The sequence below is a fragment of the Tyto alba genome, unplaced genomic scaffold (assembly GCF_018691265.1).
Source record: "Tyto alba isolate M040663 unplaced genomic scaffold, T.alba_DEE_v4.0 Super-Scaffold_45, whole genome shotgun sequence".
Lineage (NCBI taxonomy): Eukaryota > Metazoa > Chordata > Aves > Strigiformes > Tytonidae > Tyto > Tyto alba.
In genome coordinates this window covers 22,336,542-22,408,630 of record NW_024881321.1, presented here as the reverse complement: position 1 = coordinate 22,408,630, position 72,089 = coordinate 22,336,542, and the positions used below count along the sequence as shown (strand labels likewise).

At 35.7% G+C, this 72,089-nt stretch overlaps 1 long non-coding RNA gene across 1 annotated transcript; it reads right to left on the bottom strand.

The window, feature by feature from the left end:
- Positions 1-21,640: 21,640 nt before the first annotated feature.
- Positions 21,641-34,851, bottom strand: LOC122154742. The gene is made up of 3 exons (XR_006166808.1): positions 34,842-34,851; positions 34,771-34,772; positions 21,641-21,770 (listed from the first exon to the last, which is right to left on the bottom strand). It is a non-coding gene; the product is annotated as an uncharacterized LOC122154742 (long non-coding RNA).
- Between the last annotated feature and the right edge of the window lie 37,238 nt (positions 34,852-72,089).

Here is a 72,089-nt window from a genome sequence, read left to right as displayed (position 1 = left end):
AATGCATATATCATCTCATTAGTCTACAATTTTCATCAACTTTTATGATTTGGTCTGTCATAGCACCCCTAGAAAAAAGCTAGTGTTTACTCAACATCTAACTGAACATTTTTGCTGGCATGAATTAAATTTCAGGATTTCATATTTAACAGTGATATACTGTCTGTTTATAAAGCCTTGTTCAGACAACAAAGGAATTCTTATAGATGTAGGCCTTGGTATTCATGGGGAAAAGTAACCACTTCAATACATCTTGCAAAGGCAACGTATCTGGGGGCAATCAATCCAAGCGAATTTCAAAGAATGTAAAAAACAGTTTCTTGACTTACATGATCAACAAAACAAGGGGGATGATGTGTACTGCTAGATTTACTGCTCTCAAAGTTGTCCAGAGTTGTATAAGTTAATGGCAGACGTGGCTGTGATGGATGCTGGAGAAATGGAGATGGTGGTTTAGGATCCTGAGAGGACTGAGCAATAGCAGAGTATCAGAATTAGAATATGTTTCAAGAGAACAGATATGTTTCTTGTTAAGGGATCTGCTTGACAAGATTCCATGGAAAACTTCCCTGAAGGACAAAGGGCCCAGGAGAGCTAGTTGGTCTTCAGAAACAACATCCTCAGAGCACAAAAGCAATATGTTCCTTGAAGAAGGTCAGGCAAGTATGGTAGATGGCCAACAAGGTCTGGACAGTCATTGTCTGACAGAGATCAAAAGCAGAAATGAAGCACACAAAAGGTGGAAGTGAGATGGTAGGAATAAAGAGGCATTGCCCAAGTGTGCAAGTGTGGAGTTAGTGTCATAATTTAAACCCAGACAACAGCCAAACATCACACAGCCGCTCATTCACCTCCCCAGCCTGGGGGATGAGGGGAGAAAATTGGAGGGGTAAAGGTAAGGACACTCTTACACTGAGATAAAAATAGTTCAGTAATTGAAATAATAATAGAAAATACAAACAGGTAATGCACAATGTGATTGGTCACTACCTGCCAAGTGATACCGAGCCCATTCCCAGCTAACAGTCACAGAAAAGACAAGAATCTTAAACCACAACCTTGGAAGCAAGAGAGCAAGCTTCCCAGCTGACCCTCCTCTATATACTGGGCATGAAGTTATATGATATGGAATATTTAATTGGCCAGTTTTGGTCCAGTACTCTGGCTGGGCTCCCTCACAACTTCTTGCACACCTGCAAACTAGCAGGACATAGAAAGTTAAAAAGTCCTTGATTTCTTACCAGCAACTAAAAACATCACTGTATTATCAACATTCTTCTCATGCCAAATCCCATATTGAATACAAAACACAGAACTATTCTAGTCACTACAAAGAAAAATTAGCTCTATCCCAGCTGAAACCAGGACAGTTAAGAAAGCCAAAACTCAGGTGGAACTGAAATTAGCAAGGCATGCAAAGGACAACTAGGATTTCTCTGAGTACATTGCCACTGAAAAAAAGGTTAAGAAAAACCTGAACCTGCTGCTCAGTGAAGTAGGGGAACCAGTAAAAAAGGATGTGGAGTAGGATGGCATACTTAGAGGCATTTTTGCCCTGGTTTAAATGCCTGTGTCCCACATTGCAGCCTGACCTCAGCCGTTCCTGTCCCCACGGAGGTGCCTGATGCCTGGACCTATATTCTATCTAACCTCCATATCTTTAAAGATATATCTCATTTGTTAGTGGTAGCTTAAACATTACATTGGTTGATTCTTCTAAGGAACTGAAGGAATTGATGCCTCAAACATCCCTTGACACAGAAAGCCTCAAGGACAAGTCATGGCCTTTGTGATTAGTCTAAGCAATGCTGCCCAGGGAAGCCAGAGTGTATCAAAGGATAAACAGCTCCACTTCCTTGTTGCTGTAGTGTCAAATTCCTTGGATAAACCTCAAAGGAAACTATTTGTTTGGGCCAAAAAGATTGATAAGCTAAAGGCTGGACAATTACTCAAGAAGAAAAAAAACTGAGGAAGCAGTAAAGGGGGAGCACAACCACCTCATCTCTTATGGAAATGAGTTCGCCGAATACCTGCCTCTCTTTGTCTAGTATGTTAATCAGCAGATAAGATGAACTTAAAAGGTGACAGAAAACTTTGCTGTGTGTGCACCCACCATCCAAGCTTTCTGGAGCTAAGACAGTGCTGGAACCAGGGGTGGTGACTGGACTCTTTCCCTCTCCTTTCCTCTTCTTTCCTTTCTTCTATTTCTTATAGATTTATCAATAAGAGATCACATTGCTTACTATCCTTTTCCAAGCTTAAGTTGTTTCTACTTCAGGTAAAACATTTTAACCAGTCACTTGGTGTTGTTTCACCTTAATTTAACCAAAGAGGATCAGAGAACCTTTATGACTACCAGGGCTCCCAGTCCTGGTGGTAACAATTCTATATGCCCATTTCCCCTGTGTATTCAAAGTCATGTCAAAACATTATAATGATAAAACTGAAACGCTGATTCTTCAAAGATTTATACATATACTTAACTATAATTAGTTCAATTGACTTCACTGGCTGACTTCAAAACAGGGCTATCCACTTTTGATACAATTAATCATGTGTATCTCCATGATGTGTTGAACTCTACAGTCTTCTTCTATTTTATTTTTTTTTAATACTTGAACCATATTTGCAACTACTAAAATGAATACAGATTTAGATTATTTATATATTTGAAAAAATATTAATTTGAAAAAAAAAATTGCAGAACACTACTCCTGCTTCTTCATGACTTCACTGAAAACAACAAAGTTGCATAGCAGTAAACGCTAGACCTATCCTGCAAATGCAAAAGAAGAAAAACATACAGTGATTTTTCAGGTACTAGGTTGAGTTTGCTGGTCCAGTATTTTTATGAGTAAATAAATTACAAGAGACACAGAAATGGCTAAGGATATCCACCAGAAAATCTTCCAGATTAAGGTCAAACAATACCATTATATCATCAATCCTGGCCTTTTTTTTTTTTTTTTTTTTTTTTTTTTTTAATTACAGAGCTCTAAACTTTGCCCAGTTATACCTCTTCCAAGATCAACAACTTCTATTTGAGCAGACAATAACATGTGTTCTTGTGTTTTGCTGAAGCATATCTCCCAGAAAGGCAACTATTCTTTATTTAAAGGTTTCCACAGACAGAGAAATCTACTTCATCCCTCGATAGCTTGTTTCAGTGATTAATTACTCTTGCTGTTAAAAAGATGTGCCTAAATTCTAATCAGAATTTATCTGGCTTCATCTACCAGGCATTGTAAGGGACTGTGTTGGACTCTGTTTGTCTCAACATTTCTGCTGCACCACTACCACTTCCTGGCCTCAGCATCCTATTGCTGCAAAGGGAAGGTGAAGAATAGTCCCCAGAAAAACCACAACGTCCGCCCAAAGCTAAAACAACAACATCCCTGGCAGTGCCTGCCAAGCTGCACCTGTGCATGAGCCACATGGAGAAGGTGAGGAAGATGCGCACCCTCGCCTGCAAGACCACCGTGAACACCTGGGCATGTGTGCATGGAAGAACACAGGGCGACAATGAACTCTGTGGAAATGGGTGGACTTTTTGAGAAATTGTGGGGACTGACACAATAAAAGGACTGCGTCAAAGGGGGCTTCCGGGGGGAGCGGAGACTTTGGCAGAGCTTGGAGCTTGGAACACCATCACCAGCACTGAGACCAAGCCAGCAGAACATCACTGGAGTCATGGTGGTACTTAGTCTTGCTGAATCTCTACCGCTTTCTAGCTTAGGGATTCTGACTTTCCCTTCCTTTTTCTCCCTGTCCTATTGCTGCTATCAGTTGCTTGTTTAATAAAGTTCACAAGGTTGTACGGCATCTGACTTCGTTTGTGTCTTAATCTCACTCTTGAGATCATTTAAGAACCCTCCCCGATATCGGATCAGGACAGGCATAGTTCCTTGATAGGCCTTTTTCTGCCAGATAAAAGCCCTTTAGCAATGGTCATTTTGACCCTGCATAAGTACTCATGACTGCAATCAAATCACTTAATCTTTTTGATCAACCAAACAGACTGTGCTCTAAATCTTTCACCACGAGCCATTTTGTTCAGCCTTTGGATATATCTCTTTTCTGTATCTTCTACAATTTTTCATCTTTCAAAAGTACAGACACTAATGTTGTCTAATGGTCTCACTGTGCTGAGTAGAAGTAATATCACCCTTTTTTCTGTTACTACTATCCTCTTTATGCCTTTAAGTATTCTTTTCTGCCAACATTGCAATAGGTACTCATGGCAAATTTTAATGATTAAATCTTTTTCACAATCATTGCTTTCCATAGTTGTCTATTTATTCCTACTGAATACATTTCTTTGAATTTGAACACTTTATCTGACTGTGATCCCTTACTTTGAAATTACCAAGTGATCCAGACTAGTTTTCCTGACTTGACTGTTTCTCACTGTTATTTATTATTACTATTTTTACTATTATTATCACTATTTATAGTTCATCAGTCTTTGTTTTATCCATTGTTAGAATTGGTTGACTCTATTAATTACTATGAAATGTGCAATACAGGTTATTTCACAACTCTTTTTAGAAAAAACATCATCGAACAATGATTTCCCACCACGGGTTACTGTTCCAGATTTTTCACTTGGTCATTTCTTAATCTACTGATCTTGTACCATCCCAGATTCCTACTGAATTATTTAATATTCATCATTCAAAAACAACTGACAGAAACTGAAAAAAAAAAGGATGTAGATATCTGAAATGGAAAATTTTTATATGCTCTTCATTTATACCTCCAAGAAACAGAAGTTTTGTCTCTTTCTTCTAGGGATTCTTGTTGTTGTTGTTGCTGTTGTTGTTTGTTTTATTCTACTCAGACTAAATAACCAAAAAAGAACAAAGCAAGGAAGAGAAGAAAGGCACTTAGAAATCAAACCAAGAAATATTTTTTTTATGTTCAAAGTACAGAACAGTATGGTCTATTGTTTAGAGATAGTATAAAGAGAGAGCATTTTATTCATTATTGAGTAACCGATTTACTACCTGATGGGCAAAAGGACTTAACTTTTCTTTAACAAATTTCTCCACGTTCAAATGCAAAGCATTATACTATTTCCTAATCATTCTTTATTGATGTAGTCAATAAATATTTCACATAAATATATTTCCAAGACAAAGATTATTCATATTTCAAATTGTCATTTGATACTTTCAGAATAGAAATGCAGTTTATTTTATTTACAATGTGGTGAATTTCTTGATTGTTTTACAGCAGATTCACTTCAAATCTCAAGCAAGAAAACATCATTCTTCTATCTCTGAAAAATTTTTATTTTTTGATCACAGATGTGTCAGTGGCTTGGCAATACGTATCATGACCTCACATTCAACTTTCACAAGGGTATAAATGAAAAGTATGTATAGAGTTCCAAAAGTGATTCTGGAACACATAAGCAGTTCCAAATTTAATGGAAGTTAAGAGCTGCAGATAAAAAAATATGTGGAGATAATGTTATGACTAGCATTAGTGAACAAATGTCTTCACATTCACAACTTCCAAAAATTGACAGATTAGGTTTAGCTACAATGTACACCTACAAAATTCTCAGATTCATCCAAAATTTGAAATTTGACCATTAAAATTTTGTCTCAGTTACAGGGGAAAAAACAGTTTAAAAATGTATGCCATTTTAAAGAAGCTAAACAATTGGCATACAAGACAGCTTCTCATTGATCTACATGCTTAATAAAGCTAAATGTTAGGAAGACTAATGTACCATACTGATGTTTTAGGAATTTCAATAACGTATTTGAAAGACTGTCATAACTCACTCACCTCTGCTGAGTTTATGAGCCATGGATTTTCTCCAGCTCGTAAAATCAACTTGCTTAACACAATACAGTGACTGATAGCATCAGAGATGACACTTCATGAAGCAAGGTGACTCTTTTTTTTTCTTTTTTTATAAGTTTTGTAGGAAGATGCAGGGATACTGAAAAGAGAACTGGATAAAAGTCTGACAAAATATTATTCTGTCTTATTGACAAGTTACTTACAAATATATTATCTCTGTTGGTCTTTGTAAATGTTGAATGTATATTGGGACATAATGCTAACTTCTGAAATACTGACAAGTTAATTTTGGTTATTAATTTTTTAGAATATATTACACCTGGCATGAAAAATCACCACTGTAAGTACTAATGAACCTTTCTGTCAGCTGTGTTGATCTCTATACTGAACCTTCATCTAAAAATTTTGAAACAAGAAACATTTGTAATTTTCCCTTACATGGAATAAAACCAAAGAGCATAACTACACATTTGTACACATTTTGATATTATAAGCAACAAACCCATTAATTTCAAAACATTATTCTCACATCTTTCTAGTTATCTACAATGCAGATTTTATTTGAGATAGTCACCCAAGTATCTCTTCATCCAATGATCAAAATAGGTACCTACCATTTGTGATTTTTGAAGAAATATTTGTCTTTCAATTACTGCAAGAAACACCTAAAAGGAATGTCCCAGATGTGGATGCTTAATGCTATAATTATGTAAAATTAGACCTAGTTAATCTCATTCCTGGTCTCCAGAGCAGAATCTATATCTTTAGTCATCATCTACAAGGTATGGTAAAAGATATCTCAGACCTTGTTCAAAACAGTCAACTCCCTGAACAGAAGGCAACCTAGTGAAGTAAAAGTAACTTTGAGTTTTGATTGCTCTTAGGTGGATTCACATAGCCCAATGCTATGTGAATAGCCCCCTTGGAATTTGACACTGACATTTTTCCTAAGTTCCACTTCAGGCAAATCCCTTATGAATCTGGGCCTATCATAAAGTTTTTATGCCATGAAGGAATTATCTCTCAGCCTCAGAAAGACTCCTATGCACAATCACAATTCATAGACAAAAGCAAGCCTCTACTGCCAGTCCCATTTTCTCTGTGGAAAATAGACCATATCAACCCTTTCTTTTAGAACACAATCTAAAGGAACTAATACTTCCATGTGTGTGCAGTTATAAGCCTAGCAGTTAGAGCACTTGCTCAGGACATGATACATTCAGCTTGAAAATAGTTTAAAAAATATATCACCCGTCTTGAAAACAGTATATAACAAATCAGACTATAAGCAGGCTTTCAGTCTTTTGTGTTCACTTATGAAGAAATAACTAGTGGATACTGACTGACCGTGAAATTAAAACTGAACAAAAGAAAAAAAAAAAAACTACTGTGAGAGTGCTCAAATATTTAGACAGGTTGGCCAGGCAGGCCAAGTCTCTCAAGAGGTTTCTTCCAGTCTAAACAATTCTCTGATTCTATGGATACTTGTCACAGAATAACAGATTTACTGATGCAGGAAGCTCTGGAGATCATCTAGTTCAGCTCAAATGCCCACAGCAGGGTCAACGACAACAGGTGTCTTCGGGCCATGTCCAGTCAGGTTTTTAATTTCTCCAAGGATGGGGACCACAAAACCTCTCTGACCAACCTGTCCAAATACTTGACTACACTCATAGTAAAATATTGTGGGGTTTTTTGTTTAAATATAATTTTCTGTATTTTAATTAGTACTCATTGCCTCTTGGCAATTATCACTGGATGCTACTAGGAAGAGTCTAACTTGATCTTCCTTACTCCTTCATATCGGGTATTTATACACATAGATTAAGGTTGCCCCTGAGCCTTTTCTTCTTAATTCTGAACAGTCCCATTTCTTTCATCTTCTCCTAGTACCACAGATACTCCAAGTCCTTAACCATCTTCATAGCCCTTCACATGACCCTTCAATGGACTCATTCCAGTATTTCCATATCCCTCTTGTACTAAGAGCCCAGACCTGGACACAGCACTCTAAAAGTGACCTCACCAGGGCTGAGCGGAGAGGAAAGATTACATCTCTTGTCTGCCTGGCTATATTCTTCTTAATACAACTCAGACAGTCATTGGCCTTCTTTGCTGCAAGTGTACATTGATGACTCATGGTCAACTTGGTGTCCAAGCTACTTCTGCCAACCTACTTTCCAGCCAGTTACCTCATGACATGTAATGTGGCATGGAGTTATTCCTTCATGAGATTCCTGTTGGACTAGTTCTCCAGCTTGTCCATGTGGCTTATTAGCCACTCCTCCTAGTATTATATAATCTGCAAACCTGCTGAGAATCCTCACCCTGTGAAGTCATCTAGTTCATTAATGAAGAAGTTCAACATTATTGTCCCTAGTATCAATCTCTGACACACACTGTTGGTAACTGACATCAGCCAGTTTTCAGTTCACCTCACTGTCCAGGTATTTAGTCTGAAATTCATCAGTTTGTCTATGAGAATATTATGACAGACCACGTTAAAAACTTTATTTAGTCTAACAGCTTCAAAAATTTAAGTCATCAGACAGTGAGTTTATGTGAGTATAGGGTATAATGACCATTTTGAAATACATTTTTGGATTTTAGAACTGCTTACTTTTAGTTTCAGTTCAGATGCTTAAGTTCAGATTTACTTTGTGAATCTGTGCAAAGTAAATAGTTTTGATGTCCCGAATATACATAATTTTTAAGTGGATGTTGTATTATTTCTGCATCCGGACTCTTCCATCCATTTGAAGATCCACTATGAAAATATCTTCTCTTCCATTACTTCTTTATAACATATTACCCAACTTTATTTTTCAGTTATGCAGTTACCTAACTTAGCTTTGTAAAACTGACCACTTTCTTTGAAATATAATTTAAGAGTAACATGTTATTTTAGAAGTGTGTTTATATGCTATTCTATTCTTAACTTTAATTGATCTTGTAGTGTACTCTTCAACACTTGGTAAAAAGCAAGAAGCAAGCAACCTTAGTTCAATTGTCATTCCTGAAACTGAGGAGTTTATTTAGGTACTTTTTATATTGTTTTCATAATTACATTTTCTCAGCTTATTGTACCAGTCTTCTCCCTATTGAACATGTTCCTGTATTTTCATTGTGGCTTCTAGTCAAGGCATCTACATTTGTGTTGTTATTTTAGGTAAGACTACATGTATGGCTAAAATTTCAGTTGTCAGATAAATTTAACTTTCCCTTCTTTTCTCCAAGATTAAAAGTAGAAAAGAATTTACTAACATCTGCTACAAATCTAGATCCAGCTTGACAAATGAAGTCCTATGCATCCTCTGCATATGCTATATAAATTCAGATACTAACACCTTTATTAGACCCGAGTTTTCAGAACTTTCAAGAATATTTTAGTTTTTTGAGAGCTACATTTCTACAAAGAAAATGTGATTATCCTGTATAGTCATGGACTGAGTTCATATTGCATTCTTTTGTTGCTTGGGTTTAGTTATGAATCTCAGATAAGCATGATTCTGTAATTTCCATCCTATTTTCCAAGTTACTAATTCTGAATTAGTCTGCTAATAGTGATGAATAATCTCTGAATCTATAAAATACATGCATATCACAAAAAAAAATGTAATTATACTTAAGGAAATCAGGCTCTATGATACTAGGATACAGAGCAGGTAAATGAATTTTTCATTTTTACTATTTTGCAAATGTTTTTTTTTGAAGAAATCCCTTACATTATAGTTTTTCTTCCTAGATATTTCTTACACTTAATACATGTTACTTCTACTTTCAAAAGTGTTGTCTATTAGTTTAAAATGAACTAAGTTCTTCATTACTCAAACTTACAGAAAATCTCATTCTTCTGGAGGGGTAATTGTATCTTCATGTAAGGATTTATCTTGCTATAACTATAAAGAAGAACAAAGCCTCCATGAAAATCTATAATCTTAGATAGAGTTTGTGTTGCTCTCAGCAGAGCTGAATGTGTCCCACTGAATAGTGCTATGCATTAACATTGCAATAGCTGAGTTTTCCTGTATTTTCTGTGTCTGTCTTGGATGCAAAAGAATCTGATGGTTATTAAGATTTCCCTTCTGAACAAAGGACTTGGCAGCATCTTTGATGTAGAGGCTAGTGATTAAAGTAACCCAATTGCCTAGAGAAAACTCAGCCAAATTTCCCAAGGAATGGGGAATCCAAAGATCAGCAATTTTAAGCTATCACCTGAACCAAGGCTTTTATGTAATGCAGAAAAAATTTGGAAGAACTTTAAGCAGAGATTTTTTCAATATCTACATTACTAAATGAGTACTATCTGATAGAAAAAGAGACAGTTAGGCACACATTGCATACCTCTATGGTAACAGACACCCTAAAACCAGTACAATAGTAATAGATTTAGAGTGATTGAAGAACACAAGAGCAAAATACAATGAACAGTATACGAATAATATTGTATACAGTGGCCACATCAAATTCTTTATTCTGCCTGGATGCAGCATGTAGCTACATCAGGTAATTTAAGTTTTGCAGCTGCTGAATGACTACTTCTACCCCAAAGATTTTGGAAATGTTTGGAACAATTTGGAAAATTCAGAAATTAAGGGATAATAGTGATTAGAAAGTTAAGACCTGTTATTGTAGTACTGGGTTGCATAACAGCTACCTGAAACTCTCTTGCAAAAAAAGATAAAGTATTTACAAAAGTATAGTCAAATTTTATACAAGTTTACAGACAATTTGATTGATAATGTAAAAAAAAAATATCTAAGATGAAAAAATTATATACTTTTGGGCTTACATAACTGAATACAAAGATTGGAAAATATCTGTGATGCTTTTGGCTCATAGTGTTGTTTTGTATTTTTGTGGGTCACACAAGATAGTCTATGAATTTTAAAAAGAGATGATGTATAGTAGCATTTTAAACAAGAGTCATAATAAGAAATGTCCATAGCATGTATCAAGATCTTTCTGAAACAAGGGATAAAAAGGAAAATATAGCCTTCCATCTTAGTGTAATGCCAAGGCATAATGGAATTGTCAGACTGTTGTGAAGTTGACAAAACTTAAATGTCAATAAAATAATTTTATTAATGTAATACCAAAATATAAAAACACCCAAACTCTTTTAATTCTTTTTCTTGTTTCCTTCTTTATTCCTCTGTCTCCCTTTCATTCAACATCCCTCCAAAGTTAAGCCAAAAGAATCATATTTACATCTAAATTCATAAATTTAATTATGAGTAGTTAGTACTGTGAAGGGATTCTAATTTTCAAATTATTACATTCATGTTCAAAAATTATATTCTCATATACACACATACACATATATATATATATGCATAAAATTTCCCAGTTCAGCAAAAATAGGAAAAGGAAAGCTGATGTGTAATGGGAATTTAGAAAGAACTGGGTGACTGTCCTATTTTATTTTTTTTTAGTTTTATGGGAATAATCAATAACTAATATAAACCATTAACTATTTCTAATTCCTTAAATTTTCTGTTCCTCAGATGAGTGAGGTTTTGAAAAAATGTTCTACTAGGAGCCATAAGAACATTTCATCTCTTGATGGTTTAAAAACAGAACTTGTATCTTCATACACAAGCTTAAATGAAATGGGGTTAATGACCTAAGAGGCCTTCTCTTCCACTACAAATTAAAAATTAATGTTTTTTTCTTTGCTCTCTGGAAAATATATAATTCTGAAAATATTGACTATTCTTCCATTTCTGTCTTTATTTAAAACCAAAACAATACATAGCTAAGCAGACAGTATTCTATTTGCAAAGTAGTATATAGGCAATATGTTGTCTGCATGAAAAACTGCACTGTACTGCATCTTTTAATATGGGGTTGACAAACAGCTAAGATTAAAAGACATTGTGGTTTTCTAATGCAAGCTGCCTAGACACTTTCTATGTTGTATCACATAACAATACAATATACCCATAGGATACATTCATCTATCTGAGTGCATAATTTTTAAAAAAACCCCACAGATTTAAGGTGAGCTTAATTTCATATAGTTTTAGATTTCTATAATATAAATGTTTACATATGAGGTAGCTAACATGGTCAGTGAGTTTAGTCAATGAAAAGCTATAGATAACATTGAATGATTACTCCTATTTTAAAGAAAACATCCAAAATTTGTCAGAAGCCTGTTCTTGCTACACTGACCATTTCCCTGGAATGACTTTAAAGGAAAACTAAACTATCCCTCAAATGTGTGTGTCTACAGTAAAGTTACTTATGAATGAGACAAACCGCTCCTCAAGTGATTGTTGCTGACTACATATGATGTTTAAAGCATGAAATCAAAGGTGATAGCCTGTTGAGAGTTTTTGGTTTGTTTTGTGAGCTTGATTTAACTAATGACTTATTCCAGGAGAACTCTATTAGTTACTGATTTTCCTCAGCTGATTTTTCCTCAGCTGACTTTTTCTCAGATCTCTTTGGTAGTTTTTGACCTTTGTCATTTTTTTTATTTCTTAATTTCTTAAAATAATTTCTTAAAAATAAATGGGACAGCAGACACTGAGTAGCAAGTGTAAGTCTTCTGCAATGAACTTATTAGATATGTTTTTGAGGCTCTTTAAAGCTTGTTGTAAACTGGCAGGAGTGCCTTAACAGCACATTGAAATTCTGGACCTAGTGAAGTAAAGGGTTAGGCCAAGCAGCATGTAATACTGAAAAAAAAAAAAAAAAAAAAAAAAATTGGTAGCAATGTGGAAAGAAAGTCCTTGTTTTGCAGAATAGAAGAAATTTCAGAAATCCTACTTGCTTAGTGAATTTTATAGTTTTTGCATAAAATATAAAGCTCTCCTATGCAATGAAACTCAGAGGCACAAAACACACCTGCTCTTTTCCCAGTAAACCTGGGAAGAATATGCTCTTGGATTCTCTAAAGGCAGTCACTAGAGGGAGCCATGTTCATATGCAGTATATTACATGCCCCTGAAAAGCTTACTAAAATAACCCAGCTGATGAATAAAAGAGATTTTTTTTTTTTTACTTGCTACAGAATCTTTACACAGGAAGAGAATGTAATATGGAAAACACCAGACTCTCTCTTAACTGATAGTCAAGTGAAGGATCACAGTGATAACAGTAAAGGTGCTGATGCAACATTAGGTTTGCTCTGTTCCGTGAATTTTATGTACTAGATCCACCAAAGGATTTAAGGATTTAAAATTAACCTCCTGGGTATTTTAGTGTATAGATCCAAAATCACAAGGAGGGGAAAAACCTGCTGTTATGTTGCTTAACCCTGTCAGTAACTTGGCAGTTTCTTTCATGTTCAGCTTCAAAGTTTCTGAGTACTTGCACATTAAGCCCCAAATCTGAGTGTCATAGGGATTACCTTCTCAGTAATTAGTGACTGGTGTTTTTCTGACAAAATAACTAGAGGACCTGTAAGTGTTCTCACAGCTGAGATATCTAAAACACAGAAAGATTGACCTCCCAGTGAAATACATTTGCAGCCATTTTCTTTGAAAACACATCTGGAGCCCTTTAATGGGAATAATGGAGGTGAGTACTTCACACTGAGAAGAGCATTGAAACAGGGGTTTGAGATCTCACACAATGGATGAAGAAGGGGGAAGGGAACACAGTAGGTATAGGACATATGATACTAAACACTGTTCTTGCTTAAGCCCTTCTTCTTTTTGACACAGAGAAGTAAGCCACTGTTCGTAAACTATTACTGTATGAAAGAAATAAGCCCACTGCCAAGAACACCCACCATGCCATTATATTGTGAGGCATACGCTAAGAATTACAGCTTTCAGATGTTATAAACAGACTGAGATATCAATTAGATGCTGAGTTACTTTTCAACACTAAGAAGTAAATTTGGGGTAAAAATTGTGATGTAATTATAAGATCTGGTGACGTTTGTCAGTAATATATGTGTATGTGCAATGGAATTTAGCAGTTAGCAGAATAAGTAAATTATACTCAAAAGTTTTCAGAATCAGAACTTTTTCCCATGGAATTAGAGTGAAGTTATGTTTTAACCATGTACACATGTACACATACAGGTATATTTATCTGTGAGAACAGTTTCATAGTTGTTTTTCTGTTCAGATATGTGGAGATCATACTTTCTCATGTTAAAGTAACATGGGAATAATTAAAAAGCAAGACAAAAAACCCCACCCAAACAGTATAAATTCTGGAAATTATAGCATCAGTAAAAAGGATTAGTCTCATGGGAATAAATAATAAGTTTTCAGAGGAGAGTTTGTGGCCTAAAACTGTAAGTTAAAGCAAAAGTTAAAACTATATATATGTAAACTATATATCACAATTTATTTCTACATTTTTCCCAGTTTTTTTCTTCCTACAGACATCACTGTAAATGTCAAATTATGTAACTTCACCAAATAAACCTCAGATTTTATCAAAAGGGTTGACTTGCCCTATTTTTTTCATATTCTGGAGAATAAAGTTCCTTTTGTTTCTGTGGTCTGTTTTTAGCAGTTATCTTGTTTTAACTGTATCTTTATTTAAAGTGTTATGCTAGTATTTCTGTGTCATAAACATGAACCTATTTGCAGTCAAACAATAAGGCTCTTGTACTACAAATTTTAAATGTTTTTCACATGCTGTTCCTCTTTTGGGAGGGAGCTCACAGACCTAAACAGGTAACTTTCTGAAGCTTTTCTCTGCAAGTGAGGGAACAAGAAACATGTATCTTTTGTAATGAAAAAAAAGTGTTATGTATTCAGTGGGAATGTAAGCATTGAGTCTTCAAGGAAAGCAGCAAATTTCCTATGGCTTACAATGCCATTGTATGAGTGGACATTGCATCTCTAACTCAGAGCACACACATGTAATTAATTGTATGAAGTGACTAGTTCCAAGACAAAATATCAAGTTCAAGTTAATTAATTTCTTGCATAATCTGGCTACTATTTTTTATTTTTTATTTTGTTTTAAATACAAGCTCAAATTGTTGAAAGCTTTCTCAAATTAGAATGAAATCTCTTGCAGGAAACAATATGCCTGTGTATTTTCCAGACTCCATAACACTGGAGATTCGTTCTTACTAGGAAGCTTGCAATAACCTTGCATAAAAGTTATTTGCCCATTCTCTAATAGAGTTGTGCATTTTCATTTTAGTAAAGCTACTTTTGACATTTGAAAAGTGCAACAATCTTCCTATCTGTGATTCAAACATAACGCATATGACTAATAAAGACATAATTTTTTTAAACTGGACTGGAATGTTTTGATTATACACACATTTTATCTTAGACTTGTATATCATAACTGCAGAATCTTTCCATTTTGAATTCTGTGACTGGAGCAGATGGCAGAGATGTATTTAAAATAATGATACTTGACATATAATTTCTATAAATAGATACACAGCTACAAGGTGTTACTTGTAATTTTTCTTTCTTGGGAAGAAACCAGAAATTCTCTGTCACCTCATTATAATTGTTATTGAAATTCATCACAAATGGATAATTTTTTGAAATCTTTACCTTAAGGCAAAAAAGCAGATATGAAGGCAGATGTTCTTTCACATGTTTACTGGATTCCAAATGTCTTCACGGCCTAGTCATAGAATCAGTTCCTGAGGCATATTTTGCACACATATATAGAAATATACTGATAGAAAAAATGATGAAAGACATAATTTCTCCAGTTTTGAAAAACAGTTATCAAATTTTCCTGTCATGATGCAGGGAAAAAAATAAATTGTTTTTCTACCCAAGAAAGACTATATATATGATAAAATGTATCACAAATCTGACTTAGAGTAAATTTGTGTGTTAAAAATTTTTCCCTTCAGCTCACTGATGCAATGATTTAGGTACTGAAATGTCAGCTATGAAGGGGAGAGAACTGTACAGTATACCAAAACCAGTGTTTTGGTTTTATGCCACCGGTGGGTGCTGTTTGAGAGAACAGTTAGTTTTTGACTCAGGCAAGAGAAAAATTAAAAGAAGTCCTAGACATCTTAGCAGAGTTATGGTAATATAAAATAAAAACTAATGCTTGAGAGCCTTAAGCCAATTTCCATATGTTGTTTTCTATTCCAGTATTGGTATTGTCATGTTTTTATTCAAATTTAATGTAAACAAAACAAAAACCTCAGAAAATCAGGTGCAACAAAGATAAAAAGTCTTGCTGAAAACAAGAGAGAATGAACAGACTGTGTGATTTAAACGTTCTTTTAAATTTTTGGCAGCTTGAGATTTACTTTATATTCCATTTGTTCCTTATTCCTTTAGTTATAGGAAGCAGGTAATGCTTCCTTTGCTGTGAAAAATGCTGCTGTTGCCAACTTTGTCAGCTAAACTTAATTTTTACAGTTCTGGTAGCATCAGTTTGTCAACATAAAAGCTAAAATATTCTGAACTCAATCAAGATTTCTCAGGCTTGTCTCTGAAGATGGCATTAAAGGGTTTGGATAGCCTTATCTGTTCAATACTAAGGATGCTTGTAGCTTCTGCGAAGTGCTCTCTAGTGATTTCTTTCAGAACTTTTAACAGACTGCAATATGTCTGTCTGATCATGTACATGCTCCTTACCACATCATCTTAGAGACTTTTTTTATAAGGGCCTGCTAATATTGCTACACTCTCAGCCAGTTCCATATAGGTCAATGACAGTAACATAACAAGGAAAAAAATGGACATTTGGTATGATGCTTTATTTTCATTTAGTTAATCTTGGATTTTTTAGGAGATATAGGCAAGTTAGGAAGTGGACTTCCTCCAGCAAAAAAGCAACAAGTACATCATGTAAGAAAATTCAGATTCAGAAAGTTAGACAAATTTGTTTTAATAAAGAAATAGGGTGTAGAACAAGACTCAATTTTGAGCAACATCACTTATCTTGCACAGATTTAAAGAATACAATTTAATATTTTGAGATTGAGTAGATTTGTATTGGGAAGGTTTTTTGTATTAGGATATACTATTTTTATTGTTAGGTGCATATTGAATTATTTCAGAGAAGTGGAATAGCTCTGACAGTGTTAATGAAAAAACGCAAAGCCAAGCCTACTTTTAAATGCAGATTACAGTTACAATATACCTTAGTTAGTGCTGCAGACCATGTGCTTTCTTTAGGATTTTAAATTAGTGCACAGAGAGACTTGAGGTTAAACTTAATGAAATAACTGTACAATTTTATGGTTTTTAAAGTAAATGATATGCTTTTGCCAATGACATGGTTGTATTTTCTGTGATTGCACTGGTGACGCTTTCATAAGCACTTAAATTAGAAGTCATTATCATCTATTTCTTCTGCAAAATCATACTATCACATTCTGATATATCACTTTTGGAATCAAAAGAGAAAGAAAAACTAACATTCTACCTTGAGCACTGTCTTTACCTACTAATTTCATTTTATAATGATGCCCTCTGTATGGAACAGGGTCTTTTGTTAGGTTGTTTTTTTGTTTTGTTTTGTTTTTTTTTCAGTTGAGGTTATAATTTTTTACATAGATGACACAGCAATAGAAGAGTTGCCATGCTGGAATAGAGCTATAGCTACTTGTTGTGGTTTAGGCCTGATCGGCAGCCAACCACAATGCAGCAGCTCTCTCTCCCTTCCCCTCTGGCAATGAGAAGGGACAGAGAGCCAGGCTTGGGGTTCAAGATTGGACTGGGATGGGGAAAAATCTCCCTTTTATGATCATGAGCAAAAGGCAGACTCGTTAGGGGAAGAAAAAAAGAGCATACATTTATTACAGACACTAACGACACATAACAGAGTAGGACAGTGAGAAGCATTGCCACATCTTGAGAACACCTTCCCCCCACCCCTCCCTTCTTCCCGGGCTCAGCTCTGCTCCCGATATCTCTACCTCCTCCCCCAGTGGCGCAGGGGCAGGGAATGGGGGGTGCAGTCAGTGCTGCCACTTTCTTCATCTTCGGTGAGGAGAGTGTCCGAAACTTGTTCCTTCTGCTCCATTGTGGTCCCCCTCTCACAGGAGACAGTCCTCCACAAACTTTCTCCGACATGAGTTCCTCCCATGGGCCTCAGCGTTCCCCACACTGCTCCGTCATGGGTCACTAACTTTCTCTGGCTGGATTCCCTCCCACGGCTGCAGCCCTTCCCGAGCTGCTCCGGCGTGGGACACCCCCACATGCTGCAATCCTCCCAGCACTGAATTACAGCAGCGGGGCTACCTTTTCCCACGAGACCCCGGCCTTCTTCGGACACAGCACCTTGATCATGCAAGCAGAAGCCACAGGCCATAAATCAATGTCTGCTCCACCATAGATCTTCATGGGTGGCAGGGGGGGGCCACCCTGCCGTCTCACCACAGGATACAGGGGGGGTCTCTGCTCCGGCACACCTCCCCCCTCCTTTCTTCCTCAGTTCCTCCACTGACCTTGGTGTTCATGCAGCTGCAGCGACTCCTCCTCACAAGTCTGACTGCCCGTCACCACGTCCCTTCTTAAATACGTTATCGCAGAGGTGCAGCTGATTGGCTCAATTTCCCAAACAGAAGTGGAGCTGACGTGGAGCTGGGGGATCTTCGAGAAGCTTCTCACAGGGGGCCACCCCTATAGCCCCCTCCCCTGCCACCAAAAAACCCCACCATTCACTCAACCCAGGACACTACTCTTAGCTGATACAATGTCTGTGGTGGTGGCCTATGCACTATCTATTAAGGAAAATAAAAATGTCTGTAGCAAAGAAGACATAGAGAAATGCGTATTTCTGACATTAGCTTTTTTGTGAGGTTAAAATGGATGGAAATTTACACTCAAGTTAATATAACTACAGAACATTGTTAGTGGGCAAAAATTAATGATGGTGCATAGAATACTGCATTTGAGCATTGTCCATACGAATGGCAATACTCACTTCACCTTCTGTCAGGAATGAACTCAAATAATATAGCAAATTACTGCTTTTTGGTGAATATGGTGTTATTTGAGAGTACTGAACAGCAACTCTGTGAGCATTTTTTCCTTGGAAGGAAAGACATTGGTTATGGAGAGAAAAGATGGCTTATTTACATAAGTAAAAACATACAATGTTTCTGTGCCCAACTACAGAATTAGAAGCACTTTGTCCTCAGTTGAGTCCTTATGAAATCACAGACAGTAGAATTTATTTTCCGATTTATATTTCTACTTCAACATGCAAGGACTGTGACAGGAGATTGATGCAGATGGTAGCTTAGAGGAACTTCATAGAGATAAAACTTTTCTATGGCATGAAAAACAAGAACACTGACTTAAGATCTTGAACATGCTAATCCCACACACAACTCCTCCAAGAAACCAAATGCACAGGCCCACCCCATGAAACACTTTGTGAGTCAAACTGCTATTCAAGCAATTCTGTTAGAACAGTTTGAAGAGATTATGCTTAGATCAATTGAGTCAAAGTTCTGATATTGAGAGGGGGAGAAAATATCTTAACTAAAATGAGGAACAAATGAGCTTTAAAAATGAGCTTTAAAAAAACAAAAACAAACACAAAATCAAAATGAAAACCAAAGGTATTTCTTGAACATGATATGAAAAAAAAAACTAAAAAAGCAAAAACCAATCAATAAAAAATCCGAAACAATATTGCCCTTGCCATTTGTGATAGAATTGTTGTTAAATACAGAATTAGAAGGGACCTTATCATCTAATCCATCTCTTGATGAAGGCATAATCAAGCAGTTTTAAATAAGTACATTTTTTCTTGCAAATATTTTTCTATCCATTTCATAAAACATTTTCATTGCTACCTTTGTAACATCCAGAACTATTAAAAAAATTTTGCTTAGTGATTCAATCGTGTCTCATTAAAAATTTTGGTTTTATTCTTAACTAGTATCTACACTAACAGTTCTGTGTCTCAGTTCAGTTACTTTTTTTCCTGTTCTGAGGAAAGGCAAAAGTTTACCCCTTTGTGGCAATCTTTTTTCTCATGTTCTTTTGTCTTATCTATGCTTCAGTTTTCTTTTTTTTCTAGACAAACCCATATATTCTAAGCTTTTCTTCTTTCAAATACAGACAAGTATAATAAAGCATGGGCCTCACAGTGTCACACTGAACTCCCTCGTCTTTAGCTGTAGTGAAAGCTTTTTCAGAGAGAAAAGTCTCTGTCTTTCACTGAGTGCTGACCCATTCATACATCTTGCCTTCATGCTCATTGCATAAAAAGGGTAAGGATAATTTCCTCTTCACTGTACAAATGTTACCAAGCAAAACTTATTCCATAATACTAATCTTTTCATCCTCATTAAGTCAAAATGTTATATGATGTAGAGTCTGAACCATGTTGCTCAGTTATATGAGAACTTAGAAACTAGCACTATAAACATGTTTTTGGTTTTTTTTTTTTTCTGTAAAGGTGACTTTACTACAGGCAGAAAAATTACTTGTTCCTGGAGCTAAGTATTAATAAAATCTAAGGAGAGTTCAAAACAAATACAGATCAATTATTCATCTTGTCCATGTGTGTGCAATTACAAATTCTGCCTCTTTATTAATTTTCCTGGCTTGAATGACTCTAAAACATACATTGGTTTCTACATTAAAACAGTGAACATTTGTTCTCTGTGAATCTTTACTAAGACAGATCAGTCACCACAACACTTTTATTTTTACTTTTAGACCTAAAGAAATTAATTGCAAAACTCCTGGATTTAAAGACAAGATTCCTGAACAATGTATGTTATGGACTCTATTGACCACAATAGAAACTTTAGAGATCTTTCTTTTTCAGAGTATCATGGATGAGGATCAGGAGTACTTATATGGGTAAGAACATTTTGGATATCAAAGAGAAAACTAGAATAAATTTTTTATGGAGAAAATTTGGAAAACCAAATTGAGAATTCATGTCTGAGCTGGTATCTTAACTGACTTCCACCAACTGAGATACTCACCCATGAATAGGATCACCCAGCTCAGTTACAGTCTTATTTTATAATTCAGGTTTCACATATGAGCAATAATCTACCTGTGAAGCAAGAATAGAATTATCTTGTAGCCGAGGTGTTACATATGTAGGAAAATCTACAAATAGAGATACAAATATAGAGAAAGATGAAGCTGATTACCCATCTTTATTGACTGAATATGTGGTATCTACACCACTTTCATGGAGTTTCCTCTATACCCACATTGTAGGAGACCTACTGTGACTACATGGATTTTACTTTAAATAGGAAGAAAACATGAGAATTTTGTCTTCGTTAGTGTAGGAGCATTAAATATTTTTCTCCTGTGACACAGATTGAGATGACGGGATCCATATAATTAAGGCATCTGTCTCTACTAACATATTGAATGATGACAGGGGATGGCCCTGACTTTGGAGCATGTCACTATCTGCTGTTCGGTTGTTATAACTCGATTTACAAGAAGATAGTCATGGCTCTGAGACCACTCTCTCTCCTATCTCCAAGGGTTTCCTAGGCCCATTGGTCCAGCACTGTTGTGGTGCAGATGGGTCATATGGGATCAGGCTACTGAGATAGAGTAGAATGACAAGGGTCTTTCCTCTCTGCTCAGGAACTCAAAGAATCTTACCTAGTTTCTGCTTGAGCTGCTGTTACAGCCTGGACTGGAAGCCTAGGTAGTTGTAAAGGTTCTGTAATCCCCTGGGGTTAAATTAAGGTGAAACAACACCAAACAATCTGTTAAAACGTTGTACTTGCAATAGTGTCCTGGTTTGGGCTAGAATAGAGTTAATATTCCTTTTTGGGAACTAGAATAGGGCTGTGTTTTGGATTTAGCATTGGATTTGGTATGAGAAGAAAGCTGATAGCACACTGGTGTTTTCAGCTGCTACTGAAATTTCAAGGACTCTCTGACTCCCTATGTCCTGTCCATGCACAAGAAGCAGGGAGGGAGCACAGACAGAGCATCAGACCCAAATTGACCAATGAAATATTCCATATCGTGGAACGTCATGGTCACTATATAGAGGAGAGGTGGTTGGGAAGGGGCTCTCTCTCTCTCTCTCTTCTGGTGATACAGGGCCTAGATAGGAACAGGGGATGTAAGGGTTAATATGGGAATAGCAAGAAGGGGATGACAGGGAAATAGTCGAGATAAGAGTTTGCTTAGCTTGTACGAGGTGTTTGTGTTGCTCGACCACTATCTCCTGTTTAAGTAAAAAACCTCCTCCACCCCTGAGTAAGTGAAGATGTTTGTGTTGATTGACCACTATCTCCTGTTTAAGTAAAAAGCCTCCTCCACCCCTGAGTAAGTGAAGATTACCCCACAACCGGCACAAACCTGCTCTGCGGGTCCAGGGGGTGACAGAGACTGCGCAGGAATTCGGGGTGAAAAGTTCAGCACTGAGGAAGAGGAGATACTTCCTCCCACGACCACCACCCAGTCCTTCACGACCCCTGCCCAGGACCAAAGGAACTCACTGCGCAGACTCAACTGGGAGGAGATCATGGAAATGCTAATTTTAATACGAAGCGGGGATAGGTGATGCATATGTATAGGCGTATTGTGAAATATTATGAATATGTAATCATTTGCTCTATAAATCTAAGGCAACGGTGCCACATGGTAGCACACATATTCGGAGGAGTGATCCCCTGTGTGCCCAGCGCTGAATAAACATACCTGCTTTACAATCTATCAGATTGTGGAGTCTGTTTTCCGCACGTCACTGGGATTGTGATTGCAGGATCTTGGTAGTTTGGGATAGCTAGCTGGGAATGGGCTGGGTATTGGTCAGCGGGTGGTGAGCAATTACATTGTGCATTGCCTGTTTATATTTTCTATTACTGTAATTGTTCTCATTTTATTACCATTATTAAACTGTTTCTATCTCAGCCTGCAAGTCTCCCTTTACCCCTCCAATTCCCTCCCCCATTCCCAGGTAGGGGGGGAAGGGTGGGTGATTCACTGCAGGGTGGTTGGCTGCCAACCAGGCTCAAACCACAAGTAAAAACAGCTTAAACTTGGAAAAGGATAGTAATCAGTGTGGTCTCTTATTGATAAATCTGTAAGAAAGAAAAGAAAGGAAATAAAAGAAAAAGAAAGGAAAGGAGAGGGAAAGAGTCCCGTCACCACCTCAGACTCCAGTGTTGTCTCAGGTCTGGAAAGCTTGGGTGGTAGATGCACACAGAGCAAAGTTTTATGCCACTTTTTAAGTTCATCTTATCAGCTGATTAGCATCTTAACAGAGAGGCAGGTATTCCACGAACTCTTGTTCCATCCTATCACCTTTACTTGTTCCTCTGTTTTTTTCTTCTTGGGTAATTGTTCAGCCTTTAGCTTCTAAGTCTTTTTTTTGAGGTTTATCTAAGGAATTTAGCACTATATCAGCAAGGAAAAGGAGCTGTGCATCCTTTGATACACTCCACCCTTTCCTGGGCAGCATTCTTTAGATTAATCACAAAGGCTACAACTTGTCCTTGATCCTTCCTGTGTCCAGGAATGTTTGAGGCATTGATTATTTCAGTTCCTTACAGCTGCACATAGGTGTTCTACACAAGGTCACCTGACTTGTTGATGCCAGCCATGACATCCCAGCTTGAACCTGGGCCTGCCTAGCCATTGCTAAATTCCTGACTGGCACCTGTCACCCTCCTCATCCTGTGAATGCTCTCTTGGATTTGAAAGATTGTCATGGTTTCTATGAGTTTTCCTATGCTTTCATGGAATTAGTCTTATCCATGCTTCTATTCAAGATGTGGATTCATCTGAAATTTTAAAGGCTTTGATTTTGTTTGAAGAGATGTGAACACTGCTTTCTTTAAAATTCATACCTGCCCTTTCCACCAAAAAACTAACAATGACACATCTATCTTACACATTTAATTGATAGTTGCAGGTCTGAGGTTTCTTCTTGTCTGATATAAAGTAATAATGCAAAAAAAGCCATCCATCCAGCTATCAGGATGACATTTTTCTTAATATATGCAAGGGTCCAGAGCTATTACTTCAGAAGCCCAGTGGTCATAGTAACCAAAGATACTGTCCAAACTACTCCAAGATAGTTTTACATTTCACAGGATAAATGGCCTGTAAAGTCTTGATTCTGAAATCTGAAGTAAGCTCTGTTTTATTTCCATAAAGCTAATCTTTTGAATGACACACTGAAGCATTTTGAGCTATTACATTAATATACTGTAATTATATTCTAACATTCAGTGTTAAAATAAACAAACAAAAAATTTTGTAAAGGTTCCATAGAAGTTAATGTGTTAAACTTGTTGCTTGTAATTTCATGGCATAACACAATGATAATAGAAGTGAAGATTAAAATAATGGATTTTTTTTTTTTTTTTGATGGCTCATTACAAATTATTTTGTTTTAATGTCTTACTTGTGAGTTCAAATGATTTTACTTTTCTGTAATTTTACCTGCTTAAATGTCTCACTGTGCAGGTCAACTACAGAAGAATTTGAGGACTTCTACTTGTTTTAAATAAATTATCAGGTATCAATAGCCCTTTTGTTTATTTCACTTAGTAACTTTGGAAAATTCATATGTATAAATCTTCACGTCAGTAGATTCTCACCGAATTAGAAAAATATGGGAGAAATTTTATTTGTTAAAAATCTGAAAGGATGAAATGTTTCCCACTCAGGAAAGAAAAAAATAAGCAGTATTTACCTTAACAAAAATAGGCATTTCACTAACTTATGAAAAAATGTAGGCAGTTCTTCAGATCTGTCATATTCATGTTACATTTTATTTTCTCCATTTTTAATAGCAGCCTTTCAAGATTGAATAGATTATTACATACTTTGACATAGCCTCCAAGCCCACTGTTGCTTCAGTCAGTCCCTCTTGAGTTCTCATAATCATGTTCCCAAAAACTTTGTCCTGACAGAGGGCAAATGTTCCAAAAAGCATCTCAGAGAACTACTTGTGTAGTTTTTATGATAGTGCAGTTTCCTCCAGCTCTACATGTTCAGCCTAGCTAACTGGTGCAGGAGAAAAAAAAAAAAATCATCTTTCTTCCATTTAATTTTATTTTATTTTGTCCCATTCTACTGTAGAGACAGTTCCACACAAAGGAGCCATTGTCAAATAAACAGTGATTTTATACCTTCCTGTTTTTGTTAGTGTTTGCTTTTCATCTCAAAGCCAAAATCTTCAAAATATGCATGAAATTCTATCTCCCTGCAAGTCAGTGAGAAAGCTCCCAGTGACTTTACTGAAATTACAGTTTCACTGAAGGATTTAGGCTAACACTTACCAGAAGACTTGTAGGATATTATAGCCCTAAATGCCTCCTTTGCTCATGTTATTACCCCAGAAAATCAGTCTGGCTGTCACAGGTGGAGCAGGAAAAGTGTGTATATATTGTTTTTTCAGTAGTAGTAGTTGACAATCCCATCCCTCACCCACAACAGGAACAGAACAACTGTCTATTTGGAGCTCACCCCTTCTACTTCCTACATGTTTCTTTTCTGTAGCAGAAGAAACTCATCTCTGCCTCAGTTCTCATCTTTACAATGAAAAAACCCCATATATTTGGTCTAAATGAATATACAAGGACACAGATGTTTCTGAAGCCTAATCAAAACAAATCAGCCCAGACAAAGAACAAAAAATACCTGTTTTCACTACACATCTTTGTTGGAGTTCAATCTAATTCTTTTCCACCAAGGGAGGTGAAAGCAAGCTGTTCTATCACTACCAGGCTTTTCCATGTATGCTTTATGGAGTGTGATGTCTTGCTGAAGTGTGTTTGCAATTTGTTATAAAAATTAGACTTTGGCTCTCCTCTCATTTGTTTGTTTGGATTTTAAAATATTTTAAAATAAAAGTGTAATTTTATGTTTGTACAATGCCTATGCATTAGTCATTGTAAATGTTAGTCCTACTGTCAGTAAAAAAAAAAGTTTTCTTACTCCACAGATGTGTTTATTTTTTCTGCAACTGGAATGACACTGAACAGAAACTGTACTTAGAAGAGTTTGTCTCAGTCACAGGACTCGTTTGCCACAGCCTGTATTTGAAATGATTCTTTAACCTCTAAAAATGACTGAGTTGAACCCCACACATAAGCACATTTAAATGTCATAACCTATTCATTAGTGGGAGGAATAGAAAGAGGAAAAAAATCCGAAGAAAACCTAAGTGAAGATTGATTTTGTATGCACTTGCTCATATGTATCTTAGAGTTACAATGCCACAGTTAAGATTAATTACTGAGAAGGAAAGAAAAGGACAGAGAGGTGATCTGAACTCTGTGAAGTTCAAATGTGCAAACCCTCTCAGCTCCAGAAGTGAAGTGACATTCTCTGACTTGGGTGGGCATTTGCATAATGTGGGAAAGCTTGTTTCTTCTCTTCACATACTTGTGCTTGCTCTGGAAAGATCAATTTTCAAGGAGCATTTCAAAATATATGCTAAAAAAGGCTGCTCTTGAACCTCTGTAATCCCATATCCATTTGGAATGCACATCAGGGGACTGTTAAACTTCTGATTTGCCTATAACACTGCTTACATGCCAATGATTGACTTCTTAAATAGCTTTCACAGACAAATAATTGAACATAAGTTTAGAAGAAGCAGAAATCACTAGAGAAATCACCTCAGTGTTTGAGGGCAAATCATGTTTTGATACAAGGTCATACTGTGCAATTATGTGTTGCCAACGTCATGTTTGTTGGAAGAACTGTTTAAGAAAGCACAGGTGTGGCTTGGGCAAACAAAGCTATTTTAACAGGGTCTATGTTTGTCTTTCTAGAACAACATACTGCTTTATATCTGTCCATATGGAATCTCCAATGAACAAAGAAGATTAAGCTGAAGATATGATCATTAACTGTAGGTATCTCAGAGATCTGTAAGGGTCCTATCACTTGTATCCTTTGTCTTACATTCTATGATAGCGATGTACATTGTGGGTTTGAAGAATGCCTGCTAATAATGAAATTGGTTTTGTTAACATCAAAGATTAGTGGGATTTTACAGAATCCTTGAAAGATTTTTGGAAGTTAATACAACTGTAAAATAACCTTAAGAAAAGATTGGCTTGTTTTTTGTGTTGGTTTTGTTTGTTTTCCATTTTTTTTTCATTCTCCCCCCCTTTCAAATCAAAAACTGAATATCCAAATGGTCTAATTTTCCAAAAGGTGAGCAATCCAATTTCACTCATTCTCTGTACTTACCACATTCAGAAAAACTTAATCTTGGGCCAAGGAGACTTTACAGTATTCTGTTCTATGATGTCTAAGTCATTGTAGGCTCAAGGCTTCAATATTTCTCTAACGTAATTTCCTAGTCGTAAACTTCACATAATATTTTACTTCTTTCAGTACAGCAGCATTGTGAGAACAAATACATAAGAAAGAAAATCTATTCTCATGCTTCAGTAACGAGAAGAATATAGCATAAGCACAGGTGAGTCTAAGCCATGAATAATTTTAGTGGAGGTAAGCTAAACGATTCAAAGTTATGTACCAAATATCACAAGATGTCCATAAAATGATGTCTGAAAAAATACCCTCATGCAGATTTACTTATTTACACTATGACTCAAAAGACTATAAAATAACATGCAACCATTTAATATCTACTTGAATTACTGTAGACTGTGACTAGTGTTATTAAATAAAGCCAAAAGATTTTAATGAGATTTCTCATACTTTTCCAATTATTACTATTTCTGTAACAAAAAAATTAACTGTTATTAAGTTTTATTTTATTCCCTGAGCATTTTCAGCTGCAGAATTTAGCAAAAAAAAGATGTAACTTTGAAGCTACTTATGAAATGTAATAGACAGGAAAAGGCACAGTCTGCTTTTTGTTTTTCCCCTATCTTTGTACAATTGTCCTTGCAAGATGAAATAAGTGAAATGAATCGTGTGCTGTCACCATTATTGAGCAACTCCTGATGGCTTTAGCTTGAGGTTAAGGTTAGAAAATCTCTCTGAATATTACAGCTTTCTTTCTCTCTCCATATCTCATCCTGAAATATACTTTTTTCTAAAATCTGTTTCTCCCTCCCTCCAAATCGATGCAATCAGATTTTGCTGAAAAAGTGAAAAATTATTTTCTTCAGCTTTTGTGTGTTTCTCTGAAAGCAAACACAAACTCTTGACATTTTCTTGAACTCTTAAGGTAAAATTCCATATTATTTAGCTAGGGGTTCTGTCTTCACATCTGAAAGCAGACTGTGCCTGATCTTTTCCCTGACGATAGATTTCTTTACTGATTAATATTACTATACTACTACCATACTAATACTTTTTTTTTTTTTTTTTTTTTTTTTCTGCACATAGTTTGTTTTGCATACACAGAAAAATATCCTGTTCTTTTTTTTTTTTGTTGTTGTTGTTTTTCCAAAACATGACTGGAGCAGCTCTATACATTTCACAAAAATTATGCTGTAAAAATTCAAAGTATTTGTAGTGTAACTATTCTGGGTTCAGATATGGTTGCCATAGACAGATCTCAATCCATTCATTATAAAATGAGACTAAAAATAAACTCACATGGTGACAAGTGCTGTGGTAAAATCTCAGGGCAGTCCCTATTCATCAAGGTCAGGAATCTATGTGTAGATGTCACACCTCTTATTCAGTTTGCTTTGACAGGTTTTTTCTGTGCAGAAACCTAATTACAGGGCAGGAAGAGTAATATAGTTTGGAAACACGATGAGAGACGTATCTTGACCCAAGAGCCCATAAACATCTCTGTGCCCAGTAACACAATAATATGCAGCCAGAAGAGATTAAAAAGTAAATCAACTGAGGATAGTTACATAAACTTTCCTTATGAAGTTAATTGAAAAGGGGCTGAAAATATCCACAATTTTAAAGGCAGGAGAGGAAAATAATCAAAGAAATAAATAAACTGTGGGAGAAATGACCTGTGAAAGACATGTCTCTAGTGAAGATAAGAATAGAAACATACCTACCTTTAATTTTAAGATTTTTAGTGATCTGCGTTCTGAGGAAGAGAATGATCCAAGCATATATCAATGAATGTTTTTTTTTATACATCTGCAAATAGCTCAGAAACATATGTTAGATGGGATTCAAGGTTAGGCCGTTTAACTGTAATATAAATCTGTACATGTGCATACAGATCAGTTGCCTAAATGTAGATGTCCAGTGCCATCTTCTTTACCCGAGACAGTCCCATCTATATTACACCTGCTTTTCCAGAGAGGGCAGGTCTCCTGCAGTCTTGTGCCATATCTGCCAGATTTGTACAGATCTCAGATGTCACTAAACATATACATGTAGACAAGTTAATAAAGCCCCAATCAGTATAGGTAATGGAGTTCAAGAGCTATTCAGCTGAACAAATGAAGGTGCCTAATTTAGGGTGACACAAGCAGCTTTCAAGGTAACATTGATCACACTGACTAAAGGCTTGATGTAGGTGCACACATATAGGCACTTTTGTACCATCTGAGATACAGAGAATCTGAGACAGATGCTTACGTCTGACAGATGAGACCTGAAGAGAATCCATATCTTTCACAGAAGACCTAAGGATGTTTAAAAATGCATTGGTTTTCTATCTATCGGCAAGTTAGCACTGAATGCAGTGATCCATATGGATCCCTTCCAACTTGAGATATTCTATGATTCTATGCTTTTATGAAATGTAAGTGGCCTACATACATATCTACATAGGGAAATGTAGGTATATGTTATTATTTGACAAACTGAATTCCAACTATTACGACTAAATTAGACAGTCAGTAGGAGTGTGGCAGATAGTTTACATCCTCAATTATACAATTTTTCCATTTAGGTTTCTTTCCTCTTAAACTCTCTTAATGTACATTAAAGTCCATCTTGTTTCCTGCTGCTTTGGGTTTGATTTGGTTGATAGTTTAGGCTCGATTTTGTTGCCTATTCCTATCTGTTTGTAGCATGAATATGCTCATGAGTAAACTGCTGAGCCTCTAGATGATCCTACAGAAAGCAACGGTTCCTGTATAATCCTGCCACACTGTGTGGGCATTTCAGGTATCTTAAAGGATCTCAAATGAAAATGGATGCTTATTTAGGCAATGAAACTGAACCCTTAATGTTTAACTATGGAAATCACTTAAGGATCTTAGTGATGGCCTCGCCACAAAAAAATAGTGCTAATTATATGTAACACACTAACTCAAAAAAGACTTCTCTGAACATGCTATATATTGCAAACTTTACAGCATTTATTATGTTGTCATTGATGCTATTAAGCCACAACAAAGATAACAAGCTTTAGCACTGTCAGTAAGTTTGTTTTTCCACAAACTTGATGCATTACAAATGCAAGCAATATTCTTAACTGATATTTCTGGAGTAAGGAGACACAATGGGTTAACAAGCCAGTCACCTGAGTCTCACACTCCACTGATACAGAATTCCATTGTACTCATGTCAAATTCACTTAAAATAAAATGAAACATTTTTTACGGCTACTTCACACTGTGAAATGATGCAAATGAAAATAAAGCCTTGGATTTTCACCACAGTATGTTTTTGCTGAGTCCTGACTATACTTAGGTTCACAGAAATTTAGAAGCTACTGAAATTCTACCCATTGAACCTAAGGGAAGAATTCTACTCGCTATTTCAAACCTGTTTTAAGATTTCTGTTTATTTCATGCTGTGGAGCCTAAAACATAGGGGACACTGTAGATTGAGTTTTCACTTAGTTGAATGTTTGAATTTAGAGGTATGCTTAACAATGTTTTTTTTTCTTTTATTTTACTGTTTTGGACTGGAATGGTTTGATTTCTACTTTCTGAGAAGAAAGGCAAATGGACCACTGTGGATATTTCAAAACAATACCCTCATAAATGATGAAAGTTGGGTATCTACAAATGCAACAAAGAAATTAATGATTAGGAACCACATCAGTGATGTAAGTGGTCAGAATGTTGTTTGAAAAACATCATTCCATCTAATCTTTTCTAAAGTTGGGGGAATTATTTCAGATTGTAAATTTTATAGTCTAGCATCCCAAAGATTTTTTTGAGAGTTCTGCCAGTTTTTATGACAGATTAACTTGACATGGAAGGGAAAAATGTTCTTTTACATCGAAAAGGTATAAAAGTAAATTTTAGAATTTTTCATTCATAGGGAATGTGTTTTATCAAAAATTTAAAATAAAAAACCACAACGCAAAACCAAAGACACTCTGTTTTGCAGGAACAATCTGTAGTAAATTTGTTATGCTTCAAGTATGTTACTGGTGGACCTGTTTTATAAATCATTTTGAGCCCTTTCTTGTCCATTGAATTTGGAGTGGATTAAAATGAAGTTTTCCTGAAAATGAAAAGAAATTATGTAATAAATGTTTAGTGACTGTTCTGCACCAGTGAAAGGTGTGGGGGTCTGAAAGATAGGCAGACAGGTTGCAGGTTTCTTTCTAACTTTTAATAAGAATGGTCCAACTATAAATGACCAGACAAAAATGTGAGTCTAATAAGAGAGAATAATAAGAAGAATATATACAACAACTAAATCTTACACACCTTCAGATACTGGGAACCCATTCATGCAGCATTTGTGCAGCATCAGATAGACACTGGATGGATTTTCCCACTTCATGCTGTGCAGATCTGCAGATCCCTCAATGGAGAGAAGTTTCTCCTTTTTGGTCATTTGAACTATTACATAATTGTCCTATGAAAAAACATCTCTATTCATAGAGGATGTTCGCATGAGAACTTCTTGCTTCATTTTTAGATAAAGGCAAGACCATGCAGGTGGCATAATCGCCAGTACCAAGCGAGAGCTGCTTTGAGGCTTGTTATTCTAAGGGTATCTTGTGGCCAAGAAATTTGTGCAGCCCAACACAGCCCGGAAGCTATGCTGGACATGTAGCACACACTTGCACCTATTAAGGTTAGCTTCCTGGTCAGGATCATTACTGTGGCTTAAAATATTTTGGAAAGTAAGATAATCTAAAAATATTCAAGGTAATTGAATATTTATCCTCTAGGTATATTTAACCTCAAGAGAAAAATATGAAAAAGATATAAACAGCAGCATGATTTAGTCAGTGTAACTGAGTCTGAGTGTCCCCTAAAGACAACTTCAGCATAAACAAATAAAATGGATTTAGAACCTTTCTGAAACACCTTCTGCATAAATGCAATTTAATTCACATGAACTGTGAAAGGAGAACCCTTTGATAAGGAAAAATATTATTATAGTTTTATGAAGTTAAATATAAAAAAGTCTAAAAAACTGAATAGTTTTACTGAATACAGCAAGATCAGTAAAGATGGCAATATCTCATCTTAAATTTCAGTAAAACTCCCATAAGACAGGAAACACATGCAAGATTTAGTTTTATAATAAAAAAATCCAATAACTAACTTATACCTTCTTCTACAAGATGAAAATGATATAAAAAATGTCAGATTTTTAGCCTGGATAAAAATGTCAGTGTAGCAGTTTGAATGTGTACATCACTGTCACTATGCCCCTTTTTATTTTATAAAAAACCCTAAGTGATACATCAAGTACACAATAGGGGTAAAAAAATTTATGGTCTAATTTTTCCTTTTTCCTGAGAGATATACACTTATTTTAGATCTCATACTTACACCCTGTCATTTAAGTCAATCCTTGTTTTAATTTTTTTTTTCATTACTAAAAAGAGATTTTTTATTAAGTACTGCCAAACATGGAGTAGCCATATACATTTCTTCATTTAAGGTTATTTATTTAAAAGGAGGATTTCTAACCTGTATATACAGACAGCCATCAAAGAATCTATTTAAGAAGTCATGGCTTATTTTTCATTACAGTTCTCTGGATAAAACCCTTTCAGTGTTAGGCTTTTTAGAGAGAGAAGAAATTGCTGATCAGGAAGGTATTGTTTTGCTTTGGGAGGTATACATATGCTTCACAAAAAGTAACTACTTGAACTAACTCCTCCAAACAGAATGAGGAAGAGTTGTGTTTAAATTATTAGTTTTCTGATATGAACTGGATTTTGGTTATCAAATTGATGTGCATTCCTAGAGTTACTCTAGTCTAATGTTTAATGTTAAGATTCAGATATTACTTACTAAGACATAGTTAAGCTGGAATAACATGACTCAGACAACATGTTCTAGTTCTTAATGGAGTACATGACCTAAAGAGGTAGAAAAGTTAAATATACATCAGTTTATGTCATGTATTTTCCTTCACTGATTTTTTTTATGAAATTTAATAAGCATAAAATCATTAGGGAACAGTTGAAAATAGAGTTTTAATTAAATTAATTTGAAACATATAAAGCTGTATTATTAATTATATCCTTTAAACCCTTTTCTGTATTTAATGATACAGAATTTTTATCTCATATATTTGTTATAGTATTCATTTAACTTTGGGTCTAAGAAGTCTGTAGAACTATGGAGATAAAATTAGGTTTTGACTGAGGTATCCCAGCACATCTATACACTTTGTATCCAATAAAAAATTAAAATTATGCTTTTTTAAACTTTATTTCTAAATGGAACTAAAATATGACAATTATATGTGACTAGTAATACATTATGGTTTTATTCCTTACGGAATACTTAAGCAGGTTTTTTTTCTTAAAGAAAAAGCTTCAAGTTCATATATCTGCTTCTATGTCGTTATTTGTTTTTGTTGTCTACAGAGCTGGATAACATTTCTGTTGTATATGCAAACAAGTATGGCAGCTATGTTTTAAAATATTGATAGATATGTCATCCACATACTTCATTGCAAGATGGAGACCTAAGGAGTTATTAGAGCACAGTGCTGTTTGCTTAGTGGGCTGAAAAAATATACTTGACTTATCTCCTCTTATTTTAATATCTTTGTAAACTTTTGGTTACTAGACTGAAAAGCTCTCCAAAGGAGAAAAAAAGAAGGCAGCAGCAGCAGAAGAAGATTAAAACTAAGAGTTTTATATTAAAAGCTGTAGAACACTGAATTTAAACATATATAATGGCACTGTCACAGAACCTCAACATTAGAATATCAAACATTAATTTTTATTTTTTTTCTTAATTTTTCTACCAGTTCCAAGAGCTCTGTGCTCACAGGCCGATATAACATCATCCATTCATATAGAGAGCTTGGTTTTTAGAATAGAATAGAATAGAATAGAATAGAATAGAATAGAATAGAATAGAATAGAATAGAATAGAATAGAATAGAATAGAATATTTTCAATTAGAAGGGAGCTACAATGATTACCTAGTCCAACTGCCTGACAAATTCAGGGCTTACCAAAAATTAAAGCATATTATTAAAGGTTTTCACCCAGCTTTGTTGCCCTGTTCTGGATGCATTAATGTACCACAATTTCATTCTTAAATTGTGGGGCCCAATTTTTGTTTTCAGTTTTTTATTTTCCCATTTTCTTCTACCTTCTTCATCTCTAAGGCCACTTTAATGGTTATCACCATGATTTCTATCACCCTCTATGTCTTGTCCCAAATTTGTTATATTAAAAAAATAATTTGCTTCTTTGTTTTTCAGCTCATATCTGAATAATCCAGTCACTTAGAGATGGGCAGATGGTCTCAAGGTCTCATTATTTGAGCAGTGCTTTCACATAGGCTTTACCCTTGACAAGTTGCTTGTAAATGTAAATACTTGCCCAATGCTTCTTCATTCAAATTACAGAGATGTTTACCTAATTATCTTCTTAGGACATAAATAGATAACTTTCTCATATCACATCTGTGCCTGAGTACTCTTCAGTTGCAGGTCATGTTCACCTAAATTTATTATTTTATAAGGGAGAAGGCAACCTGTGATATACATACTTAAACTCCTATTATAAAAAATGGAAATCTAGAATGGGATGCAATTGAGTAAACATAGGCATGTCTTTCATTTTAAACCTGCGATGTGTCCTCCTCTAGCTGCCATCTAGACAAGTGCTTCCTAAAGGGAGTTTCCTAAGGTCTTCCTTAGGCCTGCTATGGCATCTCAAACGTTAGCCTTTTTGTGAGGAAGTGAATCATATTCCAAGTCAATACCTAGAATCATAGAATCATAGAATGGTTTGGGTTGGAAGGGACCTTAAAGATCATCTAGTTCCAACTCCTTGCCATGATCAGAGACACTTTCCACTAGATCAGGTTGCTCAAAGCCATATCCAACCTGGCCTTGAACACTTCCAGGAAGGCGGCATCCACAGCCTCTCTTGGTAACCTGTTCCAGTGTCTCAACACACTCACAGTAAAGAATTTCTTTCTTGTATCTAATCTAAATCTAGCCTTCTGTACTTCCAATAAATGCAGTCTTCTGTTTCCACACTGATAGTGTTACACAATTACCAAGTTGGATGGGAGGGTAGGGTTGATTTTGGGTTGTTTTTTTTTTAGCAATTTAGCAATGTTGCTACTGTCACTGGCCTCTCAATATTCATTTTTTTCTGCCTACTTGTCTGAGGAAATTAACAACTTTTATTTCAGAAGCAGATATGCAACATTTATACCAGTCTCCTGCCATACTCTAAAAGCACTTAAATATCTGATTTGCTGTCCCAATGTGAATATTCTTGCTGCAATATCTGGGACAACTCACATACGTAATAATAGGTGGTTTTAAGTACACTATCTAACCAGAATCTATGTCTGTTCAAGCTGATTACAGTAAAGATGTTTGACTTCATAGAGGTCAATTTCAATTTAGCTTAGAACATATGTTTTAGTTTTGGTAGTGGTAAACTTTTCTATTCCTGATCAAAGTTTTCTCATTTATTTTCCCACTTTGGCAGAATTCAGTTTATTTCAGATCACCCAAAGTCATTGGCAGGACTTTTTATTGCTTGAAATGATGGAAGATCATCTCTTATGCCTACTAATGCAATTCACATGTATCTGCAGAAAGTGAGGAGAGTCCATCCTGGATATGAGACTTTAAATTGAACTGAGAGGGCGTTAACATGGTACATCCACTGCTTCACAAAGAAATAACATTGAAAGTTGGAGGTTCAACTGAAGTTGAAAGCTGAAGTGAGATAAACCGTAAAGCAGTATTTTACATTGCATTTGTGAGTGACAATATTGCCCGGGTCCTGTCACTGGAGCTGTTGTTGCAAAGCCCATACAAGCATAACTTCTGGAACTGTTAACAATTTATTATTTTATTTGAGGAAAGATAATTACTAGTGTAAAGCCTATATCACAGCTCTAAATAATCTTTTCTAATATGGAGTTCTGATGCAGAAGTGTTTACATCCATCTGAGCTATAAACTTGGCTTAATTTAGGATCTTTGTTGCTTGGACTAAAAGTATAATCTGAAACCCAAGAAGCTATGTACAAATATCAGTTTATTAGTTGAAGCAGTATTATGCTATTTTCTCACTGCACTGGACTGAAGTAACTGAAGGTATTGTACTGATACTCTGTTTAGCAAATAAAGACTTTTCCATTTCAGTAGTTAGACTACTGTAAATTATCAGCATAAGAGAACTATAGGATCATCCAAGTTGGAAGGGATGTTGGGAAGTCTCTAATCCAACTTCCACTCAAAGGAAGGTCAATACTGAATTCAGCCCAGGTTGCTTAGATCTTTATCCAACTGAGTCTTGAAAATTTCCAAGGCCAATGTTGTCACAGTTCTTCATGCACACATGGAACTTCAGATCCTCCTGTTAATTTCCCAGGCTGTGTTCATTTGTGCACCTGCATTTCAGGTGGGTCACCTTTTAACCTGCTTTATCCTTCCTGAGACCTCACCAACACCCACCAACCTGCCCCATGTACCTTTTTCTTATCTTTCCTCACTTAACTGCAAACTCTTATCACCATCTGATGATACAAATAGTTTAAAGCCTTCATTGCCAGTCTGGTAAGTCCTATTGGCAAGGATGCTCATGCTACACTTTATCAAGTAGATCGCATGTCTTGCTAGCAGTCCTTATTCCTTAGAATTCCCTGTCATAAAAATGAAAGCACTGATTGCGACAACAGCCACGCCCATTTTTTATCTCTCAGAATGAATCCATGCTTACTTGAACCTTTCCTATCATCCATAGGACCAAGGAGAAACCTAACTTTGCCCTCACCGCTCTGTACTCACTCTTGATTGCTCAAGGTCTCCCCTTGGCAGTATTACTGATGCACACATGGATGAGCAAAAAGTCTGAAGGCCACATAAACCTTGTCAGCCTTTATGCAACATTCTGGATCCAAGCCCCAGCAAAGAACAAACCTCCTGTGACAGCCATTCTAGTTGGCAGGTGGGTGCTTTCATCTGCTGCACAACAGTCTCAAAACACTATTGCCTGCTGCTTCTTCTTGGCACTAATGCTTGGTTCAGGCCCAGCTGGATCTGAAGTCTACTTGAGTGAAGTCTGTTCCTTTTCCTTGGCTATCAGTGCAATGTACATATTCTGTAAATTCAGACCTGGAGGCTGAGGTCCCTTTCTTTTGTTGCTAGAGAACACAAGTTCCCATCCATTCCTATACTGGGAATGTCCATTCACATTCATACAAGTGTAGTCTTTCATTGTTCCTCCTTTGCATTTTGTAGTTCAACCTTTTGCCTCTGCAGTCTCCATGAAGATCACACAAGCTTCCTATTCATCCTCCCTGATGCTACAGAGTCTGATTGCCTCCCCCTACAAGTGAGGCCACCATCACTCTTACTCCACTCTGCCCCAGGTAAAACAACAGACACAAGCCCTGGGAAGCATCATCCTCCATCCGACACTCTGATCCATGGCGTCCAATGTGTCAGGGTGCTTCCTCCACCCAAAGCTGAGCACTGACTGTGGTAAGGACACTACCACTGCAGTAGAGTGCCACACTCTCTGGAACAGAGTTTCTGGATCCCCTTTGCACCCACTGCCAAACAAAGTGTCCTGCAAACAGTGAAAGTCCCTGTTAGCTCACCGTGCTCGCTGGGCACTGTCATCCCACTCACCAACTAAACAGGTGTCCCCACTGCAGGGGAACAGTATATCACAAGCTCATCAGCAGGCAGTTGTTTAGCAAACAGCCAAAAAGAATATGGACACAGAGGGGTCAGACTCCTGGGATTTGTGTGTTTTATAACACAACTAACTAGATAATTTTCTTGATTGCCTTTTTTTATCAGTGCCTTAACTTCAGAAATAGTTAAGCATATTGTTATTTATAAGTAAAATACCATGATCATAAAAAAAATTAATAATGACAAATTAGATAAAAGCCATCAGGTGTGAAATGTGTGCTTCACAAAATCAGAAGTGCTAAATACTTTAAACAACATAGGAAAGATATTTTAAGGCTTCAGGGGAGCTTTTTTCCTCCATCGGTTTTATAGGATTATTTTGGCACACTTTCAAGTGATGACTAAAGTAAATCTTCCTGCCAGCATACAATTTCCTGGCAAATTAATTATTGTTCTTGTTGATCATAGGTGAGGTAGGTAGGAATGTCTATTTTTAATTTTCCTGGAATTTCAATTTTTATGACCCTGTTTTCCACTTATTATTTTGCCAAGTTTAAAATATTTGGGATGAAGTAGACTGTATCTTGCTAAATACTTGAGAAAGAGTCAATTAAACTCCTCAAACACTTTATCAGAATGTGGTATGGAGGGAAAATTAGTGTTTTCCAGCATTACAAAAAAAGGGGGAAAAAATCTCTTGAAGATTTTGACATCTTCAGAGGCATGAATGTCTTCCTTTTCAGTTTCCCAAGGTAATCACCTTGATATCCATAATATATTTTTTATTGCTCAGTTGATACCATCTAAGTATAAGGACTGAAAAAATTTCTCTAAATATATTCAGACACGTTTCAGAATTCTACATCTAAATTCTGAAATCGTCAATTGCATTGAACACCTGTTACTTTTGGATTGACCTGTTCTTATACCTTTCTCTGAGAGTGAGCACTTGCTATCCCAGTAATTCAAGCAGTGAGAAAGATTTTCCTTAAATCATTCATCTTGACTGGGCCATTTAAGTTGGGAATTTTGTGGTGTCTTTTTAGTGCTTTTTATGTTTCCCTACTAACATCCAGAGACAAAAAAAGAGAATGAAAAAAGAAATCTTAAATAAATCCAAGGAGTAAGAAGGAAGAGAGACAGGTGTTACATCATTCAGAAATTTGACAGGAGGACTGAATTTTACATTCACTGAATATTGTTTTCTATTGCATGTCTGCATCATTTTATATTTTAACTTTGGTACAGAAGAATAGTGAAGCGTGGTTTAAATCATATATTTCCAGAAAGGTTGCTGAAAATACTTCTTTGCTTTAAACAATAAAGCAAATTAAAAAAACAAACAAAAAAAGTCCTTATTCAGTGTGTTTTAGGCTGAGGTCTCCTATTTCCCTGGGAAAACCTAACATGAAATGCAGATTTGATGTGTGTATTTATTTATTTACTTATGTTTTCATTACTTAAATTAAAAGAATACATGCTGTATATCTTTGATTTGTCATAAACATAGGGTCTATACATTGTGCACACACAAATACTTGTAACTTCTTCACAAAAGGATGTGTAAAGCAGAAAATATGTTATCCTTTATTTAGTGTTTCCAGCAATGTTAAGATTCTTTTAGATAAGTCAAGTAAAGTGATGTGTAGCTTCTACAACCTTCAACCTAATCTGATCAGTGTAATATTAGGAACATTAATCAAGAAGAAATCTTAAAAGAAAAATATATTTTTTTCCTCTTCTATAGTAAATAATGTATGGACTCCTCTCCAGATGGTATCAAGTAAAGCACTTTTGGCGATCTTCTAAATTACATAATTCGAAACTACTGTTTTGTGCAGAGTATGAATTCTGTCCTTGACAGACTATAACTCATGAATTCTTTGCTGTGAAGGAAAACAGAATACAGATAAGGAAACCATTATTCTGTTTCCCTAGGTTATCTCAAAGGGAACATACAGTTTAATGAAGTTTGAAATGATTTGGCCTTGATAATGATTATTATGGGACTCCAAGATTTATAAGGTTAAACAATATTTTCAGCATTAGAGTTTAAAAGGGTTAAAACTGAATGAAAGTTCCTTTCTGAGATTATCTATAAAAAATGGTACAATTAAAGCACTATGGAATGTTAGATGACAATGTAGTGCCTCAAACTTTCATATCAGTCAGACCAGAATGTTCTTTTTTCCCTCCTTTATCACATATATCATGAAAATACACTGCATCAACTACACATTCTTAAGTGTAGAAATGTATAAAGGTTCAACAGCTGCTGAAAAGAACAAGAAGTCTGAATATGAGAATGTCTAACTACCTTTCTTCAGAGCCCTGAGATTACTCTTCATTCATATTGTGAAATTTAACAAGGGACAATAAATATTAAATTTGGGCTCAAACAGACTGAAATAAGCTTTGTGCTTAACCTAATCTGTTCTGTCTTTGAACGGTAAAAGCTCCTATCTTCCAGGTGAGATGTGACAGGAAAGTTCACACGTTCAATAAAGATCAAATTGGTATACTTTGAAGAGACAAAGTTCCAGATGGAGGGGAGGGTTAAAGTTTGATGTAAGCCAGTAATATGGCTTAGGGTTAATGATCTTTTGCCATCCTTGAGACCCTGCTTGGCTTCTACTGAAATCAATGGAAAAATCCCAATTGACATGATGCAGCCTTGAGCTCTTAAATTCTTGCTCCATTTTGTAAAGTAGGCAATAACATTATAGAAAAGGTCAGTCATATACATTTTACTCATGCAGCTAGTGACTTTACAAGTGAATGTAATTACTTGCATAGAAAGGATTTCTCAGATGAGTAATGCTCTGAACATCAGATTGTATACTGTAAAATATTTCATCATTTCTAAGGATAAAAAGATTAAAAATATCCATATCAGTGTTTTTTTTGTTTGTTTTTTTTTTTAGGTTTCTTTTTTTTTTTTTGGTTGGTTGTGGATTTTGTTGTTGTTGTTGTTGGTTTGTTTTTTTTTTTGTTTGTTTGTTTGTTTGTTTGTTTGTTTTTAATGAATGCATTTATAATTCCTAAATGTAAAAGATGTCTTTTTGATAGCAACAACTGAGATTTTGGTTTTATAATTAAAAGTGCCACTCCTTATTTACAATTTCAATATATAAAAGATGACAGATTTACCATCTTTGATTTTTAGTCCTAAAAGGTATTTTTAAATTAATGATTATTCATTTGTTGTTAGATGGCTAATGAAAAAGATACTTAAATACTGCAATATTGTATATTATGCTGTAGATATAATATCGAATAAAGGTAGTGCAAATATGCGTTTTGCAAATTGCATTTCCCCAGGACTGAGAAAACAGGTATTTTATATAGATAAGGATCAGACTCCTAAATCTAAACACCCCTGAGCTTCTGGTTTGTAATAAAAGTTATTAAAATATTACCGTGATAATCATGACACTGGAACATAAATATAAAGAATAAGGATTTCATATGTGTCCTACTTTGGCCAGAAACTCAAAACTCAGAACACAAATTTATAACTGTAATAAGGTATATGGGGAAATAAGGAGAGGTTAATGCCTATTTCTGAAGTACAATAGAATTAAGAATGTATAAACCATTATAGTGAGAAACATTTAAAAAAAAAAAAAAAAAAAAAAAAAAAAAAAAGCTCTGGTTCAAATTTAATTTCTTAAACATATTAAATATTTCTAAAAATTCTTAAAAGATATAGTCATTATTAATAAGAAATGCCACAGCGAAGAGAAGGGTAACATCATCTTCTTGGGTAAATTGTGGAGCCATCCTAGATTTACAACATCAGTGGTATTCTTGGGATGTCTCCTCTGTAACCTAAGAAGCTACCTTCCTATGAAATCCATATCCTGGGTTGCATCAAAAGTGTGTGGCAAGCAGGTGGAGGGAGGTGATTCTCCCCCTATGCTCCACCCTTGTGAGAACCCACCTGCAGTGCCACAAAGATGATTAGGGGGCTGTAGCACCTCCCTTATTAACACAGGCTGAGAGAGTTGAGGTTGTTCAGTGTGGAGGAGAGAAGGCTCCAGAGAGACCTTACACAAGAAAGCCGGAGAGGGACTTTTTGCAAGGACATATAGTGATAGGATGAGAGGTAATGGCTTTAAACTGAAAGAGGCTAGATTTAGATTAGATACAAGAAAGGAATTCCTTACTGTGACTGTGTTGAGACACTGGAACATGTTACCCAGAAAGGCTGTAGATGCCCCCTCACTGGAAGTGTTCAAGGCCAGTTTGGATATGGCTTTGATCTACCTGGTCTAGTGGAGTGTCTCTGCTAATGGCAGGGGGTTGGAACTAGATGATCTTTAAGGTCCCTTCCAACCCAAACCATTCTATGATTCTATGATGCTAGATGACTGTTGTAGCAGGTGCACCCACCCGATGAAAATGTGGCTTCCTGGCTGTTGAACCTTTCTTGTGCCCTTGTTCTCAGGGCTTTATGGTAGCTGATGTCCTTGGCCAACAGGGACTGCTATTAACCACAGGTCAGGTTCGGCTTGGGTATAAATGGAGTCCCTGGGGGAGCCATTTTGAGCTAGTCCTACCTGGAGCAGTGTGCTGCAGGTAAGGACTCTCCCCTTGGATTGGGACACTGCCCAAGGAGACTCCTCGGGGTTCCTACGGGTTGGGATGCTGCCCTAAGATGTTCCTTGAGGTTGAGAGTCCTTTTATTTTATTAGGTGAGTGACTGACTGTTTTGGGTTGTCATTAAACCCCAGGAGTTTGTGTGGTGGTAGTTTGTTCTCCTCTCGTGGACTTTTGAACCTGCTGTTTCTATGTTTGTGGAGTGATGATTAATTGTGTTGAAAAAATAAATTTGATTTTTTAATTTTTTATTTGTTTATTTGAGAGTTTCTGCAACAACTATATTCTATTTATTCTCCTGTTATTCTAATATAACTTTGGTATAGTGTAAGGCATAGATAGAAACAAATAAGATGCAAACTTCAGGATACAAATAAGATGCAAAATTCAGGTTACCTTTAAAGATAACATCTAATACTTTCTTTCTATCTTCACCTTTCTTTATAGTGACAAATATATGATAGCAGATTCCAACCTGTTTCAAATCGTTTCAAAAATTGAAGACAGCCAGAAATGATTCCTGTGATGCAAAGAGGAGGGCAGCAGTGCAAATAAATACCTTTTTCTTTAAAAATTATGTAAATGCATCAGCTGTTTGAATCATTCTAGAGACGTGATCCTCAAACAATGCAGAGGGAAGGCCTTTACTTTGAAGGTCGTAGTTTATTTGTTTGTTTGTTTGTTTGTTTGTTTTCAATATCTCCATCATTAATTCTTTGCGTTATTGTGAACTATAAGCTTTCTCAACAAAACAGATAATTTTTTCCCCAGAAAATATGATTTATTTGCTCTAGAAATGGTTGACCTTTTTAAACAAGAAAATTTCAAGATAACCAAATTAATCTTTTCAAAGAGCCTAATCATTATATTTTAAACATATCCTGAACATTGTTGTTTACTTCATTCTAAAAGTTAAAAATGTAAAATAGGTGTAATATACTATTGACTTAACCAAAATTGGAATAATGTTTTGAATTTAAGTAAAAAATTCAGTAAGCAACCACAAACACTTTACATAATTTTATTTCTAAACCAAATGTGAAATTATCATTTATCTGTTTTCAGTCCTGAATATGTATTAACAACACATAGGTTGTTTCTTTGCCTAGGACTAGAATTTGAAAGAATAAAAAGTAGGAGTAAATTATAAATTATTACATGCAAATGTGAATTTTTATTTTAATTTGGGGATCATTAATATATAATGCCTTAGTTTTATCCTTTCCTTGTTATTTCACAAAAATTTTTATAACATACGATAATATGCCTATTAGCTAGTATGCCTATTTACCTACCAAAAGAACAAATCACATAAAATCAGTGTAAACAAGCCATTACTAATGAAGGAATACAGGCCTTGTCCTGACTGTGCCTCAGTCTGACCGTGCGAGGCTCGATCCTGGCCAGATGTTATTAATTTTTTATGGGTACTGGCTGTGTGAGCTTCATACCCAATGTCCCTTGCTATAATGTGCTGTTTAATAGACAGATAATGACAAAGACTTTGAAAATATGACACCGGCCAAAAGTAGAGGCTCCAGAACCATAAACAGCTCAGTGACAGCCAAGTGTTAGTCATTGAAAAAGCTCAATGTAAAGAGATGGGAAAAGACAACTTTTGCTTTAAGAAAAAGAGTAGCAGCTAAGTAAGGGAAATAGGTGTCTTGGTTTGGGCTGAAATAGAGTTAATATTCCTTTTCAGGGATTAGATGTGTGCTGTGTTTTGGACTTAGCTTTGGGTTTGGTATGAGAAGAATGCTGATAGCACGCTGATGTTTTCAGCTGCTACCGAGAATTCAAGGACTCTCCGACTCCCCATGTGCTGCCCATGCACAAGGGCACAGGGAGCAGGGAGGGAGCACGGACAGAGCACCTGACCCTAATCGGCCAATGAAATATCCCATATCATGGAATGTCATGCTCACTATATAAAGGAGGGGTGGTTGGGAAGGAGCTCTCTCTCGCTTCCAGGATTGCGATTGCGGGATCTTGGTATCTCGGGGTTGCTAGCCGGGAACGGGCTGGGTATTGGTTAACGGGTGGTGATCAATTATGCTGTACACTGCCTGTTTATATATATATATATTTTTTTTTTCCCCCCTATCATTGTCATTGGTCTTGTTTTATTGTCATTATTAAACCGTTCTTATCTCAGCCTGCGAGTCTCCCTTCACCTGTCTAATTCCCTCCCCCATTCCCAGGTGGGGAGGGGGAAGGGAGGGTGACCAGCTGCGGTGGTTGGTTGCTGACCAGGTCCAAACCATGACAATAGGAAAAGAAACAAACAACAACAAAAAAACCAAACCAACCAAAAACAACAAACAAAGGAACACAATAGGGCACCTGTTGGGACAGGCAAAGCAACCTCCATCTCAACTCACTTAGCATAGTGCCAGTGGCTGGGAATTGTCCAGGAAATCAATTGTCTAATAAAAGGACAAGATCCCAAATTAAGGCATGAGGAAGAAAGACGACACATACTTCTGTTCTGGCTTTTCTCCTTGAAGTGCTCTTCAGCCTGACCATGTCAATAACTAAGACCATGAGTTATGGTCTTAATCATTCACATCGTCAATGACTATTGTCATTGTCAGTACAATCAATTGACATGATTGACAATGTCAATACAATCAGTGCTAGCTGTAGGCCATCATCTGTGAACATTGTATGTTCAAAGATATTGTAGGATATAAATGTAAAGGACTGATGACTTTGAATATGCAATGATAAGAAATAACTTTTGGCAATGTGTGTTGTTAATGGATGTTTGTCTGGTAAAGTTGTGTTTTGAGTCTGAAATGGGTTTGATTTATTGATTTTTAACATTCCCCTCACAACAATCTCTAATTCTCTGACATACATATTCAATTACAACAGTTATATCTATAATTGATCATGTTTCTAATTATCTTTTGTACATTTTGGGCCATCTACACTATAGTTTTAGGTATTATTTTACATTCAGTATCTTGTTTCTTGAAAAAAAAATATATTTGTGAATTGTCTTTGCACTCTGTGATTTCTGTTATCATCCCATGTCTGTATCCTTTGATACCACATTTCAATCTGAGATCACAAACAGTTCATCCTGCACTTGGTATTGCCATAAACTAGGGCTAAGCAGAAGTAAATTTAGGGTATATTCACTTCACTATTAGGCAATTGATATTATAGCTAAACCCAGCTAAAATCATCTCAGGCCAAGACAAGACCAGACAAATCTTAACGTTTTTTCCAGTAGGTTAATGAAAAGTGTGTGGCCTTTCATTAGTAATGGCAAAATTCAAATTTATTTACCAAAATCATACAGTTCAATTTCATCTTCAGTTCCTATATTGCATTTGACAAAACAGTTCTATTTTTAAGAATGTGCAGAGAGACACTTTACTTCCAGACAGAGGAGGGAGATATCTAACTTATGCTTAAATGCATGTGGGTAGCTATTATGACCTGGACTGGGAGCCCAGGGAGTTGTAAAGGTTCCATGATCCCCTCAGGTTAAATTAAGGTGAAATGACACCAAATGACCTGTTAAATTGTTTTACTTGCAGTAGAAACAACTTAAATTTGGAAAGGACAATAAATGATGTGGCCTCTTATTGATACATCTATAAGAAAGAAAAGAAAGGAAATAAAAGAAAAGGGAGACAAAGAGAGTCAAAGAATCTGGATCACCACACAAGATTCCAGTGTTGTTTCAGATCTGGTAAACTTGAGTGGTGGGTTCACACCAGCAAAGTTTTCTGTTATATTTTAAGCTCACCTTATGAGTTAATTTGCATACTAGACAAAGAAATTTGGGTTTTCCACAAATTTATTTGCATGACAGGAAAGACAAGGTGAAGCATGGGTTCTGTGTGTGTGTTGAGGGGTATGGGGTGCATTAAATCTTTCATCCAAGGTCGTAATCTCTCTCTGTCACCTTTACCTTTTCCCCAGTTTTGGTACTTGGGCAACCATCTAGCCTTGGGCTCCATCTGGTGCCAAGTGTTTTCCTTCTTACCAATCTTTTAGCTCTTTTCAAGGGTACAGTTGTTAGCAAGGCCTGCATTGTTTATATAAAGTATCAGGCTTACACTTACATTAGAGCCAATGTTTAGCAGTCCGCCTTAGAAAATCAGTGCAGTCCTGAATTAAAGTGTAGTCATTACCTGAACATACGATCTTACTCAGTCTACATTCCCCCACTTTGAGACTTATTTATAGAACCTGGCAATACAACTGCAAGGGAGTGGAGCTGCACCCTTCAATGCACTCTGCTTTTCCTTGTGTAGATAGTTCATCCTTCAGGCTTCCCTCATTGATTAATGTTTGAGGTATTTAAAGTCCTTCAGTTCCTCACAGTACCTAACCACATTAAATCCTTTTAGAAGATAATTTTTCTGCCATTTTATATATTTTGAAAAATATAAAAGGAATATTTATTTTTACACTTAGAATTTACTACGCATACAGGAATCTAAAAAAAAATCATATCAAACAACTTACTGTGGTAGAATATATGTCAGGATCAGGTGCTTGAAGTGAATATAGCCCTAGGTTGATTTTTATCCATAGTGACCTTTTTCCAATTTTTTTTTCCTCGTCCTCATTCTTAAGTGTCCTTTTCTTAATTTTCTTCTCTGTATTAACATGATGTAAATTTTTCTTTATGTATAGCTTCAATGCTGGTTCTATAGTAGATATATTTATATTTATTTATACTTATATTTATGTGTATATATTTATTTAGATATTTATTTAGATATTTACATATATTTATATATTTTTTTATATGCACTGAAGTATTTTTCTCTAGCATTTACTTAAACCCTCTAAATATATTGTTATTTGATTTTGTGTCATCCTCTCAATCATTAACTTGTTAAATTATGCAATGTAGGTGCTTTAATCTTAGCTCATCAATCCTTCCTTTTAGTATCTTAATAATTTTTGTTGGTTGGAAGTCTGAATTGTACTTTTCGGTAACATGGGGTAGGACTCCATATTGCACAAATCTGTATTAAATGATGGGATACAGCTCCAGATTGTAGACAGCTAAATTTAGATATTTACAATCTGGAACTGAATCCTATTTCAGCTTTGGGTGAGTGGTGAAGAGCTTCTAAGACTTACTTTCTTACTAGGGAAGGGATCAGGAAAGAATACATCTAGTTTCTTGAACTATACCCTTCTCACATCAAAATCAGATCCTTAAGATATGATTACAATTCATTAATGCTAAGTATCAATGTATCAAAGAGCTAGAGCTAATAGCAGAAATTAATTAGCTGAGTTCTGCATGGATTAATTTGCTTAGTTTACTTTGTTATTTTGAGTAAGATGCAATGACAATGCAAAGAAATTTACACAGTATTTCTGTCTTCTTCTTTGTGGCACCAATGGCTGTGGTATCTTCCTTGTAATGCCTGTTTTAGGATTGTGTTCGGATATGGAAAACACAATCTGGGGAGGCATTTCCTATGCAAAATCATTTCAGATCTATAGACCTGCCTGTCTATCCTCCTTTCAGGGGATTTAACCAATGGACTTAATGGAAAAGACCTTCAGCACATGTTCAGGTAGCCTTGTGTCAAGCATAAAGTGGTACAATCACAGCCATTTTCATTTAAAAAAACCCAGATGTGAGAAATTAATTATCCTGATGAATAGACCTTTTACTTTGAAATTAGGCTGTCAGATTCAGTAAATTTTTAGCCAAAACAATCTTTTCACTTCTAGTACCATATCTGGCCTTAAACTATTCTGGGTGGAGTCCTTTTTTTCCACTTCAACTGCTGATTAACCAGATGACTGAATGCAGCTAAGAATCCCAGAGCAGCAAGAGCAGAAGTAGAACAAGTGAAAATCAGAATGGCTCTGCTATCTAGTAGCTTCATCAGCTGGGATAAGGCAGGGTAAGGTTCTTTTCCATGGTTTATCCCAATTTTGCTTTTGTTTTCAAAGTAACATACATAAACACAGCTATGAGCAGGACTCAGATGCTTTCATCTTCTTTCCAAGTGACCTAATCACTTAGAGTATGTCCTACAGTTATACACCTTTTCTAAGTATCTTTTACTAGATACTTTTACCAGAGGCAATATTTTTGGACAAATTAACTCTTTTGCAAACCTCTACGAGAGTCCTGATGAATAAGTATATTATCAGTAAATATTAGATTATATATAATTAAATAAAGCTGAAGTTAATAATACATTATGAAATAGTAATTATTTTTATTGCTATTATTGTCTTTATGGGTACAACTTCTCCCATAGTTTTTCCACTACATAATACACTAAATCTATTATCTCTCCCTTTTATCCACCAAATCTATTAAATAGCCACCATCATGAAAAATACAAAGGCCAGAGAATGGGAAAAGTCCACTACTGTATTGATCATTTTAAGAGGGCCTCTGAAAAGAAAATAAGTAAGCTCAGACAAATGGAATAATATTTAAGTCAATGACTATATGAACAGCTTGTAATATTTTTTGCAGATTCAGGTTCTCTGCTTCAGGAAATTTGGCTGAAACCTATTAGAATTCTACATAGTATCTTATTCTTCACTGAAGATGGGGGAGACAAAATCTGATGCATTCTAGTTCAACCAGGTGTGTTGAGAGGGATTTTCTTCAAAGCAATTTTATGAGCCCTAATTAAATTATAAAAACACAAAATTGAAGTCTAACAGAAGGAAAAATATTCACTCAGTAATAAGCATAAATTAACAATAAAGTGAAACTTTCTCAGCAAGGTATAGATATGGTGATTTTCTTTGGTATAGAACATGTTCAGAAAATGATATTTCTAATGGTGAACTAGAGACAACTGACATGGAGAAGGCTGGGGTACTCAAAAATTTTGTTTAGCCTGTGTTTTCAGTGATATCCTCTCTTCCCACACCTTTCAAGACCCTGCACCTCAAGGCAAGAACTGAGGGAAACAAAGTCCCTAAAGCTGTAGGAGAAAATTGGGTTTGAGATGACCTGAAGAATGTGAACATACTTAAGTCCATAGGACCTGATGAGATGTATCCCAGCATCTTAAGGGAATTGGCTGATGTAGTTGCCAAGTGACTCTCCATGGTATTTGAAAAGTAACAGCAGTCAGGTGAAGTCCTCAGTGACTGGAGAAAAGGGAATATCGCACCCTTTAAAAAAAAAAAATATATATATATAAGAGGACCCTAGGAACTACTGACCAGTCTTTCTCACCGATGAGATCATGGAATTCATCCTCCTGGAAGACATGTCAAAACATATGGAAGACTAGGATGGGATCAGAGAAAGCCAACATGAGACATTTTGTGATGGAGTGATGACATCAGTGGAGAAGGGAAGAGCTACAGATATTATCTACGTGGACTTCTGTAAGGTCTTTGACATGGTTTCACACAACATCCTTGTCTCTAAATTGGAGAGATATGGGTTTGATGTATGGACTGTTGGATGTATGAGGAACTGGCTGGATGACTGCAACCAAAGAGTTACAGTTAATATCCAAAGGGAGATCAGTAAATAGTGGTGTCCTTCAGGGGTCCATATTGGGACTGGTACTGTTCAATGTCTTTATTAATGGCATAGTAGGACTGAGTGCACCCTCAGCAAGTTTACAGATGACACCAAGCTGAGTGCTGCAGTTGATACACTTGAGGGAAGAGATGCTATCCAGAGGAACCTTGACAGGCTTGAGGGGTGGGCCCATGTAATCCTCATGAAGTTCAATAAGGCCAAGTGCAAGGTCCTGCACCTAAGTCAGGGTAGTCACCAGTATCAATGCAGACTGGGGTACGGGTAGATTGAGAGCAGCCCTGCAGAGAAGGATTAAAGGATGCTGGTGGATAAAAAATTGGACATGAGCAGGTGATGTCTGATTTCAACCCAGAAAGCCAATGGTGGAATGGACTAGATGATCTCTGAGGTTCCCTTCCAACCCAAACATTCCACAATTCTGTGATTTTCCAGCTCAATTCTAACATTGCCAAGTTCCCTAAATAAAAGCAGTCATGGTTTTGGGGTTCTGTGTGTGTTTTGAGCTCTTTAACATAAATAATTTCAAAATATAAAGGCAATGGTCATAATGTATTGGAGGGAAATTATGCATGTGAAAATTTTCATTGCACTGTGAAACTAGTTGTGGCCTAATGTGTTAAATCCTATTTGAAATACTGATGATGAGTAATAGGTACAGTGCAAAGATCAGGGCTACTATGAATTTTTGCTTTCTCTGCAACATTTTTGTTAAACCCATGAAAATAAACAGATGAGTTCCACTGTTTGGATGTTTTCATGCTTATATTCAATATTCTTTCTTGGAATTTAATGCAACAGCTGTTTTTTAATTTGTTGGGGTTTTTTACTACTCTTATTATCATTATCATTAAATATTTATATATGAATGTAATTCTCATTACTAATGATTTAAGATCTTGTGCTATTTTACATCTCAGTCAATTTCAGTTAGATGAATCAGATTAGAAAAGGTTAAATCCTTCAATTTTTCTTGTTAAAATAGTGCAATAAGGCAGGTATTGGTTGTTAGCAGTGTCTTTTTTTTTTTTTTTTTTTTTTATTTATTTCTGTGAAATATATTCTTTTTTTGAAGCAACAATTGATTTCATTATAGAAATAACCTTAAGAGCAGTGTTTCCTCTCAGGGAAAATCCTTAACCATGAAATATCAACATCACAGTTTCTGCATAGACAAATGCACAATACACTTTCTCTAACATACACAAAAGCCACATGAGGTAGTGGTTATTCCAATAAAGTGTATAGACCAAATCCCACACTCCTACTTTAAAAGATTAAATTCTGCTGATTCCACACTTTTACAAATACTTTAGATGCAATGTTTTCTTTCATAATTTGCCTCTTCGAAGAAGACAATTTATAAAGATCTTACTCATCTTTTCCTGAAGTTTTCTGTGAGGATGCTTACTGGATTAATCTCATTTATAGATTTAGGTAGAGAAACGTTGGTCTAGGGAAGGTATGAGCAAAAACCATCTTAGATCTTTCCATTTGGGGAGTGTCTTGAACATTCTCAATTGTAACAGGTTGATTTCATTCCCTAAATCTAGATGTATAGCCTTTTAAAAGTCATAAGGTATCCATCTGGTTTCTAGCTGCCAGGCTGAAAAGGCACAGTTCTCCTGGTTGTCTTCAGATATATCTGCTTTCCTCCTGCAGATGTCTCAGTTTTACAAGGTGTCTCAAATGTCAGTGGAAACAAGTTAAAGCAACTGAATAAACCCCAAAGGTCTAAGAAACACTGAACCTCAGTCAAAACTCTCAAAAGCTGAGTAGCAGCTGGTGATTGACTTACAGAATTTAATATTTTTAATTAGGCATTTGTATATTCTAAGTTAGCATTGTCCTCTTCTGTCAGGGAATCACTGAGAGCACACATAAGACAAGCCTTTGATTTCTCTTCTGATTTTCTTCTGCTTCCTGGTTTCAGATTCACCCAGAATGATCATTAGAGGAAAAGTAATAGATTTGCACTTGTAATGCTTGTCCACATGTCAAGTGGAAGCTTAGACATTTCTAATAGCTGTAGGAGGCTTTAGAGTATTTACTGAAACTTATGGAGGTTTTAACACTTAACCTCTAGCAAGTGTCTACTAAGAATATGCAAACTACGGTGTTCCTTAAGCTTATAACTAGGTCAAACAAGGACAGATTTTCACAAGAATGGCAAAAAAGAAATCCATTATGCAGAAGTCAGTTCTCTGCCAAATTTCAAGTCCCTATCATACTGCTTGGTGCTATAACAGCATTCCGAAGAACAGGTTGCCAGAATTACTATTAGCATTCAAAAAAGAAAAAAGAAAAAAAAAATTTTTTTTTCCTTAGATTCATGCAATTGCTGAAGTATTTTGTTTTATAAAAATATCCCCAACACTGTCAAATTTTCAGGTTAAGGTAACTCTTGATTTAATTGGATAAAGTCTGAATAAATCATAGACATCTGAAATCTAGTCCTAAAATCAAAGTTTCAGGGAACCTTTAAAACAACAGTTAATCGACCTGCTCGTAACAGAACAGAAAACAAGACAAGCTAGAGCAGCATGTTTCCTTCAAGTCAAGCACCTTTGAATTGATAAACTCTGTATAAATTCCACATTAAACTCAGCATCAAGTTAGAAGCGGAGCTGTATTTATGTCAATTAAGTCAATGCAGTAATTACTAGACTAAAATGATCAGAATTTGGCCTAAAAGCTAAAATAGCAGAGAAACCTTTAAGTGAAATATCAAGTAATCTGGACTAGGGTTTGGGGCCAGGGTTGAAGAAGTTTAGGTTGTTAAAATATATCAAATATAACAGTGTTCAGTAGAAGAATGAGGGAAAATAAATTGAATGTATAGTTATGGGTATTTTATTTGCTTGTATGACTGGGATAAAGACGTTCCCACTTAATTACATAACAGAATGTTTTGTGCACTGACAGTGATCCCAGATCTTTAATTTCTGAACAAAAATAATGATATTTGCTGCCTGCAATCATCCTGGTTTTAGGTAATATTTCTTATGGTGGTTGTTTTGGTTTTGGAGCTCTGTCTATGTGTGCGTTTTGTCCCATTTTTGCTATAGCTTTATTTTGCTTCTTTTCATAAATGTTTGTATTTTTCTATAACTGAGCCATAACAAATCACAGGTATGACAGACTAATGAAAATATTAGTTGACTTCAGGATTATGGTGGAGTTGATCAATAATATTTGATGTAACATCAGCCACCTGCTTTGTACATTCTGTTCTTGGCAGTCTTCTCACAGTCATTCTTTGTGAGACGGATCCAAACACTACATGTCATTAAACTGAGGTAAAGGTATGTGTCTGTTTACTTTTTGTGGGTTTGGATTTTTTTTTTTTAAATATTCCCAGAAAACAACAATCTGTATGAAGGATGGAATAGCAGAAAACAACATCCAACTCCTAAGAAGCCTCTGAAGTCTAAAATTCTGCAAGAAATTTAATTCACAGTCCTCTAGTATTCATGAAAAAAAATGGAGACAGCCACTCACACTAAAAACATTAAAAAATCCAGGAGAAAGCTATGTATTTATATATTCATTCAGTGAATTTTATCTACACTATCTATATACTTTAAGAGTCCTGACAAATGAAAATCAGTTTGTCATTGTATGAAAACAAAACAAAACAAAACTGAAAAAAAAAACAATAAAATCCCCAGACAACTCTTCATTCTAAGATCATCTCAAAATGTTGTTTTTTTTTGTTTTTGTTTTTTTCCTGTCATACTGATCCTAATTCTTGTGAAGAAACTAGAGCAGAGTTGAATGAAACAATATTGATGAGTCCTGGATATGCATCTGTGCACAACAATACCAAGATGTGATAAACCTTAATCATTTTTTTTTCAATACAAATAGATTGATGTGACATCCAGTAAACAGAATTTGCCAATCTGACTGAGAAAAAAAGGCAGATGCTGATAACAGTTATGGATTTTTGTTAAGTCACAGCATTGAAGAAAAAGGCACTGAAGGCTAGTTTGCAGATTTCTCTTATAATAAGGTTAATGTGAAGGAGAGATCATTTGAAGGGTAATCTGGAAGGGTAACATCAGTGGCAAGATGAAAACTACCACTAGATGTTGGCTACAGAGAGGATGGGAGGTTCTCTCTCCCCAAGGAGTCACATGAAAAGGATAAGCAGCAATGGGTGCAAGTTTCATAAGGAGAGGTTTCATCCCAAAATAAGAAAGAAATTTTCACAATGAGAATGAACAGTCACTGGAACAACCTTCTCAAGGCCGTGGTGGAGTCCCCATAACTGGAGGTTTTAAATAATCTACTGGACAGCATGCTAGATGATCTTATCTAGGTTTCCTTTCCCACAAAATGTTGGACCAGATGATCTTCCAAGGTCCCTTCCAACCTGAGTTCTTGTATGATTCCATGTTGTTTATACTACTGTTTTAGAGAAACAAACTTACTAAAATTGTATGAAATATCCTATTGTGACCTCCTAAAGCAAATTTCATAATAGTAGTGTTTGGAGAATTTATTCTCTATTTTCATTTTTCAAACACTTATTACCATTATTCTGTCGTGCAAATTTTCCTATGATGTGCCTTATGCTAATCTTTCAAAAGCTGAAGAGCAATAAGATTTAGTGACTCATAAAGGCTAACTTTTGGAGAATCTCTATTTTTACTGCTTTTAAATGACAAAAATTCATATAAGAATATTTTACCTGTACTTGAGTTTATAGTATCTCTACATGATAACTGGTATTAAAGTCTTTCAGTTTGTTTTTTGTGTTTGTTTGTTTGTTTGTTGTTGTTTTTTTTTTGTTTGTTTGTTTTGTTTTTTTTTTTTTTTTTTTTAATTTCCTCTCTGTATTATTACAATTCCCAAATTTTAGCTTCCAAAAGTTGACAGCTTTACCCGAAAGAATTTGACAGTCATGTAAGACAGCCTATTTGTGTTTCATGCTGCTTATCACTGGCTGAGAAACCTCACCAGCCTTTAACTGATAGTAAATTATGGGCATCTTTTAAAAACAGGAAGATAGTGGAAATATCGGGACATGAAGCTTTTCATGGGAATTCTTTGTATCAATGAAGGGAAAATAATGTATCTAAAAATTTTAGTCATGAGACAGATTTATAGAAGGCATAAATAGAGGACCTTACAAGGGTAAGCAATTATGAAGACTAGTAGGGTGCAAATATTGAGGCAGAGAAAGATGAGAAAAGAAGAAAAAAACAAACAAACAAAATCAATGTATATTGATTTATATCAGGGCAGGCTCCAGGAAGGAGTTACCCCAATTACTTTGACTTTATATGAATTCCTAGGGAGATGAATTGAGAAAACTGACAAGCTGAAATTCCTTACTCTTGTTTTGTGGAGCAGAGATGGTATGATGGAAAGTACCTTGATACCATAGATATAGTCCTACGGGATTCCTGATACCTCAAACTTGCAATATGTTTCATATACATTTTAACTTCTGTATTCTGCTGGTATAAAGTACTGCTCACCACCTTCTATACAATCTTTTGGCTTAATTGTTAAAATTATTAAACAAGATATGCAAAAGTTATGCTGCAAATTATATGAATATTAAAAATAAATCTCGGTGACCTATACTCTGATATGAGTGGAAAGTGCAGGTATGCAGCACCTTTAGAATTCATCCCTGAGTACTGGTTGTCAGTGAGAGATGAAAGAAAAAATTAGAAAAAAGCCTGTGTTAATCAAAGATTCAAGGCAGGTCAGAATGACCTAGATATTTTTAATGTGAAGGTTAAAAACATGGAAAGTTGATATATTTCTGGTAATCTGGTCTTTTTACAATATTGACAGAAGCATACTCCATAGCAGATGATGGTGTTTTCTTACAATATGATTGCATCTCTTTATATTGCCCAAATGTTTGATAGAGAAAATAATGACAGTGCCTGCAAGGCACTGTGTCTAGACTTCAAAAAAAAGAAGCCATTAGGAAAGGAATAACAAAAACGTAGTGAGCTTGTGTATTGACACATTTTGTTGGAGTCTGGAGGCAAATCATGTCTGTAACTTTCTGACCACAAGTGATCTGTAATCTGTGAGGCAGAAAAATAAACTGAGGCACATGAAGTCATATCATAAGTGATTGAAAATGTCAGAACACAGAACATTTAAGAATTCAAAAGAATGTCAGGACTTGCCATATATTTGTACTGTATATGATTTTAATTTATTTTTCCAGTAAAATTCACAAATGAAAAAAACCTTTCCTTTCCCTTTCCTTTCCCTTTCCTTTCCCTTTCCTTATTGTTCTCAATAGTCACAGAAAAATTATTTTCTCACTTCAAATACTGGACTAAATCTAGGAAACATTGGAAGTGATCATATAGTTTGTCTTGTGAAATGTAATAAAAGGAGAAATTTAAGAATGAGAGGGTAAAGGACTTTTTTTTTTTTTCAGTGCAGTTCAGCTGTAAACATTAATTTAAACTGTGCTTAGAATTAAAAAAAATGTTAAGGTACAGGAAAAGCTAATAATAAATCCCAGTTGGATCACATTACCAATTATAGATTGAAGTATGTCATGACTGAATTAATTAAAAAGATGAAGTCACTTATTTAATGAACTTTAAAAGCCTGCAATCACCTTTCTTCTCACAGGCTAATTGAAACCAGATGTATTTATAGTTCTGTGTTGTCAGCTGTTAATTCAAAAGTGTAAAGCAGAGTTGTAAATATCTTATTTTTACACTGTACTACCGTCAGTGTAGCCAGAAGTAGTTGTGAGAAGTTATGTCTGCCAGGTCTTCCACTGCCTGGGAAACAATTGAATCCACATTTATTATATATACACACACACACACACATATATATATACACACACACACACACATATATATATATATATATATATATATATTTTTTTTTTTTTTTACAATAAAGACTCTGTAGAATCATATGTTAAGGAATTTAAATTGAGGACATTTTTCAGTAAGAAATCAGATTGGAGATTACCCAGGAATAGAAAATGTCTAGATGATGAATAATGAGTAAGTTATGCTTACATTAATCTGATCCTTTCTATCCTTGCATACATTACAGAAAAGCACTGTCTGAGAAAACACAGAAATAAACCCAGTGCAAAACATGATTCTTGGAAAGGTCGGCAATGTTTAAAAATGGATCAACATTTTCTTAATAGCTTCATCCTCAATCTACCTAAGGGCAAAAGTAAGATTAACATTGTGCTAGTTAAGGTATTTCCTAATGTTAATTTCTACAAACTCTCTATAACAAGCTCTATTCCATAACTTTTATTACATGTTCCTCTTAACTACCTTTCTAACAGATATGTTTCTCATTGCTTCCATTGTCTTAGGGGGAAAGAAAATTAAAAAAATATTCAAATCATCTCCTAGAGGAATCATTGCTTACTTACACTTCCTGCCTAACCCTCTCATCTTAAACAGATCACATATGTTAAATCATAATTCTAGTGTCAGAGTGAAGGGACTTGTATAGCAGACCCAAAACACTCAAGGGAAATTAATAGGTGTCAGAGGTGTTTCAGAAAAGACCTAGAGAACTTAACACAGCAAAAACTAGGGTTAAAAGATCCAGAGCAGTGTAAATGTTAGCCCATAAAACCAAAATATTACTAGAAATGAGACTGAGCATCTGGAATATCTGGATGTTGAAGCAACAATAATCTTATAAGCCCAGAGAGAACCAGTTGTCCAGAACAGTCAGAAGAACAAAATTCTGTAAAAGTTTGGTGACTGAAGCAGATAACGTAGCTGAGGAGAGAAGATCAGATAGGGTTGCTGAAAGAAGATCGAGATTTTCTGTACTACTGCAAATGCAGTGGGAGATGACTGTGCTGGGAAGAGTTGTTGCAGATATATATTCTTGGAATGTATTTATAAAATGTATTTTAAGCCACATTTCCAGATAGAGACTAATAATGCATTTGAAAACCAGTCACTGGTGCTATTCCTACTTTCTTGGGGTACGGTGATGCACAGATAGTAACCCTGCCCTAAATAGACTGTTGGGGATTTGCCCAGCAACAGCTGGTAGAAAGTTTATAATCTTTTTTCTTTCCTTTCTCTTATATGCTTTACCGGGAGGGTACTTTATTTTATTCAACTAATATAATGCTCTCTAGATATTGTTGCAATCCTGATTGATTAACACCAACAATATGGCTACTTTAAATTATGTCATGAATCAAGGCAGCTTTTAGAAACCTAAGTCAGGAAGTACAGTGATACTTTTATATTTATTACTGTTAAAATTTGCAATTTGACAGGATTTACAGAAGTCAAGATGGGAAGATTATAGCAGGTATGGTAGAAGTGTTTTGAAAATGCGTGATTTAAGCATAAAACATTCACAAAGTAAAATATTAACCTGAATGCACAGGTGGCATAGATTTAGTTGAAGACGAGACAGAGGGCAGGATAACAAAATGGAAAATTGACAATGATTGTAGAATGAGTATTTTCTTGACGTTGTCAGTTAAGACAATGCCAGTATCACTCTTTCCTACATTTCTGTGGCTGACTGTAAACCTCAGATTTGAGGCAGAACAATCTATTTTCTATATAATCTTTCCACTAATATTTAATTGCTTCTAAGAGAGGAAACAAATGAAGCATTTTCTGAAACACTATCCGACTCTTTTTTCATATTTCTATGGGTACTCTTAGCTAAATAACGATATTCCCTATGTGACAATATCTTCGATATATTGAATGGAATTCTGAGATTAAAGAAATAGATGCAGTTCCCAAAACTTGAACAATTTCATGAAACTTTAAACAGTCCTAAACCAAGTTATCTGTAGAAAATAATTTTAAATAGAAACATTGATTAAGGACTTCTTATATTATTTGGAGTAGAACTGAACTTTGCTTTCAAACACTTACACACTGATGTGTAACATAGGTGTCCCCAGCTAATTTCAATGTCTAAGATGCAAGACCATGGAAATCTGAAGGATTTGGCTGCCTAAACATAGGTATAAAGTGTATCTGAGACCCTCTGAGTTTTACCAAAGTGTCTGTACAGAGCTGGCATATATGACATTGTATGTACAAGACAGACACCTCCTGCTGGAGCAACACGGAAGGCAAAACAAGTACTCCACAGGGCCTGAAATGGTGTTAGATGCCTATGTTTAACCAGCTGAATCCTACATATTGTCAACACAGTCAGTGAAGAGTTTAGAGAGCTATTTATTATAACAAATATAAGAGTTCATACTATTTGAGAGTGATTTGGACAGCTCTTCTGACCCTGATCTAGATAATTCAATTGTCTAAAAATGGACAATTAGTGCTACTCAAGTCATTATAGGGAAACTTCTGGCTGCTGATCCATATTGATATGGATTTCTATGTTGTATTCACCAGTCCCCAGAGGATGCCTTGGATAACCAAGGATTTCCCATGCAATGGTGTTAAGCCTTAAATGTCCATACTAAAGAAAGAAGGTTACTGATTAAAACAATTTTAAAAACAAGTTATTTTAGAGAATAATGGGAATGGAACTGTATGACTCCTTTTTGGAAGGCAATGGTATAATAAATTCCCTTCTTGTAAGCTGAAATTAGACAAAGTTAAACTAGAATTCTTTACCCATTTTCTGGCATGAGTGACCAGAAGTGATATTGGAATATTATGAGAATAATTAATCTTGAATTCACTATTGTTAGACAAGTTTCTTTGAGATTTGATATATTTTGATTTATATTAAAATATTGTTGTGGAAACTCCGAAACCACTTAACTAAAAAAAAAAAGCAAAATTTATTTTTATATACAATTAATCAACATTCTGAAAACATACAAATAACAGGTCCAAATGTCCATGAGAGTAGAACAAACTATCACCACACAAACTCCTGGGGTTTAATGACAATCCAAAACACCAACCAGGGGTTTAACAACAACCCAAAACGCTCAATCACTCACCTAATAAAAGGTGAGGACTCTCAACCTCGAAGAACATCTCAGAGCAGCATCCCAACCCATAGGAACCCCAAGGAGTACTCCTTGGGCAGTGTCCCAACCCAAGGGGAGAGTCCTTACCTGCAGCATACAGCTCCAGGTGGGACTAGCTCAAAATGGTTCCCCCAGGGACTCCATTTATACCTGAGCCGAACCTGACCTGTGGTCAATATCAGCCCCTATTGGCCAAAGACCCCAACGACTGTAAAGCTCTGAGAACAAGAGCACAGGAAAAGTTCAACAGCCAGGGAGTCACAATTTCATTGGGCGGGTGCACCTGCCACAAATATGCTCTAATTCAAGTTGAGTTGCTGGACTACAAGAACAAATTAATTTATTAGATTTTATTAGATAATGAAATTATTATGCAAGTAATCAGATTAGGTCATAGGACACATATTTGGATTGTGACCCTGTAGCCTATAGTGTGTTTCAGAGTTCAAGGCTTTTTGGGGTGGTGTTAAAAGATCTAGAGGGTGACTGAGAGCAAAGACACAGAAGGAATAGAGTTTTGGCTTCACAGTGAGATCAATAATTGCATGTTCCCAAATAAAACATCACTTCTTGTTGGATTAACAATTTAAGAAAAGAAAGAGGATTCTGTGTGTACTCACTTTCGTTGACATCTAATTGAAAGATGATGTTATTTTAACTACTTCGTGTATCACAGCTGCTATTTTTACTATGAATATCCCTAGAGTAAGGGTGACAATTCAGCAATAACAGAATATTTCCTTTGCAAAATATAGAGGGAGGCATCTGTAAGACTGCTATCAACAGCCTGCATGTACCGCATGAACTACTCACTAAGTATCATTTCTGAAACACTTCAGAAAAAGGCAGTTTCCCTCTTACACAGGGTTGCACTAACAGAAGATAACCAAAAGACTGCAGAACTTTGAAAACTCTTTCTTTCCAATGGAGGTGTGGAAATTACAAGATTGAGGACCATGTTGACCATTTGTGTCTGTCCCAGGTGCTTATTATTTCCGATAAGAAAAAATTGGTATATGCCTTAAAGGACAATTTGTGCAAATGACATCTTTAGTTTACTCTTTGACTTTAACAGTCTGTGATTTCCTAGGCAGGCAATAGGAATGTAAGAGGAAAGTCAGTTATTATTCACAGTCTGCTGTCATTTTAAGCATTCACTATCTGTCACATCTTGCGAGAACTGAAGATGCAAATCAGTCTGTCTCTGCAGCAGCTCAAAGAAATGTGCCAAGTGGAATGCATTCCTCTTTATGTTTGAACTGCTTGAAAAGCAACATAAATCTATTAATAAATGTACATTACTAACACTAATGAGCTCCTTTGTACCACTGAGAAAGTATAGAATATACAAAGACTAGAATCTGAATTCACCCTAAAGGAGACCTTTAAAACTGCTGAACTAGTCAACAAAGCCTAATTAAATCATAGGGATTTCTTACAAACCTAGATTTTTCTAAGTCAAAATTACATGGAATTTACCTTTTTCATTTAATTTTCTCATCCACTGATTTTGCTTATTTCTACTTTAACAGTGATACAAAGTGACTTAAGTGATGTACTTTTGTCTCTATATTGCAAGGACCTTTCCAAGCCACACTTTTCTAAATAGTCATAAAAAGGTGTAAAAAGATATTTGTATCTTTATCGATCTGTTGATATATCCACATTTATTAATACAGGAGTTCATGTTTCTTTAGACCAGATCTTTTTATCTTTCCTTTGTGTACAAAGCACATAACACAAATTGCTGTAATTAATGAGGATAGTCTTCTAGCAAAATGTAATCTTGAAGTAAACTTTCTAGTTTAAATAATTAAATAGATAGAATACATATACTTTTATATTATTTTTAACACAAAAGACATTGGTTTATGTGTACTAAAGATTTATGGGGTTATTTTTGTGTAGCTTTGCAAGATACACTTTGATTTTATGGGGTGTTAATCCACTAACAATGGCCACAACAATGTCCCAGACCTTAAGTCTGGAGAATATTTTCTTTTGCCATCTAGTGTCTGTATGACCATATGACATTCCATTTGTGAATTATTAATGCTGCAGGAAGTAATAGATGTTTTAAAAGGTCTATGACAATAGAGCAACATTTTGTATTCTCTGAAGGATGTCTGCCATACCACTTATGCAATCCAGACTAAAGACTCTTTCCCTTTATATTTCACTCTGTCTGTCTTCCAAATGCATCCTTTATAATTTGAGTTTGTTTGGTTCCATGTGATTCTCTGATCACCAGCCCTCTTCACTGGTTCTGTGAAGCTTAACTCTGAACTTTACCTATGAATTTACATTTATTAATGTGATTTATACATTTTTGCTAACAGGGTTGTTACACATTCCTTTTATAGCCAAAGAGAATTACTTAGATTTCATGATGGATAGGATTTAACATAAGCCCAGAAAAATGTTTTAGCCCCATCTGTTTTTAAAGAATTTAAATTGTCACTTAAAAGAAAGGTTGTAATCCTTATGCTTGTCATGATGTTGATGTTCCAAAATACCATAGTGAAGTGCATAGGATATGGACAAGAAAACATTAAATGCAAGCAGAACTAGCTCTAAAGGTAAGCGGAATTAGCACAGAAATATGATAGCTAAATAAAATCATAAGGTATTTGCTAGTATTAATAGTTCATTTTCTTCATGAGCTTTCAACACAAAAGTTAAGATTATCAATAGAAACTAAATAAATGAGAATATGACTTTCAGAGTAAAAAAAGAGATCTATATTTCTAAACACCTTTTGATAGTTTCATTCTTGTTACACCAAATGTGAGAGGAAGTAAATTTCAATGGACTAATTAAAATATTCTTAGTTAAATGAAATCTAAATTATATATTATTTTCACTATCTAATTTTATTTTAGAATGTTGAGCACTGCTAAGTACTTTTTGAAAGCATTTTGCAGACATATGGTGCAGTATGCTTGTACCATTGAAAGCCATCTGCTGTCTAGGCTTAAATGCACACTGATTTTACTTTTAATTCATAATGAACATGAAGAATGAATGTGACCCATGTACTGCAGCTTGGCTCAGTCATTGGCAGGTGCACATTTAAGGCCTGAAACATATTTGTAATTATAAAATGGCTATTTACAAGTTCCCAGGTGGGTAAGTAGCCATTAGTAACAAATAATTGCATGCCAGCCCATTATGCTCTCAAATACTGCACTGGGAAAATAAATAAATAAATAAATAGAAAGACAAAAGGATAAAACATTGCCTTACCAATAATCATATAACAGTTATATAATTTATACTGCCAAATTTATATCTAATAAGGACTTTAAAAACTTTGTTTAACATATAAATGGAGACCTGTAAACACAGAGTTGGAAACATTACGGGTGTCTGAGTAAAGTTATAAAATACCATATAATGCTTTTATTATATTTGCTCTGTAGATTTCTATTGACATTAAAGTTACTCTGTTGAAATGCATTTGCCTCAGTTTTCAAATATTTGCTAAACAGAAAAAGAAATGGCTGCATGTGCTGTAGTTTATCACCCTCTATACCAAGAGATGTCAAATTATACAGAACAAGCCACAGTCTGAATGTTGATAATTTAGACCCTCATCCAGAAATAAAATCCAAACTTAATGATGTAATAAATGCAAGAATTGTGAATGATTTCTCAAAAATTTAATATAGAATCACAGTGCTGAATTGTGTTCAGATGTATAGTCTGGTCTTTACTGAAGACAGTGACAGAACTAGTCTTATGAGGAGAGGCTGAGGGAACTGGGATTGTTTAGCCTGGAGGAAAGGAGGCTGAGGGGAGACCTTATCACTCTCTACAACTACCTGAAAAGAGGTTGTAGTGAGGTGGGTGTTGGTCTCTTTTCCCAAGTAACAAGTGATAGGATGGGAGGAAATGGCCTCAAGTCACACCAGGAGAGATTTAGATTGGATATTAGGAAAAATTTCTTCACTGGAAGAGTTGTCAAGCATCGAACCAGGCTGCCCAGGGAAGTGGTTGAGTCACCATCCTTGGAGTTATTTAAAAGATATAAAAGACTGTGAACGTGGCACTTAAGGACATGGCTTAGTGGTGGACTTGGTAGTGCTGTCCCGAATTCAATTGGACAAAATTTATTTTTATAATGTTTAACATCAAAGCTATGATTTGCTGGACTGTAGTGTATTTAACAAAAAAGAATTACTGCTGTTCATGCAAATAATGGAACTGTGCGTAGAAGTTTCCTTTTTTTTTAATCTCTTGCAGGAACATTGTTTTTATTCCTCTTTCCATTGAAAATTAGACTAACTTAATCATACTGTCTGTGTTGTGTGTATGTCTGGCTTTGTGTTTTCCCCTAGCAAATTATTCAATCATTGGTGGCTGTGAAATTTAACAGGATAGAACTTCTGAGGCTATGCCTATACTGATTTTCTTTGGAGAAAGTCCTATATCTTGGAAATGATTCATTTTGGGGGAAATTCTGCACTGTGGGCTTATGGTTTGTTAGATACTTCATTTATAGCATCCCCTCATGTCAGAAACATAGCAGGGAGAAGAGAAAAAAAGACTGGGTGGTATACTGGCATCCTGATTTTTAACTGCTGATAAGCAGCAGTTTTTACCCTTTCTTAAATATGTTATGACACATGTGCTACCAGCATCACTGATGGGCTCAGCATTGGTCGGCAGTGGGTCTGACTTGGAGCCTGCTGGAACTGTCTCTATCAGACATGGGAGTAACTTCTGGTGTCTTCTCACAGAAGTTATCTCTGCAGCCCCCCTGCTACCAAAACCTTGACACCTAAACCCAATACATCTATACTGTTACCCTACATGTTAATTCACTACAGATTCACACATCTAGACCAGGCAAGGGTGTCCTTAATCTGTGTCTGCTCAACACAGCTATGCTGCTGACAGAAGTGTTGCATCTGTTCTGCTGTTAAAATAAAATGTTGCCATTTCCATTATATGCACAGACTTAATTTTCATTAGTGAAAACTATATGAACCATTTTATCATCATCTGGATCTCTTCTCTGCCCCAAATTCTTTCAACAAGTATGTATTATACTTCTTATATATGATTCACAGTGAATAGATCTCACATTTACAGTACCTTACTACTGAGCAATTATCATCCATTTCTGACAGAAAACAATAATAATAATAAAGACTGATTAAACTTTATTCCTGTATAAGCAATGATACCATTCCTCAGATGAACATATGTCTGAGATTATCTAGACCCGAATATCTTTCATTTCAGTGTTCTTTGAGAATAACGTTGTGTACTAGAACAATGGATGAGTCAGCCTTTTGGGACGTTTGTAGGTAAGGTGTTTCTTTTGGTTCTTTTTTTTTTTCTCTTGTGACTAGAAAGTAGAATGGATCCTGAAGATGTAATCATAGGAAAAAAAAAAGTATAAAAAAAGGAAAAAAGAAAATACTATATATATAATATTTTAAAGGATATATGGAAGTGTTTGTCTAGGTGTGTTGGATGGGTGTGAGCGAGGTGTGGGGTTGTCCTTCCTTGCTCCATTTCAGGGAAGCATGAGTAAATCCACCAGCCAGAGCAGCAGGCCACCTTCAACAACAGGATCAGAAAGCACTGGTGACATCATAGATGCAGGAATAGATGTGATTTTGTCCCTATTGCTTTGGGAAGTACAGTGTAAAAGAAGTCGTTCCTGGCACAGGAGAGAGAACCTTTACTGGAAGCACTCTGATGTTGCTCTGGCCCCTTCTTAACACATGTGATACCTTCAGGTCATGGCAAATTGACAAAGACATTCAGTGCCCCCTTGGCAGGGAGTGGGGCTTGGCAGGGAGCCTGCAGGGAGTTGTGATGGTGTCACGTGAAACGGTTAAGGCAGAAAATCTGAGAGATAACCAGTTCACCACTATCAGTCCAATCGGGTTCAATATATTAAGTTGTTATGATTCGGATACACTAATAGTGGACTGCACCTTCAGTCTAGTCGTGCTCATGAACTAGCACTGCCACTCTTTTGTTGCGTTCAGTGAGAAACCAAAACGACTAGCTACTTAAATGATGCAGTTTATTTAAGTAACAGATATAAAGGTAGTTATGATTGCCAATGATAAATACACTGTCTGCGAAGCAAGTGCAAATAAGAGTATATATAAAGCACGCAACAAAGATATAAAAATACAGCCAGGCTATAAAAATGGAAAAGAGACTTTCTAGAAAGATTTCTAAGTTATTAAGTCTTACCTAAAAGTGTCCCTATGGGGAGAGAAAGAGAGGCTCAGCCAGTCAACTGATCCCAGAAGTTCATACAATGATGTCTTCCCCCAACCTTCCTCTCTTCCTCAGGCTATTTTCATACTATTTTTTATCTTCGAGGTGGAGTTTGAGTGACTAGTCATAAATACCTTTATTACGATTGGAGTAAAATTCTCTCGCCTCATGTTTAAAAGTATAGATTACAAAAACTCAGGGCGCAGACTCAAAGAGGAGTGGTCACATCTTGGAGGTGGGTATCTTTTGGGATGGAGGTGTGTTTTGGTATTATAATGACATTATAATGAGCAAAGTTTGCACAAATGACATTTCATCAAAATCTGACAGGATGTTGCCTCAGGGTGTCCAGTATACAGCTTAACAGTTCTGTAGTACCACCTCATTCCTCTATCTGATGTACTATCACAGGAGAGACCCACCTCATTCCCATACCTGATGTACCATCACAGGGAGAGGCTGTGGTCTCTCCAGGCCACTTTGCTCCCCATGTTGCTTTGCAAGCAATATTATCCAGGGAATCACTGATGACGTGGTGGATTCTTCGCATACCAGCAGCAGCTGCATTTAACCTTGAGACTTTTGTTTTTATAGCTTTCCTTAATGTGTGAACAATTCTGTATTTTGGTCATTTTAGTAATTATTCCACAGATGGGGTCCTGCCCAAAACCCAAGCATCAGCATCCCTTGCTATTCCTTGTTGGCAACCTGAGTTGACAGGCAAAAGATGCTCACCTGGGCAGAGCTGCTGAGCTATACAAGACGACACTGTTTCCGAGACAGCCCCTCATTCTGCTGAACACTGTGTTGAACCGTCCTGGTCCATCCTGGGTGACTTTGCTGTCTGATGGGCAATGCAGGGCAAAAAACCTGAAGACACCAGGCTAGATCTCTTCAGTGCAGGGTCCAGATGGTTTTGACTTTTTTTTTTTTTTTTAAATTAGTTTTGTTTATTTGGTTTGGTTATTTTGTCATATTTTCTCTCTCTGTCTTGTTGAGATTGAGGAATGATAGAGCAGCTTGCTGGGCACATGGTAGCTAGCCAAGCTTGACCTACCAAAGTAGAAACAGCTCTATAAATTGAAACAGGTGGTTCTGTGACTAAGATATTCATCTTAGGGGGTGATTTCTTTGAACAAGCTCATGTCTGGTCCTGTAGACTGCATGCCTACTATGGGACAGAAGACAATGGATGCATTTCTTCTTGTATAGTTTTATTTAAAAGAAATACAGTTTGCCAACTCGTGAACTATTCTGTGACATAACTAAAGTATGGTATGTGGGCAATTTCAGAAGACTTAAAAAGTGCAGTTCTCATTTAAACTAAAACAGTCCTACAGATTTCTACAGATCCCTACAGCAGTTTAAGTCTCACTTTTTCCATCATAATGGTAGATGTTTAATGTAAATGCTTGTACAGGTCCTGGTACAGTAAACAATTGTGGTAGCACTAGAGAGTTGGTCATTGATTCCAATTTGCTCATAGGCAAGTTGGGTGAAATTAATCTCCACCTAGGTCAAATAGCTATCAGAATGCATACATTACTTTTATTCTATGATCAAGGCAGTGATATTCCTTAAATAAAGTTGATATATTTTCTCAGCAAATGTATACTGAAGTCTTAAACTGGAGCTGAATTCTGCCTTTGCCAGAATAAAAATTCTCCAGAAACACAAATGTAAGATGTTTTTAATTAAAAAATATAACAAAAAATATTAAGTGTTTATTAAAAATAGATATAACTAATATTTAAAGAAATGAAGTAGCTAAATTTGTATGTATTCAAATCTTCTAATTTATTATTCCTGTATATTGTAGGATTCTAAGCAACACCTATATAAACATGATTTTTTTGCACTTAAATTTATGTCTTTAAATCAAAAAGTCTGTTAAATGGATAGTACTCCACACTCACTTTACAATCAGTAGAAAGAAATCAGTCTCCAGAGGGACACTCCATCTAAGGTCCGTATTGTCTTCTGGAGATTCTTCTCTCTTTATTGATCACATAAAGATCCTTGACACATGTCTAATGATAGGAAGGATGAATCCAAACCAAAATAAGTAGTGGTGTTCTCTTAACTGAATTAGCTATGCTTCCTGGTTTTTCTTAATTTCCTATCTTGCCTTTTCTGATTACTATTTTTGCTTTCTCATTGTATGGTTAATATGCATGTATGTTAACATTGGCTAGTATCTTTTATTGACTAGGATGATTCACTACAAGCCTCTTGACATAAATCAAGCAAACATTTAAATACAGAAAAGTAAATTCTGTGGTTATCTGAAACATTTTTCTCTATTCTTTGACTACCAATAATATACTTGTCCTTTCTGTAGTCTTTTGATTATAAAATATTTCTTAGAACACACTGCCAAAAAAGTAGGGTTTTCCCTGTTTGCTTAATTTGTGGAAAGATATGGCACATCTTTTCTCACATTTTTATTTTGCATTTTATGATTTTATAAGTCTACTAAGGCTTAAGGATCTCTTAATATCTCTTTTAGAGAAATTCACCCTTTATAATAGTACAGATAAATTTTTTTTAATAGGCTAGGCCATCTACTTATTTAGAACACATTCTGTCCTTCAAATATCAACAGATTTAGACATTGTGGACTTTGAAATTTGACATCATTGATCACAGGCTTCTGCTAATATATTAGCACTTCCTCTTAATTTTACTGTCAGCCTTTCTAGTCAGCATCAAGTATTGCAACACATACCTAAACAGTGTAGTGTTTTAGGCACTTTTAAGTGCACGCTTCATTTACATAGTATCTGAGCAATTCATTATCTTTAATGTTTTTATTCTTAAATGTCCCATGGGGAATAAAGTGTTGTTATATTAATTTTCAAACAGGCTAGTGAGAGGCACATACTCATTGAGAATTTAAAAGATAAATTCAGCTACCAAAATACAGTGCCAGTTACTGTACCCTAAAATATTCAACTAAATTTTTCTCTGCCTTTCCAGAAAAGATCAAATCTCCTGTAAGTCCTGTGTCATATCTGACAGTTCTGTGAAAATGTCTTAGATATCCTAAGGCATCTTAAATTGCACTAAACACCTACGTTTAAGCCAATGAGTCAAACCCTAAAATCTTGAAAGATGTTTTAAGACCAGGTGAGAAATCAAGGAAAACACACTTGAGGTGATGAGAAGTTTGAAACATGTCAGAAATCTAATGTCTATTGAATTTTTCAGGCAGGCATATTTTCTTGCTTACCTGAATAGTTAAATCAGGCATTTTAGAGTCAAGAAATAGTCTCAGGATTAGGTTATTCTGATCCAGTTTTTAAAAAAAAGCATGTTATGACTGTCCACATCTGAATAATTAGCAGTGGTTAGAGTACCTGGATAGAAGACTTCTTTATGAACCTCTGATCTAAAAGGTATTAGAATATAGTAGTTCTCCTGTTGAACTGAAATCACTATGCAGTGCAAAAGCAAAAATCTTGGCTTCAAGAAGACTGTGTCCCTGTCTTACTGATTTTAATTAACCTTACGGAAGGCTTCCAGTGCCTGCTCCACTATCTGTTGAAGTGTGTTATATTAATTTATTTTGTTAGTTTATATTAGAAAAACAATTATAAAACTGCTTTTATTATGCTATAGTATAATATCATAAATATATATCGCATATATGATATACATATCATATATGACCTACAGGATAATATTTAAGTAGCACAGACCCAGCAGCAGCTGCAGGTAGTATGGAACGTCCAAGGTACAAAGTTTTGGAGTGCAGAGAAAAATAAGAAAACCCAAAAGAGAGGACTGTTGGATAGGACTCAGACAAAATTTGCAGCAGTGTAGATGTAGAAGAGAATGCAATACAAGAATCAGAAAACAGTTTGAAGAACAGTATTAGAGGAAATTAATGAGAATATAGAGCATGAGGTGTGTGAACCAAAAGAAGGGCAAAGAAAATAAATGAAAAAGCAGTGATATTTCTAGAATGGAGTTAACTGATAAGAAGGGGAAAAGCCCTCTGATAAAAACTGAGTAGTTCTTGACACCATATACATTTCCTTTGGCTCTCATATCTGACAATAGCACCACAGATTTGGGACAAAATCATTTAAAGACAAGGGTAGTCACAGAATCACAGAGTGATTAAGTTTGGAAGGGACATCTGGAGATCATCTGGTCTGACTCTACGCTCAAGCAGGTTCACCTAGAGCAGGTTGCACATCAATTAGGTATCATATGCAAACTTGCTGAGGGTACACTCTGCCCCATCATCCAGATCATTAATGAAGCTGTAAAACAGGACTGGAGCCAGCATTCAGTCCTGGGGGTACACTGCTAGCTACTGACCTCCAATTAGACTTTGTTCTACTGATCATCACTCTCTTGTCCCAGTCTTTCAGACAGCTTACAACCCATCTCCCTGTCTGCTCATCCATTCCTGAAGGACTGAACCCTGTGGAAAGGAGCCATGCTGGAGCAGTTCTTGAAGAACCCTGTTGGAAGGACCCAGGTTAGAGAAGTCTATGAAGAACTATCTCCCATAGGAGGGACCCCACGATGAAGCAGGGGAAGAGGGTGAGGAGGAAGGAACAACAGAGGCAATGTGTTCTGGACTGTCCACAATGCTCATCCGTCATTCCCCTGTGATGCTTGGTGGAAGTGTGGCATGGAGTTGGGCCTGGGAAGAAGGGAGGTATAGGAGGGAAGGTGGCTTAGCTTTGTGTTATTTCTCACTATCCTACTCTGTTACAATTAATTGGTAATAAATTAAATTAATTTTCCCAAGTTGAGTCTGTTTTGCCTGTGATGGTAATTGATAAGTGATCTCACTTTTATTATCTCAACTCACGTGCTCTTCATCATATTTTTTTGCCATGTCTTGTTGAGTACAGGGAGTGCTAGAGAGGCTTGGTGGGCACCTGGCAACCAACAAAGGTCAACCCATCACAAAATATGGTCCTCTGACTTTTTTTTTCTTTTTTTTTTTAATTTCAAATATTTTTTTTTTTTTTTACATTAGATGAAGTTCAAATCTGACAAGAACTTCATTGTTATTGGACAAAAAATGAAAATAAAGTAAAATAAATTTCCCTTCTTTAATAATTCAGCTTTTTTCACGGCTGGAAGAAATTGGTGAATATTTTTCTCCAGGTTTTAGAAATTATACATATGCAACATGAGATTAATATCTGAGCCACACTCAATGCCATGAGTTAGATGGTACTCTTTCTCATGCAAACCCCTCTTGTTATAAATAGGATGAAAAGAATCGGCATAGTTGAAACATAACGTTGGTGGTTTTGAAGATGACAATGATTATAATAATAATAGTTTACAGCTGTATAGTTATTTTGTTCATGAAAATTGGTCCTATTTATACAGAATTGTTATCTCAAATTGCAGAGGAGCTTTTAGTCTACTGAATTTTCAGACTGGGTTTTTCTGAGACTGATGTTTTCTCAAAAAAAAGGTGTCAGGATCAGGTGATCTGAAGACTGGTTCCAGCTATGCTACAGGGGTGCCCATGCCCAATCCAGCCTCTGGCCAAGTCTGGTCCCAGTGCCATGGAGAGTTTGTGACCTGCACAGGCATGTTGAGCCTGTATCATGACTTGACTCTGGACCCAGATCTGGCTACAGTTCTACCCCACTCCTGACACGCCACCCCCAGCCTGACTTGGGCCCTGATTCATCTCTTTACTCAGGTGCTGTGAGACTTCATCCTGATCAGTGAAGGCATTGCCTGTGCTGGGGTCACCCTCAGCTCCTAACTTATTTGCCCTCCTGAAACAGCCCTGCTTTGCACTCCCTGACAAAGGTTAAAATTTTAATCATATGATGTTCATTTATAGTAGTTAAAAAAAATATCTTCAGTCTCAGTGTGTATAAAATACAATAAAAAGCATATTCTTAACTTAAGAATTATAAATGAGGTAAAAGGAAATTATATATTTCTTCTGTAGCTGTTATTATCAAAACTTGGAAAGAAAAGTCACAAGAAAGATATATGATTGTTTGTGATAACTTGTTCAGGAAGGACCCAGTCAAAGAAAGCAATAGGGTAACATTTCATGTCGAAGAGTTTCTGTTTTTTATAGAGCTATATACATGTTCTTTGCCAAAGACTGGCACAAGAAAGTAAAAAGGAGCTTAAACTAATAA